The sequence below is a fragment of the Budorcas taxicolor genome, chromosome 14 (assembly GCF_023091745.1).
Source record: "Budorcas taxicolor isolate Tak-1 chromosome 14, Takin1.1, whole genome shotgun sequence".
Classification (NCBI taxonomy): Eukaryota; Metazoa; Chordata; class Mammalia; order Artiodactyla; family Bovidae; genus Budorcas; species Budorcas taxicolor.
In genome coordinates this window covers 56,985,707-57,057,795 of record NC_068923.1, presented here as the reverse complement: position 1 = coordinate 57,057,795, position 72,089 = coordinate 56,985,707, and the positions used below count along the sequence as shown (strand labels likewise).

The 72,089-nt window shown below is 38.5% G+C and overlaps 1 protein-coding gene across 1 annotated transcript; it reads right to left on the bottom strand.

Annotated features, from left to right (window-relative positions):
- Nucleotides 1-11,569: 11,569 nt before the first annotated feature.
- Nucleotides 11,570-39,473, bottom strand: ZBTB10 (zinc finger and BTB domain containing 10). The gene is made up of 6 exons (XM_052651891.1): nt 38,505-39,473; nt 28,094-28,982; nt 15,647-15,745; nt 12,557-12,733; nt 12,181-12,353; nt 11,570-11,944 (listed from the first exon to the last, which is right to left on the bottom strand). Exons 1-6 carry the CDS (start codon nt 39,471-39,473, stop codon nt 11,639-11,641), a joined length of 2,613 nt encoding a protein of 870 aa, XP_052507851.1. The 3' UTR covers nt 11,570-11,638.
- Between the last annotated feature and the right edge of the window lie 32,616 nt (nt 39,474-72,089).

Here is a 72,089-nt window from a genome sequence, read left to right as displayed (position 1 = left end):
AGCAAGTTTAATCTTAAGTGTTATATACCAGTGCCAGCAAATTAATATTCTACTTTACAAGTAATATTTCTGGGTACTTTATGAAGTCTTTTTTTGGACATCGGTTTTTCATACTAAGTATTTGATTCTTAGCTCTAAAAACGAAACATTAAACTGGAAAATGAACAGTATGGATTTTTGCCTTTATACTTACAGGACAGAAAACAGTATGTTTTCTAAGGAGAAAAACTTAAGGCCCTAAGTAGTCCTAAAATATAATGTACTTTCTTTTCAGTTTCCACAGTTACATGGGGCATTATGTGGATTTCATGTGGCACTGGAAGAGGGAATAAGCAAATTTCAACTCAACTCAGTTTAGAGAACTAACAGAAGGATCACAACCTAACACAGATGCTCTGAGCTTGAGATGAACACTGATGGCATCAGTTCAAGCAGAGACTGGATAACAAATGTGTATGTTTTTCTCAGGTCCTTTCAGTCTGAACGTTTTATTAGTCTGCATAGTTAAGAGATACATACATATTGATATGACATGATCAAGTCAGCTAGACATCACCTCATCAAATTGTGTTTACATGGCCAGCATACATTGAATAGCTTCAAAAAAATCAAGGCTGTAATTTTTCTAAAAGTAACTTTGCTATGATCATGATGAGACTCCATACACCCAAAATGTAAATCTAAAGACCCTCACGGTCATCCACGAGAAACTGAAGAACAGTGATCCAAATTAGAATGTGATTGAAAATCTTCTGTGGATCAAACAATGCACAGTGTCATTTCAACAAATACTTGTAAACTCTGGACAGAGGTCAACCAAGGTTTAAGTCACTGTGATCATTTGTAATTAAGAACACCATGGGCAGAGGAGCATGGCAGGCTCCAGTCCATGGGGCTTTTACAAAGAGTTGAACACGCTTGAGCAATTGAGCACACACACACTCACCGGCCCCCATGGGAAAGAACACTGAGAGCCCTGCAAAGAAAAGAATATTGATGCATACAGGGTCAAATAAGAGAACAGGTGTGTGAAGGAAATTAGTCACTAACAGTGTGAAATGATGCAGAGGTGGGGCTCTGGCAACTTCATTAGTGGCCTTTAAGAAAGTAGTTTTAAATACTGAATTTGCATTCTAGGGTGCAGTGGGTTGAGGAGTGAATGGGATGCCCAGATAAGAACCCCTGCTGTCATCTCAAATGACTATGTTCTTCTCAGAGTTCCATCACTTTCTAGATATATTTGACACACTTGATGGGACAGTACCACATTAACAGAGCAACAAAACTTTTTCCAAATCTCTTAAAATCGGACCATCTGTTGTGATTAATTTTAACCTTGAGGAAAGACTCTTGGAACTATTTTAGACCAATGCTGAAAGTGTGTTTGAAGAGAAATTTTGACTAATTGTGCTCAGTTATTTGTTCATTTGCCATGTACTTGAGTCTACTACAAGAGACTGAGCAATGCAAAGAGAAGTGTCCTCAATGGGGCTCGTAACGGGGAATTAAATGTGTGTGAAACAATGACACAGGCTTCTGGTTCAGTATGAGTCTTTAGCTTGGGAAATTTTCTTTAGCTTCATAGAATGTTTTTCAGGTCACATATCTGGGGTCAGTTACTCACAAGCTTAGTATTTTCAAACTGTGTCCAAGATGACTCACAAGTCTAATTGACTTAAGTACACCTTTTTAAAGTGTAGACTCCTAGCTTACATTCTAAAGGCTATGGAAACTCAATGTCGTATATATATAAAAGAATCTTATAACATAGGGTAAAGGTAGAATTAAATGGCAATAAAAGTCTAATTTAGAAGTGTACATACTTTTATCAGCAAGTTAAAATCTCCTCTTCTTAAAGCTCTGAATATATTTCTGAATTTGACATATTCTCTCTTATTTGGGCTTCCCTGGTGGCTCAGCTGGTAATGAATCCACCTGCAATGTGGGAGACGTGGTTTCAATCCCTGGGTTGGGAAGATCCCCTGGAGAAGGGGAATGGCTACCTACACCAGTATTCTGGCATGGAGAATTTCATGGACTTGACTGTACAGTCCATAGCGTTGCAAAGAGCTGGGCACAACTGAGCAACTTTCACTTTTCTCTCATTTAGCAACTAGGGAATGGAGGGGACACTCTGCATACTGGGATATATTTATTGGATTTCCTGTTAAAATCTTTTTGCTTCATCACAGCCAAGGTGGTATCTAAAACCGTGCCATAGGAGGACTTCACTGGCAGTCCAGTGGTTAAGACTCCGTCTTGCAATGCAAGGAGGGTGGGGGTTCAGTGCTTAGTTGAGGAGTTAAGATCCCACATGCCTAGTGGCCAAAAAAAACTGTGAAAACATAAGCAATATTTTAACAAATTTCATCAAGACTTTAGAATAGTCCACATTGTGACTTTACTGGTGGCCTAGTGGGTTTAAGAATCCATCTGCCAATGCAGGGAATGCGGATTAGATCCCGGGTCTGGGAAGATTCCAGCTACCAAGCTTCCGTACTCTAGGGCCATGAGCCACAACTACTGAGCCTGTGTGCCCAACTAATGAAGCTAGCGAGCCTAGACCCTGTGCTCTGTAATGAGAAGCCACCACAAGGAGAAGCCATGCACTGCAATGAAGAGAGCCCCTGCTTGCTGCAACCACAGAAAGCCTGCGCAAAGCAACAAAGACCCAATACAGCCAAAAACAAATAAATAGAAAATAAAACACAGTAAACAAAAAAAAAAATTTAAGGTTTACATCAAAAAATCCTGTAAAATAAAATGGTGCCATCGAAGTGTTATATCCTGTTACCCCAGATTTGTAATCCTAGAAAGGAAATAATTCATTGATGTTAAGAAGCCACATCCTTCCTCAGTATATATACTGATGGATTTACTGTTTGGCCCTATACAGAAAAGATCTGCTGACTCCTATTGAAGATTATCAGAATCCAGACTGAAAAGCAAACTGTAAAATATACAACACACATAGATATGGAATATGAATTAGATGATAGGAATCTTGAATGAGGTGAGATTAATTTTAGTGATGCATCAAGATGCCAGACTTCCCTGGTGGCTCAGATGGTAAAGCATCTCCCTACAATGCGGGAGACCCAGATTCGATCCCTGGGTTGGGAAGATCCATTGGAGAAGGAAATGGCAAGCCACTCCAGTACTCTTGCCTGGAAAATACCATGGATGGAGGAGCCTGGTAGGCTATACTCCACAGGGTTGCAGAGTCAGGCACGACTGAGCGACTTCACTTCGTTTAAATATGCCGTTAAAAAAAAAAAAAAGTACATCAAAATTAAGTAGAAATCTTAAGCTATTTAAGAATAACTTGGGGTGGGGGCATGGAAGAATATAGAAGCTTGTGATTTCACCCTTTGAGGAGAGGTGATGTTCTTTCCCTATTCAAAAAATGTGGAATGAACATCAGCCCCAAGTTCCTGCAATCGAGTGAACAACTTTTACTGGATAAGAGAGCTCTAGGTAGGGTCATTTCATCATCTAGTTCCCCCTAACAGTACAGAGACTCTACACTAAGGTGTCCGTTTCCCTGAGTACAGTTGGGTCTTCTGAAAAAAAGAAGAGCCTGTCTAATACTACAGACTTGTCCAGTATAGCTGACGAAGTCGGAGGCACGTAGAAAGTAGTAAATTTTCAAGGTGAAAGTATTCTCCTTTTTATTACATTGAAGAGGAAGAAGGCAAAGTGCTGTGTATGCATTACTAACTTAATCTGCACTATTTTATATTTTCAGCCATTCGACCCTTCCACTAAATCACTCCTTTTAAAAATCACTGAAATTAAAGGCCTCTTTGATAAAAGTTCCCTGATTGTCTAACTTTGCATCTTTTCCCATCCCAAATGGTTGAGAGTAAAATAGTGAACACAGTGTGACCCCATTATCCATCATGGGTAATCATTTTCTCACAAACTGGTATTCAGTATATCTGCTGAACACATGTATGACCAAAGAAGAAGAGAGTCCATTGGCTGAATGGGAACTTACATTTTGAGTATGGTATAGGTCACCAGTAGTAACAAAGAAGGCCAGCAAACAGACTAGGGTGCCCCAAAGTCAGCGACCTTCAGAAGGCAGGAACACAGCAAAAGTTTAGGATGATTAATGGCTCAAAAAAACTGCCTTAAGTCTAAGGTAGGACTCCAAGGTAAATGCCCCGAAGCATTTATAAGCATCTTATAAGGGAGCAAATTTAAGACTACCAACTGAAGAAAAATTATACCTACATATATAAAATTCTAATTGTTTACCTAGAACTAAAGTAATTCTTGGACTTCCCTCGTGGCTCAGACAGTAAAGAGTCTGCCTGCAATGCAGGAGACCTGGGTTCAGTTCCTGGGTTGGGAAGATCCCCAGGAGAAGTAAATGTATTCCACTCCAGTATTCTTGCCTGGAAAACCCCAAGGATGCAGGAGCATGGCAGGCTACAGTCCACAGAGTCGCAGTCAGACATAACTGAGCAACTAACACACACAAAGTAATTCTTAAAATAAGTTCTTCACACTTTCTTTGCCATAGAAGTCTAAGACCTTGGATTAGAATTCTTGGAGGCTGATCCAATTCTCATAATTGCCATTCTCTGGAATGAGCTAATTAATGATTTAAGTGGCAATTACTTGAAAATTTAGTGTGGTAAAACCTGCTTTGGGGAAATCACTTATGTCTCTATGTAAATACTACCATCTCTGTTTAGGAATCCAGGAGCTACCAAAATTCAAGTAGATGACTAAGAACAAGGGACAGATAAACACATTTGTCTTTCCCACTATAAACTACAAATGCTAACACCCAACATGCCTCTTCACAAATACAAAATATTCTATCAGTAAATAAAACATCAGGTCCACACATCTTCATCTATACCACTGTTGCAGCCTACACTACATGAAGGAATAAACTTCAACAGGGTTTTCTTTCTAGTTTCTTCACATCTTCCTTATATACACTATTAAGATATTTAGATGTTAGTGGTGGCTATGCCAGTCATTAAAATTTTGCAGCAAGTATCTAATCTTGTTGCTTAAGTTATGGAGATGGTGTAGCTTAAAAAAAAAAAATCACTATTTGTATTGAGATCTCTATGGTAGTATTTGCCAAAGGTTGGGTTTGGTTATTACATCTTTGGATATAGACACCTATACCCTAAGTACTTTCCGTAAAGCTAAACATGATTTTCTAAGTTTTAGCTGTGTCCATTTTGGTGTCAAAATGTGCTTCATGAGATATTTATACATAATTTTTAACAATGTTCTAAGAAAAACAAAAAGTTGATAACTACAATGGTACTGAAGGGTCCCTAGGGCCCAGTGTGACCTCACGTATCCTACGCATGGCACAACACAAACTAAAGAAAATTGACTTGAAAGCTGTATGCCATGAGATACTAGCAGGCAAAAGCCTTAAAAATGTTGTGTCTTTAATCATTTACTTAGGAAATAATTTTGAGCTCTATGTGCCAGGACTGTTATTTGAATATAATTTGTAGTCTTTAATTTCAAAAGTTTTCCCAAATGTTAAATATTTATTGAATGAATTTGTTACAGGTAAGATACTGAAAGTTGAAGAGCCCTGATCTAAAACTGACTGTAAAGTCATTGTAGTGACCTCCCTGGGAATCAATTCTGTATTGGTTAAAGTGTCTTTACTTCTAACAATTTTTTTCAGTAACTAATGAGACCATTTTATATACTGTCCTCTCAACAACTGTTGGGGATATCTTTCAAGAGGACTGTCTTTGCGTATCTTTCACTAAGACTAAAACATACCTAATTATGCTTGGAAGAGTAGTACTTTATTGCCAAACTGACTGTTGCGGGGGTGGGGTGGGGGGGTGGGGGGTGGGGTTGGGAATTCAAAAGGTAGTATTAATAGCATGTAAGGCACCATGCAACTACAGAACCTATATTTTATTCACTTTAACTTTCCTGTATTCCATTTTTAAATTTCCTTTAGTTCAGATAGTTGTTAAAATTCAAAAGAGCTTTAATTTTCTTATCTAACTACAGATCCAATCATTGAATTTCCTACACCATCTTCCAAACATTGGTCTGGATTTTTTGTGAAAAAGAAAAAAGTTCAAGTAACAATTTTTTCCATAGAGCTAAACATGATTTTCTAAGTTTTAGCTGTGTCCATTTTGGTGTCAAAATGTGCTTCATGAGATATTTATACATAATTTTTAACAATGGTCTAAGAAAAACAAAAAGTTGATAACCACAATGGTTCAGGAAAATCACAACCAAAAAAAATCATTTTGAAATTGAAATTTTGGGTGAAGGGGTTGTTTTTTTCCCTCAAGTAATCCCCACTTCATCTTTTGTCCCAATCTTAACCCCTTGGAACAACAGAGAATATTAACTACACAAACCATTAGAATGTATCTACTGCCACCTGAGAGTTCTTTTAGAACTTTAAAGACACTAGGAATTGTATGCAATATGGGCATCCCCTCTTCATTTTCCAAACTAAATCAAAACTTTCATTTAATAATTAAAAGTCTGGGTATCCAGTCATTCTATGATTTCCTTTGTTCTATTACTTTAACACCATCACCACAAAAAAATGTTTTCTGTATTATTAAAGTTTCAAAGACTTGAAAGTTGTTAACCCATTAATCTGCTATACATGCAATAAATATAGGTGAAGTAGTTTACCTTTGCTTTTCAACCCATTTCCCAAAGTATGTACTTTCAGGGAAAATATTTCAATGTTTTCTACAACCTGTAGAGAATTCCAAAAGTAATACAGTTGAAAGACAAATGATATGCTGATTATAAATGACTGCTTTCTATTAATTACTAGGAGGTAGTTTGAGCCTTTTATGCACTTCTCATAAAAAGAGATAAACCTTAATATTCTACAATACAAAGGTATCTGAATTACACATAAGTCAAAGTTTAAAAAGGAGTTCCCATACCCAGTTAGTCTAAATTATTATTGTTAAAAGCAATCTGGATTAAATATCAGAGTCAACAAAATTCACAAAGCCAGAAGCAGTTCAGTGCTCACAAGTTTATATTTTTAGGTTTGATAAAGATTCATGTGTATTTTCTAAATACACAGACCAAAAAAAAAAAAAAAAAAAACATTGTGGAAGTTTACATACATGTCTTAGGACACTTATACTAGGTAGGTAAATTACATTAAAAATTGGTCTTCGTAAAAGATCTTCCCAAAGAGCTTTTACAAACAGCAGGCAGAAAGTGTTTTGTTTACAGTGTTTTTAAAATGCTGATTCTCCCATCTCATAATGGCCTCAACCAACCCTCTCCTTAATTCAACTTTGTTCTCAATAAGCAGCATACTCCAAATTTTAAGTACCCAATGTCATAAAATTCAGGGCTACAAAACATCTTGTAAAATGTGCTCATCCCTAAAACATTTTAAACTAAGTATCTTGAATGGCTCAACTTCACTTGAAAGTAGGGATACAGCAGGGAAAAAAAAAACCTTTCCATTTAAAATCCTAAAGTGACTAAGAAAAAATACGCTAGTTCTAAGCATGTATATATGTACCATAGTTAAGTTTAAGGATCTGGGTGACTGAACGGCACAAAAATGGGTTCATATCTAATTCTTCAGTTAAAAATCATCCTTTTAAAATGAAAATGCTACAGCCAATTAATAGCATGTGCTACACTGAAGGGTATCTTGTTTATAGTCATGTGGTGTAACAACTGCTGTATTAGGAGGCAAGAGTAGTTAAGGACATTTGGGGGAGGAAGGATTAGACAGACACTCAAATTCCTAAGATAGCTGTTTTATATGGAAAATATGTCTCCACAGACAGACCACTTTAAAGAGCTAAAATCCTACAAAAGGAGGGGCAACAGACCCCCCTAAACAGAGCATGGGCTTCAGAATCAGACCTGGTCAAAACCCAGCTCTACCTTGTAGTGACTGTTACATTAGTTCAATTAGGCAATCTCATGAACCTTTCCTTGTCTATTAAATGGAGACAATAGCACCTACTTATAGGGGATTTGATAAGGTAAAGCGCAATGGCATGTGCAGGCACTAAAAAAAGCTAGCTTTTGGAATTATTCAGAAAAATAACTTTTTCATCCTATGCTGACAATATCCTAAAAATGTATTAAGCTTATTGGTTTTAAATTTTATGGTTTTTAAGACCCATTTTCCATCACACTTTCCCCACTATTATACTAGTCATCATCAGGCCTTTTATAACACATTGTATTAATACAAAATTTCTAAGCCCCAATTTTTTCATTCCGCATTCTCTATTCCTCCAACCCTTTCCCCCCTTGGTTCTCATGTATTATTAAACAACTACGATGTGTCATGTCACTACTATGCACCAGGCAGGGTTCTAAGTGCTTTACGTACATGAATCAACTTCTTCATCTCACTCTTCCTCAGCAGGATGGCTCTACCAAAAAACCAGCTCATGCTTTCCCCCCAGATTTCAAAGCTATGCATTATTGTTCCATTTTCCCTTATAATGTTTCTTTTCTTTTTTAGCTCTTAATTGCTAGGGTGCTGAAATTTAGCAAAATATCTAGTGAATGTGAAAAATAAGGGCCAATAACAATGAAAAAGCAGGGGCTGTACGGAACTGCCTGCCTCTGAGACGCCTAAGAAATAATACATGATATCTTGATTTATATGAGAGGGTCTGTTACTACAAAATGAATAGGAAATAAACAGTTTATACTCTCCCCCTTCATTAAATAAAAGATCTAAAATATTTTTCATTTAAAATATAAGTTACAAGAGAAAAATTCAGCAAATGTGTAACACATAATTCCGCCAGGGCGCCACAGACAAAATTACGAGTATTCCACTGTTACCTCTCTGAGACCAATCATGAGTTCTTAGTATCTATCAACTTCCTGAAACTGTACTGTAAGTCAGAAAAAGAATACACTTAAAAAAATAGAAACATCCAGTAGTATACCTTAGTACTAAACTATTTTTTTTAAAAAGACCCAGAAGGGAAAAGGCAGTCCCTTCAAGATCACGAAACAAAATAAGTTAGGCAGTCAACAAGTAGAAAAATCTGTCAGTTCTGTTTCTGGTAAAATGTTTACTTTAAAAGAAGAAAATTTATATAGGCTGAGGCTAATATATTCAAGAGTATAAACATTTTTCCTTTGGATTACCTTTCTAAAAACAAATTCTTAAAGTATCATTATTTCAGTTGACTAAAAATATAGCCAAATCTGTCACAACACAACACAGAAGGTAATGGACAATAATTATAGAATATTTTAAATTAACAGTAACAAGCCATCTACATCAAACCTTGTTTCCAACTAAAACCAAAACAAAAGCACAACAATCTGTAGTGTACCAAGTGTGTATTTTCAATTTACTGTATGCAATCTAACAAAAATTTGGTCATAATTTACCAGATATACATAAACAATTTAAGTAGTAAAGAAAATTCAGTTTAAAGAGAGTAAGTTCATATCTTAAGGAAAAGTAAAAGTACATTAAGAATGTAAAGCCAAGTCCAGTTTCTATGCAATAAGTGAACTGTAGTCTAATAAAGCAGATTTAGGTGATTTTCAGATATATATCTTTTCTCTTTAATATATATTTATATATAGACAGATCTACCAGTTGTAAACTATGGTTTATTTTAAAGGAGAGGGATAAATGGGATGAAAGAAATCTTTATACTATACTTACATATTCACAAAGCAGAACATTTTACGTTTAAAATACTTTTCCATTCATAGTATCTTTGCCCAACTAACGTCTACTTTGGACCCCACCAGAATTACATTTTACTCATTTGTCTAGAACACTGAGAAAAAGATGTACTCTTCAGTCTTAAACAAAAACCAAACCAAAACTGTTCATGTCAGTTTTTCAGTTTTATAGAAACTATGATAAAGTTTAGGTGACAAATGATGCATCTCACCATGTAACTGTACTCTATCTCTGATTTATCCAAGCAGAAGCATCAATGTCTAATGTTAAACCATCTTTCTACTGAAATCAGAGATAGTAAGAAAGCCTGTCTCTTAAAAAACCCAGTCTTTTCAACTTTGATCAGATGGAGCACCAAAAGGATTATGTCTGTCAAAGTGTACTTAGCAATTTTTTCCACATGACTAGCATAATTTAGTTACCTGATATAAAATAGGAAAATATACTCAATTTCTATTTAAAAGAAAGCTGAAAATATGATATCCCTCAATCTTATATAATATACAGTATGTTCCTGATAAACACTGTGCATATTAATATCAATTATGTGAAATGCTGCTGTGAGTCAATCAGTTAATTCATCCGTCAGACTAAATAAATCTGGCGATTTCAACTTAATACATCATCCCTTGTATCTCGAAGAATTTAGTGAACAGAATTATAAATTGTAAAGCCTCGCAATATTTTATTTGTAAGACCTTTGCAGATTGTTGAATCATGGTGACTACTAAAAAGACTATATATATATATCAAGATGTAGTGATTTCAAGGAATTGAAAAATAAATTAATTATCTATCATAATTTCAAACCCTGAATACCCCATAAGTATGAAACAAAAGAGAATGCACTTTTTGTGTTAATTTTAATGATAAAAGGGCACAGGAGTAAAAACCTGATATTTCACTTATATTGCATAACAAGCTAACCAAACTGGACATGGAGGATAAATTATAAAACAAATCATTTTACTTATTATTTCTATGACTTTTCTTTCAATTAGACTTCTGTCTTTTCAAATAGGACTGAGGTATAGTACACTGGCAAAAATAAAAAGAAGCAAACAAGAGTAGTGCCAAAGTAACAGATACCCAAAACCAAATGCCTTGTCAGAAACGTCATATAGTAACCATTTATCAGATTAGAGCAGCAGGAGAAAGTTACTTTTAAATCATAATCATTTTAGTGGTATTTGTCAACCTCACCATGGTACTTTGCAACATCATTCTTCATTTATAAAGTAGTAAAATTCATGTCAGAAAGGAAGGGGGGAATGGAGGAAGTCAGTTAGTTCATTCCAATAAATTACCTCTCCAGTTCTTATAAACATGCCCATCAGCACAAAATTGAGAAATAATACCTAAGACTAGAAGAGACTTGGTTTAAGTTATGAAGCAAAATAAAGTGAAAAATACAGAAAAGTAGAACCAATGGGGTTGAAAAGGCCCCTCACTGAAAATCTGTATTAAAAAAAATAAAATTAATAAAAATAAAAATAGAAACAAAACTCTACTAGTACAAACTAGCCTGAGTGGTTTGATGGACAGAGTAATTAGGTCAGCTGTCACTGTACTCTTAATAAATGAATTTTCTTCATTCATGTTAAAGTGGCACATGAATGTAAGCTTTTTAAGAACAAGTATTATATTTTCAGAGGATCCAAATACTTACTGTATATCCTATAAATAAAAAATATTTTTACTTTGATAACTGACTGAAGATGTGTGAACTCCATGTAATTCAACCACAAGGTTGTTTGCTGTACAGTCCTGTGCAAATATAAAAAAAAAATTTTTTTTTTGCTATAAGGCTTTGACCCTACAGTTTTCACAGCAATGTAACTACCATCCAGCATGTACCATATTTTGCAAGCCTTCAAGTTCAACAATCCAAATTGTTGATTCATATTATGTCCAAATGCAGCATCCTTGAGGAGTATAGTAGGTCAGTTAGTCATCAAGAGACATACAAACATCTCCTGATTCATCCCATCGAGATGCATCATTCTGATCTTCTCCATCATCAACCAGCTCTTCATCAGCTTCTCCTCCACCGTTCCCCTCATATTCTTCATCCCGAGGGAAATCTGTATCCTGTCCCTGATCTACACCTTCTTGTCCTCCTGGTTGTGATTTATCTGCACAGTCTACACAAACACCATAGCGCCGAGATCCATGTCTTATTCCAACACTGGCTGCTAACATGAAGATCTTCTTACACACCATACATTTGTACTTTTTATCCTTTTTATGCACCTAATTGAAGTAAAAAAAAAAAAAACCCCAATGTTAGGACAGTACAGACAATATAATACATTTGAACCACTCCAATTAAACCTCCCATTTAACAAACAGTAAATATACCATTATCTTTCTGTATGAAGTTCAGTACTGGTTTCACAAATAACATTCATTGTTTAAAGCAAAAATTTGCAGGTAAATAGTGTTAAAATACCTTAAACACACACACTTTATCTAAGTAAGTTACTTACCAGGGAATGTCTTTTTACATGTTCTCTTCGAGTAAACAGTTTTCCACAAATATCACAGCTAAATGATCTGACTCCCGTATGAATGAGCAAATGCCTTTTTAGTGTTCGTCTGTATTTGGCTACATAGCTACAATGAGGGCATTTTAACTTGTTCATGATTAGAGATGATTCACCTTTTGAGAATTAAAAACAACAACAAAAAAGCAATTATTATACATTAAACAGAAAACTTGTCAAAAGCTTGCCTATTCCTGAGAATAGGGATTATTGTATGGCTACTACCATCTGAGTTTTTTAAAACCCAGAATGTGGAAGCTTTTAATTAATTGATAAAAACAGTATTAAGAGCTCTGTAGATGTTTTAACTAATACTTGCCATTTTCCCAAGTTTCTTGTTTTGGCCAAGATTCAGGCAATAATCCATACTTGAAATCGTTAGAAGCACCTGGTATCAATCCATACTTGTAATCGTTTGAAGTACCTGGTATCAATCCATACTTGAAATCGCTAGAAGGGCCAGGCATCAGGCCATACTTGAAATCATGTGAAGGACCTAATACAATTAAAAAGTGATTTTGATATAATGATGGTAATTAAGATGACTCTTACTGGAATTAAAAAGATGGATATAAAACTATTTTATCAGCATCATGATAGAACAGCCTAATATAAAAGAGTTATATTAAAAAACTGTTATTTAGTCTAACTGAGATGGCCTTGTACCTTATTATCCTAATTTATATCCTGGTATTAGAATAAATAACAAACTGAAGTTTAAAATACAATTTAAACACAGAAGAAAAAATTCAGTAGAGTAAAATACTATTTAATGGTATGTGGAGCCTACATGAAACTACCCTTTGAATTGTTGCTGTTTCTAACCTTTCTGCCACTGAAGACTTATACCACACTGAAGCCCAGCTGTGGAATGGGACAGTCTTCGATCAGTACAGAAAAGATGGGATAAGGATGATGAGTATAAATATAGGGTAATTACAAAAGTAAAATTCTTATATTATTAGACCCCTACTTGTTGTTTCAGACACGTTGGAGGGCAAGGTTAACAATGAATCTGGGAGTTTACCAAAATCTCTCTAACTTCATCCTTAAATAAAAATCTGTAAAGTACTCCTTTGGTAATGTAAACATATCCAGAATCCCCCGTAACTACTGCCACGCTATCCCAACTCATCAGCAACTGTTGCCTCTGGATTATTTTCAATAGCCATCAGTTTGTCTCCAAGCTCACACCGTGGTGCCTTCCTAGAGCTCATTCTCAACACAGCAATCAGATTTTTAAAAAACTTTAAATCAGAACCAGATACTACTCCACTAACAAGTCTGCTAGGACTAACGATCTTACAGTGCAAGCCAAAGACTACCACTACACTACGAAGCCTTAACTGATCTAGCCCTTGCTTCCAAACCACTCCCTTGGTTATTCTATTCCAACCACACTGGCCTCTATGCTATTCCACGTTGGTAAAATGGCTACTACTTCAAACCTTTTGCACTTTGCACTTACTCTGTCCTCTGCCTGAACACTCCTTTCTAGGATATATGCACAGTACACTTGTGCAGGAATGTAGCAATTTTTCTCCCCTACACACAATTTTATAAATGAATGCCTGCTAAATAGGTTTTCTAAGAATTCAATTTTCTATATCTATTTGCCAAATACATTGCCTCTTATAAAAATAAAAGAACTTAAGATTTCCCTCTTAAGGAAAAAGTGAAAGTATTAATATCCACAATACAAAAAAATCTCCAAGGTATTTAAAAATTGTGATTCATTACTACTACTGTAAATTGTTTTGTACTGGGAATACTTTCACTTACTGTTTTTTAATGTTAGAAAAGTCCTCTGAATCCATAATTATGTATTTTAATTGTAATGCAATACTGCTTTGGGGTAAAGTGAGACACCCATATTTGTGTGTGTGAGAAGGAGGAAAGTTGGGAGTAGTAGCCTGTGAAGGTTAATCAATTTTCAGTTTCACACTTCTAAATAAAGTTTTGAGTTTTATGACTCATAGCTCTTGTCCAAATCAGAGCAAAACAAAGTAAGCTCTAACAGCAAGGACTACGCTTGTTTACTATGCTTGTATGTCCAAAACATACACCATTCAGTGACTTCCCTGGTGGTTCACCGGTTAAGAATCTGCCTGCCAATGCAGGGGACACAGGTTTGATCCCTCATCTGAGAAGACCCTACATGCCTCAGGGCAGGCTAAGCCCCTGCACCACAGCATGCATCCAGAACCTCTGCTCCGTAACGAAAGAAGCCACGAAAATGAGAAGCCCCTACTCTCAGCAGCTACAGAAAGCCCATGCACAGGAAAGAAGGCCCAAAGCAACCAATTGGAAAAAAAAAAAAGTTTTTTTTATATAACTTCTTTCAACAGTTAGGAGAAACCACCTTAAGGTAGTTTCTACAGAGTTATAGCTTAATTTTGGTCTGTGCACACCATATACTCAAAAGCCCCTGTGAGCTTTCTGTAAGGAGTACCACTGTTGTCCCAACTGCTTAAAAGATTTCTAAAGCTATAGAAATTGTATCACTTTTTTCAACAAATGTTAATTTTGCCAAGTGCTTTCTCTCTATGGATGCACATGTACACCTTTTATGTAATATTTGAAAACAACTTGCATGCTTCATCACTTTACTCCTCAACACAGTATCTTTTAGAACTCTTACATAAACTATAGTGCCTTTATCACATCCAAGAATTTTTATATTGTTAGGAATATCATTTAAACCATACTACATATTCACTTTTCCAACTATCCCCAAGCAAATGTCTCTTTTTTATTTGGATCAATGATATAATCAAGACTGATGATTGCAACAGACTTTCACCCAGGCATCATGGGATGAACCTATCAATAGTGGCTTACTATCTAATGATGATTTTGAACTACTTCCCCTGGAGGTTGCAAAAATATGTTAGCATGACATTCCATAAAGAGAGCTTTCTCCTACTTAATTTACCTGTATTATTCTTTGGAATACTCATGGATTCTTTGTCTTCTTGTGCAGGACACTTCCCACAAAGCAGTTATAACCATCACTATTTAGAATTGGTATTTTCTATAGTCATCAACAACCAAACTATTAATTTACATCAAAGCTAGTTAAAATACACTAGTCAACCATTCTGATAATTACCATTCTCATCCCATCTATACACTAGCTAAAAGCCACAATCTATTAACTTAATTGCTTTTGATAGTTAAAAGCTTTAACATGTCTCCTTCAAAGAAAAAGAAACACCTATTCATGTATTTACCAGTCTTCTAAATTCTATAATCAACATTAGCTGCCACAGACTGAAAGTGCTTATATTAATACCTACCACTTTCCTTTAATGAAAAGAAACTGCTGTAAGTCCTTAATAAACACATACACATTCCAAAACTTCAAATCCTCTTAAAGGCACTCCTGCTAAAATTCTACTGTACCTACCAGCATCACCTCCTTCTTGACCAGAGCTGGCTTCAGTCAATAAATTTGCATTGACATTCCTATCACAATCTGGCCCTGAGAGTAGAGCACCATCCAGATCTGAAAAGGAGATATAGAAGTATGTTATTTACAACCACACCATAGCCAACACCCAAAACACCACTCTCTTCTTGGAAACGTTTCTTATGCAGACTAAATAGAGAATATTTGCAAGTACTGAATAACTACTATGTGTTTAACACTACAAGGCATAAAAGCATACATAAGACATGTTTTTTAGCCACAGGAATAACAGCACACTGGATCAGAATGAGCCTTAGAGCCAAGGTGAATTAGGAACCCTAGCTCCATCTGTATGACCACATGGCTCAATATCCTCATATGCATCCACCTGTATCATAGATCTGATACAGAAATTTAATCAGTCAATGCAAGCCAAGTATGGTGTCTGATATCCAAAAGATAGCTGCAGCTGCTAGTACTAAGTGCTGCTGCTGCTGCGTCGCTTCAGTCGTGTCCTACTCTGTGCGACCCCACAGACGGCGGCCCACCAGGCTCCGCTGTCCCTGGGATTCTCCAGGCAAGAATACTGGAGTGGTTTGCCATTTCCTTCTCCAATGCATGGTGCAAGTGAAGTCGCTCAGTTGTGTCCGACTCTTAGCGACCCCATGGACTGCAGCCTACCAGGCTCCTCCGTCCATGGATTTTCCAGGCAAGAGTACTAAGTGCTAGATGTATAAAATATTACTGTTTCTACACTGGTTCAGAATTAGAAAGATCAATTAATACTAGATTTTTAAAGGAAGATGTAATTCCTACATTTGTAAAAGGAAGATGTAATTATTTCCCTTGAATTTGTTGCATTGCTTCTTTTTTCTACCACTGCCTTAATTCAGAACTCATCATTACTCTCCTAGATGACTCAAACAGTTTCTTGGTCTCCTTGCTCCAAAATACAATACTTTCTTCATTTCCCACAACATTGCCAGAAAGATCTTCCTAAAATACTAAGTTTTATGTTGCTCCTTTACTTAAAAATCTTCAATGTTTCATCAGTTTTCAGTATAATCTTCAAAATTCTTTAATTCACAAGTTTCCTAATATTCAGGTTCCTATTTTGCCAATGCAGGAGATTCAGGTTTGATCCCTGGGTTGGAAAGATTCCCTGGAGAAGGAAATGGCAACCCACTCCTTCTTGCCTGGAAAATCCCATAGACAGAGAAGTGTGGCAGGCTACAGTTCATGGGACAGCAAGAGTCAGTCACTCACGACTTAGCAACTCAACAATTTATAAATCTAGCATCAGGGACTTCCCTGGTGGCTCAGACGGTAAAGCATCTGTCTACAATGCGGGAGACCCAGGTTCAATCCCTGGGTTGGGAAGATCTCCTGGAGAAGGAAATGGCAACCCACTCCAGTATTCCTGCCTGGAAAATCCCATAGACAGAAGAGCCTGGTAGGCTACAGTCCATGGGGTCGCAAAGAGTCGGACACGACTGAGCAACTTCACTTCACTTAGCATCATCCCACTGCTATGGTCTACTCTTGTGTTATGAATAAAAGATGAATTAGAGACACAAGACAGACAATGAAAAATCTGGCTGTAAAGGGATAGAGTGAGATATTCAAGTTAAGAGTTTGGGTTTTTTAAGGCAAAAATTAAAACATGTTTAAATGCTGAAAGGAAGAAGTCATTAAGAAAAAGAGAGGACACTGCCAAGAGAAATATTGCGAAGAGAAGGAATTATCAAATCTGTAAGATTCTTAGAAAGTCTGGGATCCAGAAGCATTAGACAATCAGTATACATACAGAGAGAGGTTTGAAGACAGGCACTTAGAGACTACATCTCTATTGGCTTTTATTTCCTCTGTAACATTAAATGTAGAATGTGAAGTTACTACCTAGAGTAAAAGGGTTGGAAGTCAGGAGAATAAACAAGCAGTTCACGTGTAAAGAAGGAACAGTAAACAGACACTGATCCTTTCCTGTTCCTTGATAGCAGGCATACTCTCTAGATTTTATTTTCCCAGTATTTATCATAATACATGACTTTAAAAGGTTTTTTCAACAGGTGCTGTTAATTGTTGGCTTGAATAGTCTTCCCTTTGCAACCTGTTATTAAGTTTTAACTTAACATATCTCAGGAGTTCCCTGGCAGACCAGTGGATAGAACTCAGCCCTTTCACTGCTATGGCCTGGGTTCAATCCCTGGTCATGGAACTAATATTCTGCAAGCTGCATGGTACAGCAAAAATATAAGAGGAAGAAAAGAATAATTTTGTCAATTTTCTGGTATATAAACATCCATAAACCATAAATTAATTGAAATCTAATGACTCTGCTTTCCTTTGACAAGTTAAATGGCATTTCAACAATCAATGATAAATCCACACACCACATGAAGAATAGCCCCAGCTCACTGCAACTAGAGAAAGCCTGCATGCAGCGTGGAAGACCCAGCATAGCCAAAAATAAATATTAAAAAAACTTCAAAAAAATTAAAATCATTCAAACAATGTTACCCTTCCCAATATCTCTCGGAAAAACTCACTCTAAAGTGTGTACAGGGCAGTTCTTAAAATTCTGCCAAGCAGGTTTGTAAATATATGGTGTTTCTATTTCTGTAACATTCTGTAGTTATTTGTTGAAGGCTTTCCTCAGCTAGTTCTTAATGGACACGTCATGTTTCCTACCCTATCTGTGAAATACTAGGGTTTTGTTTGTGATCTTTAATCCTACATGGACACTAGTAAAGAATGTTCACCTCAATCTAAAACGTTAATAGATGGCAAATAAGTTCCTTCTGAGGTCTTTTCAATAGCTATGTATGAATGTGAGAGTTGGACCATAAAGAAGGCTGAATACTGAAGAATTGATGGTACTTTCAAGACTCTTGGGGGTCGCTTGAACAGCAGGGAGATCAAACCAGTTAATCCTAAAGGAAATCAACCCTGAATATTCACTGGAAGGCCTGATGCTGAAGTTGAAGCTCCAGTCCTCTGGCCACCTGATGTGAAGAGCCAACTCACTGGAAAAGATCCTGATGCTGGGAAAGACTGAGGACAAGAGAAGAAGTTGGCAGCAGAGGGTGAGATGGTTAGATACCATCACTGACTCAATGGACATAAGTTTGAGCCAACTCCGGGAGATGGTGAGGGACAGGGAGGCCTGGCATGCTGCAGTCCAAGGGATCACAAAGAGTTAGGCACAAGTTAGCGACTGAACAACCAACTGTTTCTGTGTGTAAGAACAAGTCATATCCATACTACAGATATTAAAACCCTTTTGAAAGGCGTAAACTACTTGGTTCTTGGTATCAAAAATAAATCTCAAAACAAGCGAGCTCCTCCAGGTTGACAATAGCTTTCATAAAAGCACACCTAACTTAGTAATAACATGCTATCACTGCTGCATCTTATTTCAAACCATCTGGAAACTTATTTGTAATCAGCTGCTGCTGCTGCTAAGTCCCTTCAGTCGTGCCCAACTCTGGGTGACCCCAGAGATGGCAGCCCACCAGGCTCCCCTGTCCCTGGGATTCTCTAGGCAAGAACACTGGAGTGGGTTGCCATTTCCATCTCCAATGCATGAAAGTGAAAAGTGAAGGTGAAGTCGCTCAGTCGTGTCCAATTCTTAGCAACCTCATGGACTGCAGCCCACCAGGCTCCTCCATCCATGGGACTTTCCAGGCAAGAGTACTGGAGTGGGGTGCCATTGCCTTCTCCGTAATCAGCTGAGTTGATGTGAATAAGACAGAAACCAGGCAACCAACCATTCACTTGATGTAAGAATCATATTCTGCTTTGCCAGGAACTCTTTGTATTTATTTTCTCAAAAAAGCATAGGACTAAAAAATAAACTCTAGGACTTTCCTGGTGGCTCAGTGGTAAAGAATCCACCTGCCAATGCAGGAGACATGAATTTGATCCCTAGTTCAGGAAGATCCCACATGTCACCGAGCAACTAAGCCTGTGCACTGTAATTACTGAGCCTGTGCTCTAAAGCCAGTGCTCTGCAACAAGAAGCCCTAGTATTGCAATGAGGAGTATCCCCTGCTCCCTGCAATTAGAGAAAAGCCTACGCAGCAACAAAGACCCAGCACAGCCACAAATAAATAAATAAGTACATTAAAAAAAATAAACCCTGATAAACGACATTCATGACCTTCCTATGGAAATCCTTCTCAAATGCATTTGCCAGTGAATAGGTGATCCTCCCCCTAAATGAAACAAAGAATACAGCCCTGATTTTATGCATAAAGTCCTTTCGTATATGCAATCTACATATATACAACATATTAAACTTCACTACATATTTATGCAGTAAGAGTATTCTTATTCTCAACCTTAAGAGGAAACTAAAGCTACTGCAGAGTGCTGCACTGTTCTTCAACAGGATTACACTGCCTCCTGACAACATGAGCACCAAACCTGGCACTAAAGCAGGTAATTTAAAAAAGGTACAACTGCAATGTTGGAAATGAGAGTGCAGAAGTATACCCATCTTAACTTATACTCACTTACCTTCCTAGTGATACTTGATACCATTCAATGATACTGCTAAATCAAAAAATAAATAAATAAACCTATCTATAAGGACTAGACTTCGCCAGTGGTTCAGTGGTTAAGACTGTGTTTCCAATGCAAGGGAAGAAGGGAAACAGGTTCGATTCTGGTCAGGGAACAAAGATCCCATATGCCATGTAGCACATCCAAAAAAATTTTTGTAATTTAAAAAATAAACAAAAATCTATCAGCATTCTGTGGCAGACCAGCCTTCACTTTATTAACCTATTTAACAAAAAGAACTCTGAGTATTTCCCTGCTGGTCCAAAGGTTAAGACTCCACACTCCCAGTGCAAGGGGCCTGGGTTCAATCCCTGCTCACAATCACACACGCCAACTAAGATCCAATGCAACCAAAAAAAAAAAAAAAACAACACCAACCTCAAAACTTTGAATGTACCTAGTTATAAGCTGTCATTGTCCTTTACATGCATTTTTGTCTATCTTTGAAGCAACTTCCACCTCTGAATTCATTTTTTATTCTTCTCTGACATCTCATTCATGAGTTTTTAAAAACCTGATTACCAACCAACGGAAAGGATGACATGGTAAAAATCTCAGCTTTTACCTTCTCTTAAAATTTTAACAATCATTAACTTTATTTTCTCCACAAGAAAATTAATAGCAATATTCACCTACTATACAAGATTGCTATGAAAAGTAACTTCAGTAAATAAAAATAATGTACAAATTATAAAGTGGAACATAAATCATGACGTCATTAAATGAGGTTAATCTTGGGACATGGGGTTATAGGTTTCTCTTGGATCACAGAGGGCACAAGCGTCACTTCCGACGCATCTAGTGCTTTGTACAGCACTTGCCTGTAAGTGCTCAACAAAACTATGTTGGGAAGGAGGTCTTCCTGACAGTTTGTTTTCCTGACCGTTTGTTTTTGGTTCTCAAAATTCCGCACATGAGGCAAGTACAAACTAATCCAGATTTTCTTAAAACACAAATATTCTTGAAAAGAATGACATATGAGAGCACATCAGAAATCAAGGTTATAGAAACAATGACAGCTCCATCCTACAAAAACTCAGTAAGATCTATTCAATTTTTGTTTTCATGTAAATAATATATACTAGCAAACAAATTTCTCTGAAGACAGTTTCTGAGGACTAAAGCTAATAAACTGTTAGACTTTTTTTCCCTTCGTTCATTGCAGTCAAGGTTTTTTTCCTTTTTCAGTGATGAGTAAATTCAGTTGCAAACGTATTATATAAAGCACCCTTGACAGTTCTACGGCAGCTGAGAGACTCAACAAATTGTAGTTTCCCTTTACCCCCCACCTCAGTGATGATTCAAGTGACAGACTAGACTAGGCTCCACTGTTTCTTCTTTGCTTCTATTCAAACAAGGTTGTTATTTCTTTCATGACCGGGCCTTAACAGGTCTCTTCAGGACTTTCTCCACTCCAATCCATGAATAATACCTTCCAAATGCTTTTATGTTAAAGGTAAATAAAGAAACAAGATTGCATCTCTAATTGAGAACTTCTCACTGCTCACAGTCTGTGAAATAGAATTCACAATTTATTACCATGTCAGAGAATTACAACCTGGCCCTAACCTATTGACCCCACCTCACTATCCCTACTACACTCCCCTTTCTATTCACTTACTCCCTTCAATTCTTGCCACTCTGCACCCTCTCCTGGCAAACTCCTACACAAAAGATCCAACTCTGTGAAGCTTTCTTCAACTCTTAATGAGAAATCAGGAACCTCCCCCACTGCACTCTGCCATACTTCTGATTTTAACATTTACCACATTGCACAGATACGCTTCTACCTCACAGCCATCCTATTGTGAACAAGTTCTCAATCTTATAATAGCAGTATCATCTAACCTGTTAGCTCAGTTTCGTGTGGACTTAAAAATTTTACTACCAAATTTCCTCTTATGAAGTGGAAAGTCATTTTGGGGTCCCAGACAAGTAGTATTTGGTTATAATATGACACTTCTGGTCACCCCAGAATATTAAGGCTATATCAGAAATAAAAAATTCAGTCTTAAAAAATTCTCAGGGGCTGACATTAACAGGGTTTAGAAAAGTTAACACCCTCAGCAGGTAGAAAGCATTAAAACTGATCCACAAAAGGCTTCTTCAACAAATTCTGTTTCCTTAATGCTTATAACTTGAAAAGAATCATCATTAACGCAGCCACCCCTTGGATCAAGTATGGCAGAGTGGGATGGAACGGAACACTAGGCAGAGGAAAATAAAGGAGAAGGAAAAAAAGATGGCAGAATATTCCTACTACCATACAGTTACTCATTATCATCCTTTTAAGATTAAATATTGAAGTGTTACATATTAGTATGGCTTACAGTCCATTAGCTAATGGTGGACATTTATTTTTTAAAATGAGCATCAGCCCTTCAAACTACCACTGACTATGCAACTGTAACAGTTTCTAAAGAAAAGTGACTTTAAATCACTTGTAGCTCATTCTTCATAATATACTCAAAAGGATGCCTGAAAGGTAGGGCAGTACATCTGGAATCCCTTAAGAACTAATCCAGGCCCATAAACCTGCTATGTGGAATGTTTGGGTTAAGATGTAGGATACATACATTTTCAGATTTTAGGAACGTAATAACTGTGATACCCCCAGAGGGGTCCAGGGTGGCATCCTGTAATCAAAATGTATTTCTGCAACAAAACATACAGATGTTCACATTTAAGGAAAGAAGTAAAAAATACAAATTGATTTTGCTGCCAACTGAATATCAGGTTTTGTTGCCAAAATGCTTTTTTAAAAGCTTTGGTTAATTTTTATAACCTTCAAGATTTCATATTATAAATTTTTCTTTCGTTCTAATTATCAGACATTCTGTATGATAAACTTAAGGCAAGTTAAGTAAGTGGCAGAACCAAGTCCAAAGTCCAAATCTTCTTTACTAAGTCTAGGTTCCATGGTTTTTACACATTTTAAATAGTTCATACAGTAACTTTATATGACATGGCCAAACTATGGACAAGTCTCAAATCAGATGGCCAATATTCAAAGCTGTAAAAATATTTTAAATTAAAACAAACAACCCCCACCCCGCCCTGCCCGATCATTTAAGAAAGCATTTCAAGAAACTTCCCTGGTGGTCCAGTGAAATGTCTGTCTTGCAATGCAGGGGACACTAGGTTGATCCCTGGTTGGGGAACTAAGATCCCAATGCTACAAGGCTACTAACCCTGTTCTGGAGTCCTCATGCCTAGTCAGATCCCACACAACTAAGATCCGACTCAGCTAAACTAAGTAAAATAAAGAAAGAAAGCATTTCAAGATTTTGGAACCTCTGAAGTGATCCCCTGTATCAACTGTCACCCAAAATATGTAGGGGCCTAAGTACTGGTTGGTGGACAACTTCAGTAGAAGTAGTAATTCACTACTTCAAATGTGACTCATTAGGGTATCTTAAAGACATATAGTTTGAGCATTCTTCTCTCAAAATAGTTTCCTATACACTTGAGTTATATGCTTTTCAACCAAAAGACAATTACACAAATTGAAGATGTTACAGCCTAAACTCTGCTTGTAAGGATCAATAAAAATTCACAAATGCCACAAAACAACAAAAAAAAAGTACAGATGAGAGAAAGGAGCTTTTAGAGTTTACAAACTCTAAATTATATCCTTTGATCAAATAAAACCACCGTGCATCTGAGTATTTGTACATCATTATGAAAAATTCAATCATCTATATGAAATTTTACCAGCTTTTATTAAAGACAATTATATACCCTACTGCTGTATTTACTAGAAAATGCTTTTCAGAAAACTGTCTTGATGTCATTTATATGAAACCCCACTGGAGAAATTCGTTTCAGAATTCAGTACCAGAAAGTTTGTCATCCTGTAGAACTTCTGTTTCCTCATTCTGAAGGGCTGCTTATTATCTTAGAGCCAATAAAAAGCTTAATTAGGGTAACCATATTAATACTCTTGACTGCTGCTGCTGCTGCTGCTGCTGCTAAGTCGCTTCAGTCGTGTCTGACTCTGTGCAACCCCACAGACAGCAGTCCACTTAGGCTCTCTGTACCTGGCATTCTCCAGGCAAGAATACTGGAGTGGGTTGCCATTTCCTTCTCCAATGCATGAAAAGTTAAAAGTGAAAGGGAAGTCGCCCAGTTATGCCTGACTCTTAGCGACCCCATGGACTGCAGCCTACAAGGCTCCTCTGTCCATGGGATTTTCCAGGCAAGAGTACTGGAGTGGGGTGCCACTGCTGCTTATTATCTTAGAGCCAATAAAAAGCTTAATTAGGCTAACCATATTAATACTCTTGACCAGCACACTGTTTTATTGCTAAAAATTTTATTTGTATTTGTTTCTTGTCAGAAATTTCAAAATCTTACTGAATGCATATATATACAAATGTATTACATGAAGAGTACAGTTATTTACAATGGCTACAACGTTCTAGTGTGACTGGCACAAACAATACAAAAATACAGATTCAGAAAGCCCATGTTCCATGAGTCCAGAGTAGATAAAAAACGGGATTAACACCTGACTTGTTCTAACAGTATAAATGAAAACACTGTGTAAGACAATTAAGGCACTGGTTACTCTTGCCCTTATACAATTTAATTTTTAATCTTAGATTTACATGTACAAATCAAAAACGATTTGAAGGGAATCCCAGCAGAGTCAGATAACAGGTATACTAGCCTAAGATTTTTATTTTTTATTTTTATTTTATTTTATTTTTTTTATGTTTTTGTTTTTAATTTATTTAAAATTTTTTTGTTTTTATTATGTACTATTTCAAACATACAATATTGTAAAGTTATTAGCCTCCAATTAAAATAAATTTAAATTAAATAAATAACATCCATGATACACCATACATATTTAATAAATCTTAACTTTTACCAGATTTACTTCAGATTATTTTTTAAAAATAGAACATTACAGATTTGAAGTCTTTTTATTTATTTATTTTTTTGTAGCCTAAGATTTTTAAAGAAATACCATTAGGAATATAATCTCTGATAAACCTTATCTCAGTATCTTACATTTCTTTATGAAGCACCCAAATATCACTTTCAACAGTATACGGCAAGAAGACAACATCAAGGTTTTAATGTTGGGCAGTCCTAAAGATGGAACCTGCCTCTACCTTTAGTAACTGAGAGACCTTGGTAAATACAGACCCACTATGTTCTTTATTTTATTGCTCAGAATTTGCCTGGAGAGTTCTAGTCAATTCTGTGCACCAACATTTCATCAGGGTGAAACAAACTGCCTATGACTGTTAAGAAAGATGTAAAAAGAGTTTGGAATTCACAAGGCGGGAGGTACAGCACTTAGCCTAAAAGAAGGGGACTTCAGGGGAAATTTTTAAATGTTAATACCTGAAGGGTTATCAGGTTGATTTAAGAGATTAGAAGTTAGGCTCAGATTATACTACTAAAAATGGCAGAATCAGGAAGTTAAAGAGAAGCAAATTCTAGCTCAATATAAAGTAACTTCCTTATAATCATACTCATCCTACATTAAAACAAAAGGTCAAGCTGAGGCTATTAGACCACCTATCAAGAATCTGGTACAAAGTACACTGCACTGGAAAACTGATTTTTAAAAAATCTTAATCTTTAAGGGGGACTAAGATGACCACCACAGCTATATTTTTATGTTTTGTCATTTTTCAAAATAACCCTATAAAAGTGACATAGTCTAAGGAGGAAACTGAGGGCAAGTATTTAGCTTAATTTGGTTATGGTAACATAGTAAGTAGCAGAACTCATTTACAAAACCTGATTCAATTTGGGCTCTTTCCTCTATCAGTGACTCACAGCACCATCACCTGTAGAACTGACAAAAATCTCAACTACCCGGCCACATCCCAGACCAATAAACCAAAATCCCCGGCAGGGATAGTCAGGCATCATGACGGCTAAAGCTCCCAAGCAATACCAACATGCAGCCATGATTAAGACCCACTGCTCTACACCAAGGGTTGGCAATAAAGCTTTACCTGAACACACTTCTGTTCATTTGTTTACATACTTTCTATGACTGCTTTCACGCTACACTGACAGTTAAGTAACTGAGTTCACGACCAGCAAACCCCAAAATATTTACGGCTTGGCCCTTTACAGTAAAAATTTTCTAGCTCTGTATCATATCATGTTCTAGCTCTTACAGGATTTTCTGCCACTGAATGAAGGTGGATTCAGAGGCACCGAAAAGTTGTTACAAGTTTTAACAGCGGGAATGTAGCACTGATATAATTAAATTTCAGTTAAGCAAGATTCATCAGATATTAAGGTGGCATCAATGATATAACAGAATTATCTTTTATAAGCTATCAAAGATAAAAGCATATTAGACTACCAAAAATTATGATAGACCTAGTACACTGATACAACCTCAGCTAGGAGTTGCTTGCTAAGATGATAATCACCAGTAACGTTATTTTTGAAAGTATGCACTGTGGTTCTAATTAACACTGTTTTTCTTCTCTTTGAATCACTCCAATTATGTGTGGCATTAGTTTTAAGAATGAGGTTAGCTTGGTTAGTTGTCAGTCAACTACTATGCAAAAAAATCTTACTCCATATATTCCATGTACCTATATATATTTTTTAAAAATACACTATAGGCCTCCCACCATACTGTTAACTGAGTAATTCATGCAGTAGGAAAAAAAAATGCAGTTCTAACTCTGAGAACTGATTCGAGATCTTCTACATTAAAAATTAAGCCAAAACAAAGTGCTGCTAAGTCTATCATTAATAGTTTTAAGAAACCACCTCTGGGATATTATTGCTAAAGACTCGACAAGTTGGAGGGGAAAGCTCAGCAAACAGTATTCATTCATTATACATGTATACTGATTTCCACGTGATTTCTACCAATGAAAACTAAACCCAAACCTAAACAGCCAGGAAAACCATTTCACAGGATTATGGCATTTTGCCCTTTGGGAACTAAAAACAATGATTCTTTTAAACGAAAAGCACTCCATCCCCAGGTGATCACCATCACATAAATCAAACAGAGATCTCTGAGGCAACACAAGCACTAAATGATACATGACAGCGGTGGACATGGTCAAGTCTGGGCTCCACAAAGGAAAACCTCAAACCCACTGGACTACTTCAAATAAAAGTAAGTTACACACAGACAATTAAGTTAAAGTTTCAAATCTACTTTCACTCTTCAACGATGGTCTGCCTCACTTCATTTCTAAAAAAAAAAACAAACCCCACACTATAAGATGTGATATGCAAAGGTTCTTATAGTAAAGAGAAAGGTCTCAGAGGCCTCTCTTAACTAACGCAAATGAGAATGAAAATGAGGAAACAGTGGGACAAACTTAAAATATTCCAGTTTCTGTAAGATTTATGGGGAGAACAGAACAGTGAGTGGTTCCAAACAAAATAGAATCCCATTAACTTTTGCAAAATTCTATAAAACAAATATTTAACTACAAAAAATTGAGAGTAAAGAATGCTAACTAAATCTCAAAAACATTCTGAAATGACAAACCAATCACATATTATAACCAAAGATTTTATCTTTTCCAGCACTGAGTACAAAAAGTGAGCAGAGGCTACAGACCAGGAAAATCAAAGAGCTATACATAGAGTCCACATGCCATAAAACGTGGGCCAATTCCTGATTATTTAACACAACCTTTGAGAAACCTATATATACATGTGTAGAGAAAAAACTTCAGATATACCAAATCTTACATCTGATACAAGATTATATAAGATGTGATTGTTCGAGTCATTTTTTACCTATTACAAAGACTCAAATTTACTATTTCTTATGTATATTACTTTAAAAACACACACAAGATTATATCCAACCAGAATGAGAATAAAAACCGAGACACCCCTGTATATATTCAATACAGTATTTACCTGGTTCTTCCTTGATGAATGACAAATCTTCCTCTGGATAGGCAACAGGTGGCTGCATCACTGAGCAATCTTCTATATGTGTTTCATTATTAGGTGGTATATTATAAACAAATCTCTTTGTAGCTTGGGTTTTTCTCCTTGTTTTGCCAGTCTCTTGAATCCCCTGGGAGCCCATATTATTCCAAATAAACACTTTTGTTTGACCTTGAGACTCATTTTCTGTCAATTCAGGTGAACCATCCTGGACCCAACTACTGTCATTCATTTGGTAGTTTTCTATTTGGCCCTCGTCGACATTACAACCATCATTTTCAATTTTTACGTTACTTGCCAAATTGGTAAGATTTCGTGTTGCCCAAAAACTGGCAATTTTTTGATCCCGTGATGAAGACAGGCCATCTCTGTTAACTGGTTTTCTATTATTATAGTCCACAACTACAGACTCTGGAGCTTCTGATTTAATGCTTATATTTAAGGCATCTTTAATGAAATTTCGGCAAGTTTGAACAACTTCACTCATTTGAAGATAGCTGGCCACTGTCATTACTTCAATGGCATTTTGGCTTGTGAGCACCAGGTTACCAGAATACAAGAAGTCCAAGATGACTGAAAAACCTTGAACTGCAGCAATATCTAAATGGGTAGTATTGTTTTGGTTAGGGCTTTCTTTGTTTGAAAAGCAATATAAAGTCTTAAAGAAACGGCTGCCTGCAACCAGGATGTTCTTATGAGCTTTAAAGATTTTTCCGCTCACCACAATGCTGACATCACAAAGAATACCTTTCTTCCTCTGTTCATTTAGTTGTCGAAGAAGTTGATAGCAATAAGAGTTCTCATTTGGCCTACTATTAAAGTCACAGTACCCCTCCTCTGATGGTATTTCTGACTCCTGCAATAGATGGAAAACATTAACATTAAATTTTGTTTACTTTTTAAAGCCTCCATACCAAAGACAACATATCATTATCAATGTAACTTTTTAAAACCACTATCTACACTAATCTGTCAGCAATCATTACATATTTTGAGACTGAGGTGTTCATAATCTAAATATTAAGAGAAAGGGTGTAAACAGCTTGCTGCAATCCACTGCTATCATTTAAAAAAAAAAGAAGCATCCTGAGGATTAGAATTTTATTTAAAGAATACTGTATATCGCATATCATGCTATCTTTCCAAATATAGCTGAAGACATGGATTGAGAATTATTTAAAATTAAAACAGGGAATTCCCTGGTGGTCCGGTGGTTGGGACTCCACCACCATTGCCCAAGTTCAACCCCTGGTTGGGGAACTGAGATCCAACAAGTCAAGTAACATGGCCAAAAAAAAAAAAAAAAGAAATGAAAATAAAGAGTGATTGTTTTCTCACGTAAAGAAACATTCGTAAGAATCAAATTAATCTGCCTTATCTCTGTAACTGCTAAGAACACAGTAGTTTTTCTGGTTTAACTTAAAATAATCAGATTAAAATATGCTCAGCATCTCATTCTATTTAACATTATTAAAAAAGTGAATTTTAAAAGTCTTGGCAAATACTGAGTCAGACAATTTAGGTCAACAAAGTTAATCATATCTAACTATGCAGTCCATGGGGTTGCAAAGAGTCAGACATGACTGAGTGACTGAACTGAAAGAGAAAGTAACATAAGACTCTAATTTTAAAAAATGTGCTTCAAACTACAGGAATACCCAGTTATATAAATCCCAAATCAATTTTCAAAATGACATCTCTTTAAGATCATAAAACTACCCATCAGGTAAAATTCCTTAACTCCAAATAATTAATGTTTATAATCTTCCCTGTTATCAATCTTTTAAATATTCATTACAGTTCAGTTTAGCATCAGTATTAAGTTACTGTAGTCTCCTGTAAAATAACAGGATATTGACAGCAAGAATAAAGGAATGTGATCTAGATTTTGGAATGCTGCCTACACTGGTTATTAACTGTGTGTCCTTTCTTAAACTAATAAAGCAGTAAGTACCAGGAGTGTTTCTAAATAAGAACTTCAGGCCCTACTCACAGAGTCACTAGGCGGGTGGTGGTGTCGCTAAGTTGTGTCTGACTCTTGTAACCCCATTGACTGTAGGCCGCCAAGCTCCTCTGTCCATGGGATTCTCCAGGCAAGGATACTGGAGTGGGCTGCCAATTTCCTTCTCCAGGCACTAGGTGGGTAAGCTCCCTAAATTAGGCAGGTGTCTATTCTTTATTAAGTGTTAAAGATTCATTATTTGCTTTGGCACAAAATATTAAATACAAGTTGTTACTATAAAATAATAAGACATATATATACAAGTCTATGAGTAGACAGAGTCTGGGAAAAATCCAGAAAAGATACATACTGGATTGTTGGATGCTGGGAGGACTAATATGCTTGGAGAGAAATAGAGAATTGGGGGCAGAGGGAAGGGTGTAGGGAACAAAGTTGTTAGGACTGCAAAACAATTCTCATAGAATACTATAAATGGTGCTGAGATTCCAAGCAACCCCACATCTCCATTTAACCCCATCACGTGTGCTATTCTATGCTCAGTTTCTTCAGCTGTGTCAACTCTTTTCACGTCCGACTGACTCTCTTCTACCTTATGGACTGTGTAGCCCACCTGGCTCCCTTGTCTATGGGATTCTCCAGACAAGAATACTGGAGTGGGTTGCCATGCCCTCCTCCAGGAGATCTTCCTGACCCATGGATTGAACCTGGGTCTCCTGCACTGCAGGCAGATTCTTTACCACTAGCTTCACCTGAGAAGCAACCTCATCATGGGCATAGCTTAATCACACAAACATTAGCTTCCATTCTGAATTCTGTATACAGCAGATCACACATATAATAATCCTGAAACTAAACCAGATCACATGATCCATGTAAGAATTTTCGTGTTGTTTCCAGGTATGAGAAGTCAACTGAAACAGAATAAAAATGCCAGAATTACAGGACACATCAGTATTTCACAGCAATAATGAAACATTACAGATAATCCTGCAAATCTGGAGTATATGATCACTACAGAATGAAGCAAAGGAAGCAGGGAATTCCCTTTGCACTTCCAACTGACCCTTGGCAGCATTCCTATCACTTCCCAGGGCCTCATTAATTACACTTATACTCTAACCCTACCCCCACATTCTTGCTCTATCATACCAAAATGTCCCATATTCTAAATCAGTTATTTTTTCCTTCTATTAAGACACCCAATGGTAAGCAAAAACTGCTAACAGCCACAGATGGGAGTAAAGTAATCAAGTAATTCACGATTAAGTCCCAAATTTTTGCTTCTGGGGGCTGGAAGAAAGAAGTGAGGTAAAAAGATATTTTATCTTGTATATCTTGTATATAAAGCCAGTATGCTGTGAAGTTTCTAGCTACTTAGCAAAGGGATGGGAAATGTTTAGGACTCTATACAGAAAACTAAATGAATGTCTTAAGTTGTTACTGCTATAATTTTCTAGACTCATAATACTGTTTAAGAGGCTATCTAAATAAGACTTTTTATTAATTTGCTTATTATGCTCTCTACTCACTACAGAAAATTTCCAAACTACACTACTCTATGATGCAGGCTTAAAAATAAGCTTTGCTGTGCGTGCCATATCTGCCCAGCAAAGCTCATTTGGTTCAAAGTTCTAACAGATATTGTAGTAACAGTAAGAACAAAAAATTTGGCAGTACATGGTAAAGTGTCTGTGGAAGCAGTGAATGAGCCTTTACAAGCCAAGAAGTGCTTAAAGTTTATGCATTAAGCATTTCAAAACACTTTAAGAAGGAGGTGGCTCTGTCACAGCAGTCATCTTAGGCCATGGTCACTGTGTTCTGAAATTTCTGGGCCAGTCCCAATTTCTGTAATTCTCTGCCATTATCACACCAAGTGTCCTAATTTTCAAAAATAACTTAAAGACAAAAGCCTATCCACCAAAATATTTGTCCATTCCACTTCTGACACAAGCTAAACAGCCAAACACACCATTCAACAACTATTTTTCTTCATTACTACTGTAACAGAATAGTAATGCTACATGCTACAAAGAGCCCTAGCAATTTCTCCTTCAGTACTGATCAGAGCACTATGCCATGTTTCTGTAGCACATATTATATATACTCTTCACAATGAAGAGTCTACCAGTCAAGAGTACATGTACTCTACAAGGGGAGTATTATTTGAGGATATGGGTAAAATAAAGCAAGATAAGCACTAAAATAAACTGCCAATATTACTTGCTAAACCAAATAAATTCCTAGTTACTAAAGACAAAAATAACAGTTGGTCCCTAAGAACTCAAGTCATCTCTATCTCTGTCTCTCCGGTTCCCTCTTTAACATTCTATGTCCATTCTTAGTATATTGATAAACATGAGATACCACTGATAAAAATACACTGATAAAAAGGTTTACGTATTTCCAGAACTGATTTTTTAAAAGACTAGTTGGAAAATTTTCTATTCCCTTTCCCCAAAAGGAAAACACAACTTAGCCAAGCATTAGTTTAAACTAGATAAACAAGGAGACTAAGGAAACAGACATTCAGATTAAAAAAAAAAAAAGTGCTACCCCAAAGATTCTATAAATATGAAGAGTCTCCTGTTATTTTTATCTGTGGAGATGCCCATAAGTAAAATTATTTTTAGAGACCTTAATTAACTCTTCCAAAATTAAGAAAATATAGAAGCATACATTTGGTTATCTTCAAATTTATTTCCAGAGAGGCCAAAAGCAAATATTTTAATCAGAGAAAAAGCTGCTAAAAGCTTGAAAAATCTTGACTTTACTCACTTATTTAATAAGCATTACGTGAATGCCTGTATCAGACAGGTTCTACACTGGGAACCCAAAATGATTTAGTTCCCTGCCGAAAGTTTAATACTGAGCAAGATTCTTAAGATACTGAAGAGCTTTAAGAGAGCAGACAGGTGGTGCACCTAATCCAGTTTTTTGGCGGGTTTGGGTGAGATCTTTTTTTGAAACAAATATCTGAGCAGAGCCTTGAAGGATGCAAGAGTGGAAGGAGAGGATGAAGAGTCTAAGCAAATGAGACAGCATGAGAAAGAGAACCAAGGATGTATACATCCTCACAATTCTAGATTTATGCAGAACTTCAAGGTGATCCAAAAAAGCCCAAGAAATGCAAATATGCTCTTAATGTTTTTGGAGCCAAGTGTCTATAACTTGCACCAGATTAGAGATCTGAATCCTGCACAAGATTAAGGACCACTGGTATAGGTGCCTACAGAGCTTTAGAACGATCTGACTGAATTAACTGATAAAGAGATGACTGTGGTAGCTAAGTGGAGGGTAATTACCAGGGGATGACACTGGAAATACTGTGACCAGGGCAAGCCACTGTTAGGTGGGCAACATACCTACAACAAATAAGGACCTTAACTAGGTAAGACAGGTAACAGTGATGGGGGGAGGGGAAGTGAGGCAGAGCGGGGGAAATTCCTAAAGTAAAATAAAACCCAAACTTGAGTGATTAATTAGATTTCAAGGCAGAGGTGTGGAGGGAGATCATAGGGTGTTCATAGCATTCCAGCTGGGAGAACTGGATAACACCAGCTACTGTAGAGAACCCAAGATCACACTACCCAGTCTCCCCACTCTTCTGAGAGGGACAGGGGGAGAGAGAAATTCAGCTGCAGTTAGCTATCTGAGGTCAATCCACAAATGATTAGAAACTGTTACTGGATTAAAAAAAAAAACACAAGTACTTAAGTCCCTACCCAGAAGTCCAGACTCCTTTTGATAAATGGGTTAGTAGGAAAAAAAGATATTCAAACACAAAGTATAAAATGAAAGCATTAAAAACATAAAAATCTTTTGTTGCAGCAACCCACTGGAACGGTATATTGAAAGAATAAAAGTATCAATGTCCATTTACAAACCCAAATTCTAAAACTCAAACTCCATTTCTAGTATGAGGACAAACAAGGCCACAGTAAGCATGATGCCAAATAAATGCATACTAGTAGCACTGACAAATTATGTGTGTCAGTAGATTCTATAGGTCTGGGGTAGATGTCTTCAGGTGATTACAACTTCCAGCAATTTTATGTGCCAAAAATATGCTCTATTACCAGCTCTCCTCAAAAACCACATACATGCCAACAGGTGCTTCTACACATCAACTTACACATATTTCATCGTGGTTCTCCCGTGCTTAAACTGCTAAATGGTTTGCCCAACAGAAAAAATACAATCATTTCAACATGAAAGGATCATCCATAACCTGCAGTCTACCCACTCAAACTTTATTTTTCATCCTGCTGAATTAAATCATCTACTTCTCAGACACATCAAGGCATCAATTTCCATTATGCTCAAGCTGTTACCAACTGCAATGCCTAGAATGCCCTCCCCTCTTCAACACTTACTCATTTAACGCAAGTTAGGATCCGATTCTACAAGCTTCTCCCAACCTTCACAAATAGGATGACGACTTCCTTTAGTATCTTAACCGTAACTTGAATATATTTCTAACATGGTAGCTATCATTTTACTGCAATGTCTCTCTCTCCTTACTAGAGTACAAGTTTCTTGAGGTCAGAAAAATGTCTTATTTACATAGGTTTATCTTCAGTGCCTTGGAATCTACCTAATAGGTATATTTTAAGAGGCAGAAAGAAAGAAGTCCCTAGGCACATTATAAAGTATAGTCAAAAACACATGGGAAAAGGAACCCGCTTTTAAAAATACAACAAATGACTGCTAGAACCTATATAAACATTACACAAATCGGTTATTTAATGGATCGTAGGCTCTGTGGTTGTCTGTAATATCTATTAATCTTTCCCAGTGAGAGGCTTTCAGTCTTTCTTCCAAAATCCTTAAAAAAAAAAAAATTTAATTTTTGCCAAATGCAAAGAAGGCTGGTAGCTCTGTCTCACCTTTGCTTTTGCTGCTCACCAACATATTCCAATTAGTAATTTTAATCAGATCACTGATCTAAATTAAGTATTTACTTTCTGGAAAGGTTAACTTAAGTTTATAACAGTAACACACTTGAACACATGTTTTAGGCTTACTAAACTGGAAAGAGTTGACAGAAAGTGTGATTTAGGCGATGAAAATTTCCCAACTGGGTAGAAAGTGATCTGAACCAAGATACAGTGGTAATCAGTGTTATTAAAGCAATTTTAAAGTCCTCTGGGCCAAATGGTCAAATCTTATATAAGCTAATCACTGAACCAGACTCTCAAGATATTTAGTCAGTTGCTACTCAAAATAGAAACTATATGTTGTCCCTTACATCCTTATAAAAATACAAGGATCTTTCAGAAATAGAATGCTGCCGAACAGATTCTGAGAGCATCTGCAGACTTCTTGCATGAGCAATCCTTAACAATCAACATCAAAACAACAGAATATCAAAGGTTTTAAGAATGGGCCCCTGGGAATTCCCTGGCAGTCCAGTGGTTACTTCCACTGCTGGGGACACAGGTTCCACTCCTCGTCAGGGATCCCGCCCACAAGTAGCAAGGCAGGGACCCCCACCTCCCCCTCCCCCGCAAGAAAAAAGAATATGCCACAGTCTCTTGGCCACCACCATGATTTTTCCCTTTACAGAAATCATAATAAAAAGTAAAGTAACCCTTATTCACATAGTAAGATTTGGCTAAACTCCCCACGAAAACAGACTCATTAAAATTAAAGAAAAAAAGTGGGGAGGGGGGATAAAGGGAGTGAACTGGGTCCCAACTTCAAACTTAATTCTTGCCTGAGGAACTACAAAACTATTTCAGTAATTTTAAGGCAGGAGAAAGCTCATGCAAGATATTCTTCATGAAGATGAGAAAAACTGCATGTGCAATGAGAATGTTCAAAGAACCTGAATGGCCAAAGTCTCTAAAAGCATGAAAAAAACTAGTTTGTTCTCTAGAATCAAGAGTGATTCCATGAGATTCCATGATTCCATGCAAGTGGCTTGCAAACTGAGAAAACTGGTAACACTGAGACATGAAGTGCCAGTTCCCCCCACCCTACAGAATTAGTTATTTCCAAAGAAAATAAGTAATGGTGATAATAAATAATGGTTATCATTTACTAAGTGACTAGGTGCTGGCATATACACTTTGCATGCATGAAGAAACTGGAAGTTAACTCATTTGCCTGTCAAGAAAGAGGATTAGGACTCAGGTTCCCCTACTTTTAAGCTCAAGAATGCTCTTACAGACTGTGTTATACTGCCTCCTGCAGGTAATCAAAAGCTGCAGGGCAATGAAAAAAAATAATTAACTGCGCATAGGAAGAAATAACTAAGTTCTTGAACCTGTCACTCATGTATTAACAAGACAAAAAGATCCTATAGGTGGTACCTGGGGTCAATTACAAGGTAATACCCCAAACTAAGCTTAGAATGTAAATAGAAATGATTAGGATCAGTTCAGAGTGGAAACATCCAAAATCCAATCAAGGGAACCAATAAATAGCCTTAGACAAACAGAATGACTGACTAAATTGTGTTATTCTCAGTCTAATGATACAATGTCCTAAGAGAAAGTAGTTGGTCTGCAGATTATATTGTAAAAAGGGAGTTTCAAGGGGGCAAAGGGTAAGGGAGGGATAATTCAGCGATTAAGTTTAGAAAAGGTTTTACCTAGGGATGAATTCCCTAATCCAGATATATGCCAAGGGGAGAGGAATACACCATGCTAAGTCTATCGTAAGGTTATCCAACTAATTCCCCGTTCCTCTGATTTCAGGTTCACTAAGCAGCTAATTGTAATAATTTGCACTCCCATTCAGATCTGCCTACACAGACTACACTGAAGAAGAGTAACTGATCCACTGAATTAAGAAAATTCAGTTTGATTGTCCTTTTAGATTCTTCTAAATAACCAACTCATCACTTAGAAAAACATACTTTCATTTTCACAAGCCCTCCACTTCATCATACTACTTAACTTCAGGAATATATAACGCGTCGAAGCCTCTAGACTCCTCTTCTGTAAAATGGGAACAGAATAATTACTTGCCAAAATAAGGGACATCTGTGTTTGGTCACAAAGCTAGTAACTGCAGAAAGCTGAGATGTGAACCTAGATTTTATTCCAAAACCTTTTTTTCCTTCCTCCATTGCAACATTCTTTATAAAGGCTAGTCTCATTTATAACCAAGAACTGTAAGACTTGGGACAATTTACTTAATCTTTCCGGGCCTTACATCTTTAAATGACCTTCCTTGTAGGGCTCAGGCAACTAAAATTTGTGAAAAAAACTGTTGCCATTACCCCCCTGAGAAAAACAACCCTATGCCTTAATGTTAAAGTCTCAACTTCTGAGAAATTTCTGGGCTACAGGGTTATTAGACAGTGCCTAATTAACTCCACCAGAAGTGTTCTAAACAGCAAGATCACTCCAACACACAAAGGGACTAGTATCTGAAAGGTGACTTTCTGAAATCAATGCCTGGCTACCGATACAAAAGAATGAATTCCATCTACAACCACAGGTTGTCTTAGGAGGACTGATTAACATCTGTTTGGCTTGGAAAGAGATTATCAAAATGATAAGACTATTATCTTTAATCCAGAAATACTAAGACAAGATTTAAGAAGTACCGTTTACCTGTTTAATAACTAAGAACTTATGATTTTGGTAAATACATTCTCTACCAGTTCGAATCAACTAGTTGGTAGAAGTAACTTTACAGTCAACATTTCAAATATCCTAAGTTTAAAGTAAACTACATTTAAATGAAAACTTTTTGAAAAAGGGGATTACAGAACATCTCAGCATAGAAATCTGGAGAAGGAAGCAAGTAAAAACTACCACAATTTACCAAAAGCATACCTTTGGAAAGAGAAGTTCAACAAAAAGTTTAAGGAGATGAATTTAGTATAATCATTCACGAAGTCTTATACAAATAGCTTCCCCTACATTTACATACTACTCTCATATTTCACATTATCCTGACATGATAAAAAGAATTTTCTCGGTTGCATGTTCTCCTAAAAGGGGTAGCGTCAAAGGTTAAGGAAAGAGTTTAATTCATTCTTCAAAGAGTTACCAGATTTGACTTCCAACAGCACGCTAAAAGACTACCAACATTAAAGCAGCTTTTCTAAAATCACAGCTAATAACATTCTAACCACAAAGCCAACCTTACAGGGTTAAAACCTTCAACCTCGCTTATTAAACTTTCCTTCTGATTCAATCTGACGGGCAAAGAAATCTGAGTCATGAAAAAAATTAAATCAAATTCAGTGTTATGATTAGAAAATTGTCATTCCTCCCCCTCCCCCCAACTCCCCCGGTTAACTTTTGAAAACTTATTCCCAGGCTTTCGAACCCCCCACGCCTAAATTCCCTACACCTCTCTCCTAACAGGAAAGATGTCTTCACCCAGTAGAGTGAGTTTTAGCTGATAAACCTTTCCCCCAAAGATCTGAAAAAGCAGGAGCAACATATATCGTACCTGGGCGTTGGCTTCGTGGAGTTTGTGCTCGGTAGAGACGTGGTGCCTCAGAAGGAGGGTTTTCTTGTAGTTGCGGGTACCTCGCGAAAGCTCGTCGTGCCCCACTGGGGGCAGATCCCCGCTTCCTCCGTCCTCGGGGGGCTTTTGGCACCAGCCGCAAGACATAAGGCCAGTATCCTTGGAATAGCGCAGCCAGGGAAAATCTTTGAGCCAGGAGGTCTGGAAAGAGCAGTGGAGCTTCTGCATTAGGGACTTGGGCCGCGCGAGCGGGAAGTGCTGGACAGTCTCTCCTTCTCCAGCTCCCACACCGCTGCCCTCCGCTTCGTCCCCGCCATCGCCGCCCGACCGCCTGCTGCTGCTGCAGCTGCCTCCTTCCGCCCCGCTGCCGTCGCCCAGGCTCGCCCCCTCCTCTTCGTCCTCGGTGCTGTCGCTCAGGGACGCGCCGTCCGGCATCAACTCCTTCCCCTCCAGCGCGTCCAGCTCCAGCTCCACGGCCGCCGGCCCTCGCCCATTGAAATGCCTCAGGGGCCACGCCGAGGTCTCGGGGCGGCCGCGGCTACTGCCATTGTTGCCGAGCCCCCCGCCGCCGCCGCCTCGAAAGGCCAGAGTCCGACGGTTCCTTTCCGCTAGCAGGGGGCCCCCGGCGCCACCGCCGCCCAGCGAGGTGGGGCCGCCCGCGTCTTGGGGGAGCAGCAACTCCTTGGTTTCCTCGGCGGCGACGGCAGCCCCGGCGGAGGCCTCCAGGTCTTGGGGCTCCAGGCCCTCCAATTCCACTTCCTCGTCGGCCCCCCGCCCATTGAGCGGCTGCGGCGCTGGCGGCGGGGGCTGTCTTGGCTGGGGCTGCTGGGGCCAAGCCGAGGCCTCCCCGCCAACGTTATTGTTCGCGGAGCCGCCGCCGCCGCCGCTGGCGGTGACCAACCCGCCTCCTCGGAACGCCAGCGTCCTGCGGTTCATTTCACTGAACGACATGGCGCGCGCCGCCGCCGCCGCCCGGTGCCCCGGCTCGCGCCCGGCCTCGGGCCGCGTCCCGCGCGCTCCCCGCCGCTCCCCGGCCGCTTCGCTCCCGCCCCCACCGCGGGCGTTCCGGTCTCGCGGGGCTCGGCCTCGCCCTCCCGCCCGGCTCGCGCTCGCTCCCCGGGGCTGCCTCACGCGTCCGCCGCCGCCGCCGCCGCCCGCCGGGCCGCCGCCTCCTCGTTCTCCACCCCCGCCCCGCGGCGCTCCGGGCAGCGTCCCGCGCGGAGAAGGGGGGGGGGGGGCGGGCGGCGGAGAGGTGAGCAGCGAGCCGGCGCGCGTGGGGCCTTCGAAGTTGAGAGGCGGAGTGCGGGGAGACCCTCCGCTGCCCCCTCTTTAAAGCCGCGCGCACACACCGACCCTCCAAACAAGATATCCTTCCTCCGGCGCGCCGAGGAGTCCCGACGCGGCTGCCGGCTTCCGAAGCGCTGAGGGCGAGAGGCACGTTAAACTGCCGGGCTCCGCCACATAACGAACCGACAATAAAGCCGGCGGAGCGTTTCCGTCCGACCAGGCCCTGGCGGAGGTCGAATGGCAAATGAACAACGGACCGTGCGCCCACAATGCACCGGGGTAGCAGTAACCGCTGGAGGGGGAAAGGGTGGGGGCCGGGCGGGGGGAGGGGGCTGGGCTTGGGGCTGGGCTGGGGTGGGGTGGGGGCGCCTGGGGACCGGGAAAGGGGCCGGGCCGCGCCTCCGGCCTGGGGGCGGGGGTGCGGCCGCGGGGGAAGGAAGTCGGCCGAGGGGCGGGGGACAAAAGGCCGGGCGGCGGGCTGGGGGGTCTCGGGGAGGGGGCGGGCGTGTGCAGCCGGGGCCGGGCTCCGCGGAGGACAAACAGCTGGCGAGTGTCAGGTCTGGCCGCCTCCCCGCTGCCCGCACGCACCTACCCGCGCCCGGGACGCACATTTTCCTTCCCTCGCCACGAGTTCACCTGGGACTTTGAGAAATAACTGTACGGTGGGAGCTGCTCTCCAGCCTTGTCATTTGCTGAGGTGGGGTGGGTGGGGGCGGGGGGTAACGGTGCCCGAGGAAGTGAACTTATTTTTGTTCCTTCACAAAGACTGGACCAGGCTGTACCTTTCGGGCGAGGAGGTTACAACCGGGGGCACCTCCTCGTCTGCTGCATTGTGTATTCGAGGCAGCAGCTCTGGGCGATAATCATTTCACAGAAAATGCACCGCCCCGAGTGTCTTATTGCTGTGATGAAATGGAAATTTAAATAAAAGGTCGAACACGTGCGTTCAGTGGGAAGTATTGACATGGGTGTTACATCACCAGCAGCCAATCAGATAGCTCCAGTCGTGTTTATACTTCTACAACCACCTTGTGAGTATTACAGTATGTCATAACGTTATAAATATTAGGCAGGGTTTTCCCCAAGAGTGGGGAGGAGTCGGCTCACACAGACGCTGCGTGCGACTCCGAAGAGCGTGTGTGTTAAGACAAGGATTGATTTTTTAAGACTTTGGTTTTTTTTTTTTTAAACTGTTTACACTGCACATGGAATTTAGAGTGATTAGAAGAACAGATGGAGCTGGAAATGAAACTCTTACAATAATAATCGTAGTCAACTTGTTCAGAAAAAGATTTTCCAATTTGGAGCCCTTATACTCGTATTTTAAAGTATTTTTTAATGTGCTAAATTTAGCAAATTCTAAAGTGTTGAGATTCATTTTACTCTTTGAAACGTGAAATAAACTTTTAAAAACAAGTTAAAAGTAATGTGAAACAAATCTTAAATAATTTTTATTCAAACATTTCAGATTAAAGAAAGATATTCTCAAACTATGGAGGAGCTTTTTACTGTTTTAATATGTTAAGAGGACTAAATAAAACAGTATTAAAAGGTTAACCACAAACATTCAAAATATGTTCAAGATAATTATTGAGTAGGGAAAAAAAGGACATGTTACTTTCTACATTAATGTATGTCAGGATGTGCATGGGGAAAAATGGGAAAAACACACAACTCTATGGTTATAGATTATCATGTGTTAGAGGCTTTAATCTTTTACGTTATATATTAATGGAACGTTATATGATTTAATAAAGAGTATGTGTTACAACATGTGTTACAATATTTAGGCTCTCTAGTTTTATGATTCTGTTCTCTTCAGTAATTTCTATTTTTAAAATAAACAGTATTTAAAACTTTGAATATGGTATTTTTTCAAGATTAAAAAAACAGATTATCCCAGACATATAAAATACTATTTGCCTTAAGATTTTTGAATGGACTAAACCCATGCACAGCCATACCCATATATTGTGTAGATTGTATATTGTATAGATTTATTCATATCAACTTTTACTTAATTCACTGTAATTTTAGTATCTGTAATAAATGAACTGTGTTGTATGTCAAACAAAAAATGTTAGTTCTACCTTATAGATGAAATGTAATTTTAATGTAAAGAATGATAGTACTAACCTGCCACAAAGAGATTTTGGCTTTTAATTATTTTGTTAGTAATGATCAGATTGCTACATATCCATGTTGTCACCTGGCCACCAATGATAAACAGCCTGAAACTGCAATATAAGTCCTTAGATTGGTACAGTTTGTGGATTTAAAAAAAAAATTGTCCTGCTTTGTTTTATTTGTTGGAAAACTTAGGACAGTGGAGTCTCTGATGACCTAATTTGTATGTTGGAGAAATGAGAGGGTTCTGCCCAGTTGGCTATATGTATTATGTACTATATGGAAGAATGTTATAATAATGCTGTGCTTTGTCCTTAATGCATTTTTTTAAAATTCCAGGCACTTTGCAAATAAATACAGTATTTATTCAGTTTTAACTCTCACTCCCTTCTCCAGAAAAAGAGGGAAGAGTTACTGAAGTTAATTGCTTATCCAGGGTTAAGGTGATGGGAAGTAAGTGTTCTTAAGAATTTTTTTTTCGGCTTTAAAGATTTTTTTCCATTCCCACACTGTTAAACTCATATCTTTGTTGTTTTTTCATCTTATTTGCCTAGTACATAACAGGCAATATATATTTGTGCTAGTATCCTAGTTTTTTTTTTTTTTTTGGCTGATGCTGGTAGCGTCAGAATCGCCAAAAATTAAGTTTTTAGTTGTGTCCAAAGTTTATTTTTCTCAGACGTGTAGCTTACCTTCTGTTTTGGAAAATTCACGTCATCTTCTGTCTGGAGATTTGGTTAAGCGTGCACTGATTAGGGATGAACAACACTTGATTCAAATAAATGACTTAAATACTAGGGCCACTGACCTCCTCACAGCCAAACAGTGTGAGTGTATGATGTATGAGTGTGTGTATATTTTTATCGTTACATATGTATAAATATATATTCAGTTGTCTTCTTCTTAACCCTGAAGGAAGATCGGATCAGAAAGAAAGTTCAAGAGGATAGTAATCCACAGATGTTTCAGAATACCCTGAGCAAGGGAACTTTAAGTAACAGAAGGGGATCTCCTGTTCTGTAAACGGAGTTTTTAAGAATTCCCCCACCCCTTCCAGTCTCCTACTGGCAGGCAGGGATCTGTTCTCTCCTCTAGCCCCTATATTTGCTGTTGGGGTTCTACCATATTTAAGGGGATTCCCCCTTATGCTTACCAGGGGAACCCCTCCAGAATGGGGCATCCCCAGCCAATGTGTCCCCTAATTTCACTTTAGGCTGTGTAGAACTGCTGCAGGTTACCTTGATAACTCTTCCCCGTAACTCCTTGATGAGGCTAAACTCCTCTACCTGGTTCAGCTGATCTATGATGACCAAGCTTGGCTATTCTTTATTGCCTTCAAGAGGCATTTTTGCCTCCACAGCCCTTTGCCTCTTTAGGTTCTAGGGACAATATGCTGTGCTTCTGTATGTGGCACTGACATGTATCATCCACCAGAATAAAGTCGCTGAGAACAGAGACTGTATTATTCACTCTTACTCTCCCCTACCCCAACCCCAAACCAGCTCCAAGTAGGCAATTAGTAAATATTTATTGGATGATTATCTTCCCCCACAATCTGTTTTAGTAGGCCACTTCTCCTTTTGTTTATTCTTCTTTCCCTTAGATAACTAAAAAATATTCTTTTTGAAGATATTGAGATACTGTTTCCATTGCATTTACATTGAAAGCAACAATCATCATATGACACACAATGGAATATTATTCAGCCCTTAAAAAGAAGGAAGTCCAGCCATTTGCAACACCATCGGTGGGCCTTGTGGACATTGTGTTAAGTGAAATAAGCCAGACATGAAGGGAAAAATACAGTGAAATCCAGATGAGGAATCTAGTGAAACTCACAGAAGCAGAAGGTAGAATGGTGCCACGGGCCAGGAGGAGAGGGAAATGAGAGACATTAGTCAAAGGTTACAATTTCAGTTATACAAGATGAATAGTCTTAGAGATTACTGTATGGTGTAGTGGCTATAGTTAGCCTGTATTGTACACTCAGAAGAGGATAGATTTTTAAGTGTCCTTATCACAAAAATGAACTTGGGCAAGCTCTGGGAAATGGTGAGGGACAGGAAGGTCTGGCGTGCTGCAGTCCATGGGGTCACAAAGAGTCGGACACAACTGGGCAACTGAACAAATCACAACAAAAACAATAAACAGAATGGACGGTAGGCAACTTTGGGAGATGATGAAAATGTTTATGGCACAGATAGTGGTAATGGTTTCACAAGTATATGCGTATCTCCAGACTCATGAAGTTGTATACGTTAAATATGTACTGCTTTTCATGTATCAATCATACCTTAATAAACTTAAGCAAAAGCAATGATAATAGTAGTTCAATATAAATAATATTAGCACCATTTTCTATGTGGCTTACAGTGAATTACAATTTACACAACTTCCTTATGAGTTAAATCAGGGTAGGTATTATTATTCTCATTCAACAGATAAGGAAACAAAAAGGTTAATTGAATTGCTTAAAGTTACTGGCTGAGGCATATCTAAGTTGAATATAAGGGTAATACCCTCTAGTCTAAAGCACCTTTAGCTACTAAAATACAAATGGTACACTTAACAATGTATCTGCATAATTGGATGGAGAAGGAAATAGCAACCCACTCCAGTGTTCTTGCCTGGAGAATCCCAGGGACAGAGGAGCTTAGTGGGCTGCCATCTATGGGGTCGCACAGAGTCGGACAAGACTAAAGCGACTTAGCAGCAGCAGCAGCATAATTGGAAGCTGTACTAAAATTTAAATATGTTTATTGTTCAAATACTAGAAAAAGGTTATTGTGTAAACACAGTCTTCCTTTTTTTGTGCATAGCCAAAAGAAAATTTTGATGTTTATGAGTTGGACTTAGCCTCTTTTTGCTTTTAGTTTTTAATATGTTTTAATATGATTAATTTTTTTGTATTTTAATGGGATACCTATACCATAATTGATATAACCAGTCTTCCATTGTTGAACATTTCATTGTTTACAGTTTTTGGGTTTTTTGCAGTTATAAACAACTCTAGTGAATATCCTTGAAACTAAAGCTTTGCATCTTATTTCTCTAGGATAAATTCTAAAAGAATTTCTGGCAAAGGGAATCAACATTTTATAAAGTCCTGTACTAGCTACCTGATTGCCCTCCAGAAATGCTCTCAAAACTATAAATAAAGTACCAAAAGAAAATGTTATTAGGGGGAGGTATTTCTGTAATATTGGGGAGTGAAAGACTTAATTCTAAGCAGAATACAAAGGCCAGAAACCTTAAAGGAAAAGATTGTCAGAACTGACTATATAAATTGTAAAAAACCTTTGTTTTCCAAAACCATAATAAAGATTTTTTTTTTAAAGCAAACTAGGAAAAAGAGATCAGGCTATATATGACAAAGGCTTAATATCACTATCTCCAAAGGGTTGTCATAAGTCAACAAGATAAACATACCTAGTAGAAGATTAAAAGAATGTGCAAAGGACATTTACTCGAAAATCATGTAAGAAGAAATACAAGTGGCTAGTAAACTTATGAGAAGATGTGCAGAATTGGCGAGGTATCAGAGAAAAGTGCATTAAAAACTCCAGGAGGTGTGATTTTTTTTCAACCCACCAGAAGTATAAGAAAATGAATATAATCGGGAATGGAGGTAGGAATAACTTTCTGATAGGCTCTTTGGCTGCATATATCAAAATGTAAAATGTGTATATATCTTTTTACCCAGCAACTTCAGTTCTAGGGACTTATCCTTGGCAAGTATTAGAATGTCTGTGCAAGGATGTTCATTGAATCACAAGGATTATAAACCTAAAACACTTGAGCTTCCATCCATGTGGGGTTATTTACATACATTATGACACATGCCTATAATGAATTGTTGACCAGCCATTAAAAAGGTTGATGTGGTATTATATAACCGAAGTCTTATTATTGAGTGAAAAAGCAATAAGTATATTAACAAATATAATAGGAGTGATTAATTGGTGCAATTAATAGCTACTGAACACCTACCTAGTCTTTATTAAGCCATGCTCCTGAGTACATGTAAGTTTGTATGTGACTATAAGTATGAAAAGTGATTAAAAGGATGAACTCTCCATTCTGTCTTATATACTGAAATTATAATTTATGTTGAGTATATAATCGGAAAAATAAAGCTAACAGTTACCTCTGATGATATGTTTCCCCCCAGGACTTCTGGAAAATATTGTTCTTTCTTCTTTCTCTTCATTTATCTGTGAACCAATTTTACCCTGCCTCCAAAAAATAAACACAAAGAGTTAAAAGATTAAAAAAAAAAACAGTGATTCTTTCCTTCAAAAATTCCAAATCCCTTTAGAACATGATTTATTTTTGAAAAGCTTGTGTTTACATGCATATACATTCAGTGAAGCTTCTATCTCACCAAACTTTCTAGCCCTGCCCTCTAATCCCTTCTTACTGTGAGGTCAGTAGTCTTTTTAAAATGCCAATCTGATTTTATCACTCCACCAACATTAAAACCCTACAAAGGTTTTAATTATTTTCTGTTGGTCTACATATCAAAACACGTGAGAGGCCTGCAGAGCCCAGCAAGGTCTGGCTGCCTTCCACTTCTCCAGCCTCAACTACTTCCTCTAACTCTCTCTTCCAGAAGCTAGACTCCTCCTGTCCTTCAGGTTCACTTTGATCCCTGTCTGGCCTTTGCACTGTTCCCTCTATAAACACTCTTCCTTCCCTTCTTCTCATCAACCCACATTCATTCTTACATCACTTCCTCAGGGCAGCTTTCCCTGACTACCCACACTTCCCAACATTCAGATATCCTGTTGCAGGTTCTCCCAGCACTGTTTCATCTCTTTCACAGCATTTGTCACAACTGCAGTTTTTAAAGTGTTAGTCGCTTAGTTGTGTCTGACTCTTTGTGACCCCATGGACTGTAGCCCACCAGGCTCCTTCCTCTGTCCATGGAATTTGCCAGGCAAAAATACTGGAGTGGGTTGCCATTTCCTTCTGCAGGGGATCTTCCCAACCTAGGGATCAAACCTGGATCTCCTGCATTGCAAGCAGATTCTTTACTGTCTGAGTCACCAGGGAAACACTATGTTGTCAAAATCGCAGCTTTTAAATGTGTATAATTATTTGATTATCACATACTCCTCCAATAAACTGATAGCTCCATGTGAGCAAGGACCATTTCTGGGTTTGCTCAATATTGTATGTTCAGCATCAAAAAGCAGTGACTCTGACATAGCAGACAGTCAGGAAGGATTTGTCAAATGAATCAGTAATATATCAATGTGCAGACTGGCAGGCACTAGGTACTTACAACCTTGAATTTTCAACAAAAGACTAAAACAGATTTTTTACTGAATAAGCTGGTAGAACAGAAATATGGTAGGGTTTAAGTGTTGGTAATATTTGTATGTTACACAATGTAAGGCATTTCCATAAATTACGCAGTTGTAGACAGATTGGAAATTAAAAAAAATTAAAACTAGTGAATAGTAATTTCAATTTAAGCTACGAGATCATTAAAACATATGCAAAATTACTTTATCTGTGAAGTTATGCTTTTAAGTTAAAGTCTAAATTTAATGATGATGGTTGGTGGTGCTCAGTTGTGTCTGACCCTTTGCAACCCCGTGGACTGTAGCTACTAAGCTCCTCTCTCAATGGGATTTTCCAGGCATGGCTTGCTATTTCCTTCTCCAGAGGATCCTCCATGGAACTCAAGTCTCTTGTGTCTCCTGCATTGGCTTGTAGATTGTATATCACTGTGCCAACTGGGAAGCCCAGATTTAATGGTAGCTAACCCTTTGTGGTTGCAGTGTCTTTATTCTGGTTAATCACAGATAGGAGTTAGTTCACTCTAATCTCAGAGAGAAGTAAAAAGTAAAATGCCTCTTTTGTGTATGTGAGTTATAAAAAAAATAGGTTCTTTTTACAATATGAATTTTTAGGCTGCAAAGGATGAGAACAATGGGGTAGGAGGTTGACATATATTTTTATTGAAAACTACGGATTACTGATTTTGCAGAAGATCCATCCCAAATATTTAGTTTACAAATACTATTTGGTTCACAGATCTTCTAGGCTGATTAAATAACTAGGCTCTGTTCGGTAGCCATACATTCCACACTAGTCCACCTCTTTCGTAAATTCATAAGTGCAAACCAATTACCTTCAGAAGGGTCAGGTAAGGAAATATGGAAAGCAGAAAGATGCCAAGGCCATAAAATACAATGCCATAAACAAATAACCTAAAGCGGGACTTTCTACACCACTGCAGGCGGCAACTTTTAGGAGTCTTACATTCCAAATAAGGTAACTCCCTTTTCCCAGAATCTGGTGGTAATGTCAAGGTCAGAAAATACCACACTTTAAAACTACAGCAGAGAGAATCAATATCAATCATGAGATCTGTTTTTACAAAAGAAACATACCATCCCAAAGCTGTGATTAGGGTATCTTCAAGATTGAGGGTACATCCCAGGATTGGAATGTAACTACTTCAAAGAAAACAGTAATGCTTTCAGGTCTAGCTAACCCAGTGACCTTCAAACTGGGGTGTGCTTAGCCCTAGAGGTATACACTGAATTTCCAAGGGATATGTAATCACATAGGGCTTCCCTGGTTGCTCAGTTGGTAAAGAACCCACCTCCAATGCGGGATACCTGAGTTCAATCCCTGGGTTGGGAAGATCCCCTGGAGGAAGGCATGGAAACCCACTCCAGTATTCTTGCCTGGAGAATCCCCATGGATAGAGGAGCCTGGTGGGCTGCAGTCCATGGGGTCGGAAAGAGCTGGACTCAACTGAGCTACTAAGCTCAGCACATGTAAGCACTTAAGGCAGGCTTTCAACTTCCACACACATTTGTTTTCCAAAACTGAGCTGCTGGAGATCTTTCCTCTCAAGCTGGTTTTCCTTCCCCACCTCCCTTTGCCCAATCACCCTTCTTTCCCTTCACCAAAAGAGGCAAATTGCCCACTCAACCCTGATTTTCCTGTATTATTTTATATTGCCTTATGATGGAAAAGGAACACCAGAGACAAGCTGAAAAAGTGAATATCCCTAATTATTTGGTAGCCACACTTTTGTAGCACTAATAGTTTCCAGCTTTTGCTTCCAACAGAACTGAAGGTGGCCCTAATTGAAGTGTCAGTTGATCATTAAAAATAATTTCCTACGATCGATCACAAGGATTTTTTTTTTTTTTTTTTTGGCGTGTATCTTGTCATTCAGTTGCTCAGTCGTGTCTGTTCTTTGCGACTGCATGGACTGCAGCACACCAGGCCTCCCTGTCCCTCACTATCTTCTGGAGATTGCCCAAGTTCATATTCATTGAACTGGTGATGCCATCCAACCATCTCATCCTTGGTCACCCTCTTCTCCTCCTGCCCTCCGTCTTTCCCAGCATGAGAGTCTTTTCCAGTGAGTCGGATATTTGAATCACATGGCCAAAGTATTGGAGCTTCAGCTTCAACATCAGTCCTTCCAGTGAATATTCAGGATTGATTTCCTTCAGGGTTTTTTTTCTTTTAAATTTTTATTTATGTGGTTGTGCCTGATCTTAGCTGTGGTATGCGAGACTTTTTTAGTTGCGGCGTGGGGCGTGCTGCCTGTGAACTCTTAGTGTGACATGTGGGCTCTAGTTCCTTGACCAGAGATTGAACCTGGGACCCCTGCATTGGGAGCACGGAATCTTAGCCACTGGAACACAACTGGCTTGCTCCTTGCAGGACTCTTAAGAGTCTTCTGCAGCATCACAGTTCAAGAGTTTAAAGAACGTTGTGATGTAGTTAAAACTCTTTCTATTCCCATCATCCATAATATTTTTTGTGAACAAATGTTCTCAACACATATTCAAAAGAAGGAAAAAAGGAATAAAATGTATGACAAACCCTTTTTCACTCCATGTTCAGCCACTCAGTCGTGTCTGACTCTTTGCAACCTCGTGGACTGTAGCCTGCCAGGCTCCTCTGTCCATGGAATTTTCCAGGCAAGAATATTGGAGTAGGTTGCCATTTCCTTCTCCAGGGGATCTTCTTGACCCAGGGATCGAATGTAGGTCTCCTGCATTGGCAGGCAGTTTCTTTACCACTTTACTACCTGGGAAGCTAGGAAACAAATTATTAGTATATTAATTAATTGAAAAAATTTGGTTAAGAAATGTATTTCCAAAAAAAAAATGCACTCCCAATGATTTTTATATTATATTTAATATTAATATATTTATGTTCCTTAGACCAAATGTGCACACTAATAATTATAATGGTACCTCATTTCAGGATATTTTATAACATTTAAGGATCATATATATATAACCTGCCTGCCAATGCAGGACACGTAAGAGACATGGGTTCTATCTCTGGGTCAGGAAGATCCCCTGGAGAAGGGAATGGCAACCCACTCCAGTATTCTTGCCTGGAGAATCCCATGGACAGAGGAGCCCAACTGACTACAGTCCATAGGGTCACAAAGAGTCAGACATGACGGAAGCAACTTAGCACGAATAGGCTTCTAAGTATAAATGTTATAAAACTGCAGGGAAGTAGAATGGAAATAAAGGAATAATGTAAATTTTCCAGCTGTTTGTACATATATTTTTAAATTACCTTTCTTTTTTCACTTCACTAGTTTATTTTTTAAATAGAAGTGTAGTTGATTTACAGTACTGTATGTTTCAAGGGTACAACATAGTGATTCACAGTTTTTAAATATTATAGTCCATTTATAGTTATTATAAAATATTGGCTATATTCCCTGTGTTGCATGTTCATGTATTTTTATTTTTTAACTTATTTATGGCTGTGCCGGGTCTTTGTTGCTGCTGCTGTGAGCAGGGCTGCTCTCTGGTTTGGGTCCTCAAGTTTCTCACTGCAGTGGTTTCTCTTGTTGCAGAGCATGGCCTCTAGGCATTCAGGCTTCAGTAGTTTCGGCGTGTGGGCTCAGTAGTTGCAGCTCACTGGCTCTAGAGTGCTGGCTCAGTAGTTGCGATGTACGAGCTTGGTTGTTCCACAGTAAGTGGGATCCTCCAGGACGAGGGCTTGAACCCATGTCCCCTGCATTGGCAGGCAGATATTTTACCACTGAGCCACCAGGGAAGCATGTTCATGTATTTTTAAATGAATGATGGTGGATATCAAATAATTATGATATAAAGATTCCATTGGATTTTTAAAGATGATATAATTTTATTTTTTGTGTCAATATTTACAAGGATACATAATTTTCAAAATTATTTTGGGGAAGAATACTTACATCGTTTAACATTTCCTAAAAGCTATTTTTCACCAGTTGGTGGTGAAATGAAATGTAAAGACAATCTTAGGTAACATCTCATAAAGTTGAATTTGCTTATTACCCTGAAATTGTACATATTCTGTGATATATATATATAGAGAGAGAGAAATTAAGATGTTAATGGATGGTAGCTTCTTTTAATGCTCTTTTTTGCCACCCAAAATATTTAAAAAATTTTTTTACTCCCTTGCAAAATTCAAAACCCTGAAAATAACTACTGGTTAGCAGAATGTAAAAAGGAATATATTATAAAATAGAGTATTCTGGAGTTGCTGAGGAATGAAGACAATCAGTTTACCACCTAGCTTAACAGACATAGCCAACAATCATTTTAAAGGCTTTTCTTTTCAAGTTTTTATACATGCTAAACCGAAATTTATGCTAAATAAGATTGGCCCAACCCCCAAGAAACTCACATTTCAGTGAATGAGATATATATGTGAATTAATGGTTATAATGGTTAAGTATTAATAGGGATATGTATCAATACAAATTGCTATGGAATCATGGCAGATGGAATGAGTGAAAAATTGAATTGCTAAGGAATATAGCAATACCTGGAGATACCTGATACCTTGAATAACAGGCAAGCTTGGCCTTGAAGTACAAAATGAAGCAGGGCAAAGGCTAACAGAGTTTTGCCAAGAGAACACACTAGTCATAGCAAACACACTTTTCCAACAACACAAGAGATGACTATACGTGGACATCACCAGATGGTCAGTACCAAAATCTGATTGATTGCATTCTTTGCAGCCCAAGATGGAAAAGCTGTATACAGTCAGCTAAAACAAGACTGGGAGCTGACTGTGATTCAGATCATGAACTCCTTATTGCAAAATTCAGACTTACATTGAAGAAAGTAGGGAAAACCATTAGATCATTCAGGTATGACCTAAATCAAAACCCTTACAATTATACAGTGGAAGTGACAAATAGGTTCATGGGATTATATCTGATAGATAAAGTGCTTGAAGAACTATGAATGGAGGTTTATAACATTATACAGGAGGCAGAGATCAAAACCATCACCAAGAAGAAGACATGCAAAAAGGCAAAATGGTTGTCTGAGGAGGACTTACAAATAGCTGAGAAAAGAAGAGAAGCTAAAGGCAAAGGAGAAAAGAAAAGATATACCCATTTGAATGCAGAGTTCCAAACAATAGCAAGGAGAGATATGAAAATGAAAGTCGCTCTGTTGTGTCCAGCTCTTTGCAACCCCATGGACTATAAAGTCCGTGGAATTCTCCAGGCCAGAATACATGAGTGGGTAGCCTTTCCCTTCTCCAGGGGATCTTCCCAACCCAGGCAGTGAACCCAGGTCTCCCACATTGCAGGCAGATTTTTACCAGCTGAGTCACAAGGGAACATAAGTGATCAATGCAAAGAAATAGAGGAAAATAATAGAATGGGAAAGACTAGAGATCTCTTCCAGAAAATTCAAGATATGAAGGGAACATTTCATGCAAAGATGGGCACGATAAAGGACAGAAATGGTATGGACCTAACAGAAGCAGAAGATGCTAAGAGATGGCAAGAATACACAGAACTATGCAAAAAAGATATTAATGACCCAGATTACCATGATGGTGTGATCACTCACCTAAAGCCAGACATCCTGGAAGGACCTTAGGAAGCATCACTACAAACAAAGGTAGTGGAGGTGATGAAATTCCAGTTGAGCTATTTCAAATCCTAAATGATGATGCTGTGAAACTGCTATGCTCAACATGCCAGTAAATTTGGAAAACTCAGTAGTGGCCACAGGACTGGGAAAGTTCAGTTTTCATTCCATTCCCAAAGAAAGGCAATGCCAAAGAAAGTTCAAACTACCTCACAATTGCACTCATCTCATGAGTTAGCAAAGTAATGCTCAAAATTCTCCGAAGCCTTTGTGTGTATCACAATCAACTGTGGAAAATTCTTCAAGAGATGGGAATACCAGACCACCTGACCTGCCTCTTGAGAAACCTACATGCAAGTCAGGAAGCAACAGCTAGAAATGGACATGGAGCAACAGACTGGTTCCAAATAGGAAAAGGAGTACGTCAAGGCTGTATATTGTCACCCTGCTTATTTAACTTACTATATGCAGAGTACATCATGAGAAACGCTGGGCTGGAAGAAACACAGCTGGAATCAAGATTGCCGGGAGAAATATCAATAAGCTCAGATATGCAGATGACACCACACTTATGGCAGAAAGTGAAGAGGAACTAAAAAGCCTCTTGATGAAAGTGAAAGAGGAGAGTAAAAAAGTTGGCTTAAAGCTCAACATTCAGAAAACAAAGATCATGGCATCTGGTCCCATCACTTCATGGGAAATAGATGGGGAAACAGTGTCAGACTTTATTTTTTTGGGCTCCAAAATCACTGCAGATGGTGAATGCAGCCATGAAATTAAAAGACGCTTACTCCTTGGAAGAAAAGTTATGACCAACCTAGATAGCATATTGAAAAGCAGAGACATTACTTTGCCAACAAAGGTCCATCTAGTCAAGGCTATGGTTTTTCCAGTAGTCATGTATGGATGTGAGAGTTGGACTGTGAAGAAAGCTGAGCGCCGAAGAATTGATGCTTTTGAACTGTGGTGTTGGAGAAGACTCTTGAGGGTCCCTTGGACTGCAAGGAGATCCAACCAGTCCATTCTGAAGGAGATCAACCCTGGGATTTCTTTGGAGGGAATGATGCTGAAGTTGAAACTCCAGTACTTTGGCCACTTCATGTGAAGTGTTGACTCATTGGAAAAGACTCTGATGCTGCAAGAGATTGGGGGCAGGAGGAGAAGGGGACGACAGAGGATGAGATGGCTGGATGGCATCACTGACTCGATGAACGTGAGTGTGAGTGAACTCCGGGAGTTGGTGATGGACAGGGAGGCCTGGCGTGCTGCAATTCATGGGGTCACAAAGAGTTGGACACGGTTGAGCGACTGAACTGAACTGAACTGAGGGAATATAGATCCTTGAGCAGGGTTTTGAGATATAGATATGACTGTAATCAAAAGAAAATTTATCTTACTGGTAAGGAAATTGTAAATAGCTCAATGTGTGTGTGTACTACAAAAATGCCTGAATTGAGATTTGAAAAGAAAGGAGTAGGAAAAATTAAAAAAGAGTTTGTACTTTATCCTGAAAGCAATGAAAGATTTTTCAGCAAAGGAATGACTGAATCAGATATTTCTTAATTAACATCTAATTCCTAATGTTGACTCATCCAACAATCTGATTTTTTACGGGGTCTCCTATGTAGTAGGTTATCCTGCCAGATAAATGTTCTGTTGAAAATGATGAATTGTCAGTCTCTTCTAAATTTGATTGGTTTGAGGTAGTGTCCAAAGTCTAATAGATTTTTAAAAGATATTTCTATTTATTTATTTGGCCGTGCCAAGTCTTAGTTGCAGCATGTGGGCTCTTTTTCAGTTGTGGCATGGCAACTCTTAGTTGCAGCCTGTGGGATCTTAGCTCCTCAACCAGGAATCGAGCTCACTCCCCTTGCATTGGGAGTGTGGAGCCATAACCACTGGACCCCCATCGAAGTCCCCCTAATAGATTTTAAATATAGCAGTCAAGCCCAGTTTAGGGATCCCCATACTGGAGTTGGAGATCTGAGGTGGTATTTTTGAGATCTAGTTATTGCCACCTCTTGAAGTCCTGCCTAATAAGACTTCTAACAACCCTCTGTATAGTACCCTGAAGACTACACACCCATCAGCCTCCTAACTCTCAGGTATACTGAGAATTCCACAATCACAATGGCAATAATTTCATAAAAGATGATGTCATACTTTAAAAACCCTTAACACAACTTCCAGAAATGAAGAGGAAACTCTTCTAAACATTTGTGATCAACTAACATAAAAGGAAACTCTTCTAAACATTTGTGATCAACTAACATAGAAGGAAATGGCAACCCACTCCAGTGTTCTTGCCTGGAGAATCCCAGGGACGGGAGAGTTTGGTGGGCTGCTGTCTATGGGGTCACACAGAGTTGGACACGACTGAAGTGACTTAGCAGCTACATAAAATTTGCCTTGAAGTTTGAGTTATAACTCTTGACACAAGAACCATTAAGAATAACTGTGCTGTTGTATCTGTGTTCTCAGAAGGTTTGGACTAGACAGTGTGGGTGGGGAAGTAAAAATTCCTAAGTACCTTTGGACAGACTGCTCAAAGTAGTCACTACAGTGGCTCAGTAGTGTTCTGGGCATGTACAAAGATAGTCAGCGTAAACGAGGCAAGTTTTTTTCCTGTTGGTTCAATGACAATCAAGTTATTAAAATTGTGGCTTGATAATATTTTTTTCACCCTTTGGGTTGTGTTTCCCCAGGCCAGTCATAGTCAGTGTTGTGCTCTGCTAAGTTATTACACCTCACTGGTTAGTGAAACAATCAGGCTCACTGAACAAGTACAATTCAGGTACCGCCCACTTTTTTCTTGTTTTTTAAGTACCCTGATCTAACAGCTGTGGGATTCTGTTGATGACGCTTAAATGTTTCAGGATTTTCAAGTTTGCTCAAGAGACACATAAATGATCTATTCGTGATTCAGAGATTTCTTTCTTCTCACCTGCTGCTCAGTAACGGCACTTTAGTTAATATGTTTACATCTACAAAGACATCTACCAATGATGGGCAGCAGTCACACATGTAGTTTTACTGCAGAGGACTTCAGTGTTCATATTGTGAAATTTGGGAAAATCACCTATTATCTCCCGATCCTGTTATTTACTCATTTGTAAAATGGAGCTAATCATAGAATGGTAGTAACCTCATAAATCTGCTTCAAAAACATAATAAGATGATATATGTAAAGCACTTAACTCAATGTGGGGAAGACATCAACCAACAAATTAATTTACTCAACTGTTTAAATTCTTATTGCATGGTGCTGCACTCAGTACTGGAGATAAGATGACAAGCAAGGGCAGACACAGTTCTTGCTCTCATGAAGCTTACAATCTAAGGCAGGAGGTTGGCAATTAATTAATCCCAAAAAACAAAAGTAAAGAGAAGAGTGGAGACAAGAAGGTGGACAACATGATGCTTTTGGAACTTAGAACAATTTGACTTGACTCCCAAGGGTAATTGAGCAAATTTCTCTGGGAAGGTGTCTCTTGAGTGGCCAACAGCAGGATGGTGAAGAGTTAACTCAGTGACATTGAAAAGATGGCTTTCCAGCCTGCATGGAGGTTTGCAGAGGGGTGGGCTGTCACAGATTCGAAGGTTGGAAAGCAAGCCTTAGTGGCTGGAGCAGCTGAGGGCGGAGCAGGATGGGAGATAAAGTGGGCTTGAGATGAAGTGGGTGGGATCCATTGTGTAGCAGTTGTCAGTTTGTCTTTTTGATAAGAACAATGAGAAGCTGCTGACTTTGAATGAGATGGGAGGGAAAGGTAGCATTAAAGTACCAGGAGCAGATTTGGATGTTGAGATCATCTTGGCTGTAGAAAACGTATAGGAGCAGGGCTAGAGGAAATAGAAGCTATTAGAAGAGATGATGAGGGAATTTCCTGGTGTTCCATTGGTTAGGACTCCTCGCTTTCACTGGTGTGGGTTCAATCCTTGGTTGAGGAACTAAGATCCTGCAAGCTATGAGACATGGCCAAAAAAAAAAAAAGATGATGAAAGTTTGGGCTATGTTGATCATGGTAAAGGTGGAGAGAACTGGACATATTTGAGAGATATTTAGGAGGAATAATTCATGGGAGTTGGTGATGGATTGAATATGAGGATTAAAAAAGAACAAAGTATGGTATCCCTGGTGATCCAGTGGCTAAGACTTCATGCTTTCCAATGCAGGGGGTCCGAGTTGGATCCCTGGTCAGGAAACTAGATCTCACATGCCTCAACTAAGAGTTCAAATGCCACAATTAAAGATCCCATGTGCTGCAACAAAGATCGAAAGTCCTGTGTGCCACAACTAAGATCCAGTGCAGCCAAATAAATAAATTAAAAAAAAAAGTTTTGAGGATCACTCATAGGCTTCTGACACCATTCCCCAAGATGGTTAGAAGAACAAAGTTTAGGGGTAAAATTATGAATTCATCCTTTTGGATATTTGATTTAGAGGGTTTTTTTTTTTTAGATGTTCATGGCTAGAGCACATGGGGTATATATGTATCATAAACAAGTGTGTATGAAAACACACAAACACTTGCATTACACGTCATCTGCATCATATAGGTGGTGACTTTCTCACTTGTGAAATGGGCATACTAAACCTGCTTCAGAGGAATCTTGTATGAAGAACATAAAGTACCTAAGTATATGTGAATGACTGTGCTAAGCTACAAGAGAGTAAAGACATGGTGTTGGGTTCAGTACCAGAACAGTAATAGGGAAATGCCTGAGAGGGCCCTACAAGCAGTCGTAGAGGAGGAGCATCCTGTATCCAGTGTGATGTGAACAGTCTGATGTATATACCACATCTGAAGGTCACAAGATCTGTTAGTGAGCTGCTTAACGGAGATGTTTTCTAAATAATCAGTTATTGAATCTGAAGCCTGGAAGGCTTTTTTTTTTTTTTTTAATTTATTTGGTTTCACCAGTTTTTAGTTGCAGCACTCTGGATCTTCAAGCTTGGTTTCAGCATGTGGAATTTTTAGTTGCAGCATGTGGGATCTAGTTCCCCGTATTGTGCTGTGCTATGCTGCTTCAGTCATGTCCGACTCTTTGTGACCCATCGACCGTAACACACCAGGCTCCTCTGTCCATGAGGATTCTCCAGGCAAGAATACTGGAGTGGATTGCCATGCCCTTCTCCAGGGGATCTTCCCGACCCAGGGATCAAACCCATGTCTCCTACGTCTCCTGCGTTGGCAGGCGGGTACCTTACCACTTGTGCCACCTGGGAAGCCCAGGGAAGTCCCTGGAATCCTCTTATTCATAATAACTTCAACATTAAAGCATTCAAAGAAAGTTTTCATGGAAATTCATGAACGTTTATTGAGGGTCGCAAGTCCAACATGGTAAGGTCAGAGAAAAATTCCTGGAACTGAAGTGTAGAAGTTGACCACAAAAAGAAGTGGGAATATGTATTCTAGAAGTGAAGAGTACAGGAACTTTAAAAAGCACAAGTACATAAAAGCACAGTGGGATGAAGGAAGTGAAATTATCTTGGGGTTAATAACATTTGGGACAGGAGATGATACTAGCAAGGTAAAGGGACCAAATAATGGAAAGCAAGTGAGTAATGGAACCCGTTAGAAGCCTGTAGACAAAGAAATGACACAGTAGGCTTGCTTTTAGATAGAAATGGTCGACCATCATATAGACCAGAGAATGGAACCGGAGATTGAGAGGTTATCAGTTATGAACAAGTAAAAGAAGTCTGATGTTCAGGAGACCTGTAGAAAGTAGTCTAGATTGGAAATACTTAGAGATGAATAATTATCAGCTTATGATGAATGGGTAATTAAAGCCAGAATAAGTGAAATAAACTGAGGAGAACATGTAAAGTGAGAAGAGAGAGAAAATTTAAAAAGGACCCAGTGAAACACATCATTTAAGGGAAACGTGCAAGAAGATCTCGAGAATGTCTCTCATCCAGTAATCATCATTCTCAAAAAGTTCTTCTTTATATCTAACTTAGATCTGTCATGCTGTAATCAAAGTCTGTTTCTTCTGTCCACTCTCCAGTTGAGATAGAAAGCAGCTGTTCATCATCTTGTATATAACAACCTTTCCTTTGCTTGAATACTGTTATTAAGAAACCTGGTAGTCTTCTCTAACTTAGGCTAAATAATTTCTAGCTCCTATTTTTCCAACCCTTTAATCATCTCTGTGACTCTCTGTTGAATCTCTTCCACTATTTCCACAAACCTCTTTAACTTGGGAGTCCTTGGCTGGACCTTGTACTTTCAAGACTCACTTTGACAATTATGGAAGAACCTTCTTAAATTTCTTATATGGTAGCTTTATATATCCCAATGTCATGCTTGGATCTACTCCATGTTAAATACAGGATTTCTAGTAAACCATCTTATTTTGGCTATTTATGTCTATCTAGCTAAATTTTGGTATTATTAATGCTCAGTCCATTTTGACAGTATTGTTTCAAAGAGGTAATTCTCAATACCGTTCTATGACCAAATGTTATAACTTATCTGTCCTTGGTCTCAAGGACATCAGTTTAGGCAGGAAGTAAAAGCTTTGTATGCCATGCACTTGCATAGGATGACATAGATTAAGAGCATGTTCTTTTTCATATCCCCTTTTTTGTTTAAATGATGAAGTCAGATTAAACTCTAAATGTGAAGGAACCCCGCTTACTTCTCTTATCCCATGTGTGTCTCCCTCTGTCCACTGTGAGCTCCTTGAAGGAGGAGCCCAATTCTGGCTGTCTTTATATTCTCGGCCCACTTTTAAATGTCAAGGAAAATCACACTGGTGCCTACCTTAAATCCAGTGTAGAAAAGGAAGCTTAGACTTCCTTAGTGGTCCAGTGCTTAAAGAATCTGCCTGTGAATGTAGGGGACATGGGTTCGATCCCTGGTCTGGGAAGATTTCACACGCCACAGGGCAACTAAGCCCATGCTCCATAACTACTGAAGCCCACATGCTGTAGAACCCATGCTCTGTGAGAACAGGAGGCACTGCAAAGACAAGCCCAAGCACCACAACTGGAGAGTGGCCCACATTCGCCGCAACTAGAGAAAGATTGCATGCAGCAAGGAAGGCCCAGTACAGTGATTAATTAACTTTTTAAAAAAGAAAAGGAAGGTCTTGACCAGCAATGGATCTTGACTTCCATCTTGCTTGTCATCTCAAATTGATACGTAATTTACTTATTCCTGAGCCTTGTGACTAGAAGGACCCTGAAGTGCTGTCATGGACCATGAAAAACTGCTGTTTCCAACTGAAACTGTTGGGACTTAGAGTTGTGAGCTGCTCTAGCAAACTGTTTGCCATGGACATGGGGCACAGGAGAAGAGGTGAGGGCAGCCCATATTTGCCACTAAAAGCAATGACAAGACTATGCCTTCATTCCTAGACAATGTCTTGGTCCCACACTATTCATAGACTATTGCTATGAGAAAGAAAACTGCACTTTCTTCCGTTTAAGGGACCATAGTAAAAACAACAGAAAATCTTGGAGGTCGTGCTCCTATTTTTAAAAAAATGTTTACACCCACTCATTTTGTCCAATTGCACAAGACCTCTTTTTAGTAACTCTTGGAAATTGTGTCAGTGCTAATTTGCATGGTTGCCACACATGGCTCTGAAATGTCATTACAAGTGTTTTGTTCATGATTCTTTCCTGGAAGTTGCTCAGAAAATAGTTTTGATTTAACTTAAAAGTCAATGAAAATAATAGAGATGGAGTGAGTTTTTTGTTAAGTTAATCAAAGAATTCAGCTGCCACTTAAAAATTTCCACAAATAATCTTGCGGTGTTATTGCTAATTATTACCCTGACAGCGTATTGTCAAAAGATGTAGTACTTGACAAAGAACTCAATGACTGGAACTTTAGTGACGTCTTTGTCAAATGGATAAATTTGGTGTAAAAGCTGACCTAAGAGGTGGAGCGAACTGAAGAATTAGTATGTTGTGGGTATTGTCCGGTCCCTGGAATGTAAGAAGTGGTCCTGGAAAGCTGTCAGTACATTCCATTTTAGATGCTTCGGTTCATTTGCTTCTCTGCTTTGTTGTTGTTTTGTGCTTCTTCACTGAACATGAGCCTCAATGTCTAGACTTTGGAGAATAACCCCAAAGATAGTTAAAGTAATGATAAGTCAAGTTGGTTGATCCACTCGTGATAGGTGCTGCATCTAAAGTCTACAGTTAATAGTGAGATAAATGCTCTAAAAGTGTAACTTCAGGGACTTCCTTGCTGATCCAGTGGTTAAGACTTCTCCTTCCAATGCAGATGGTGGAGGTTTGATCCCTGTTTGTGGAGCTAAGATCCACACGCCTTGCGGCCAAAAAACCAAAACAATTAAAAAAAGAAGAAGCAATATTGTAACAAATTTAATAAAGACTTTAAAAATGGTCCACGTCAACCTTTATTAAAAAATAAATAACAGTGCAACTTCACAGTGAGTTGAGAAACATTCCACCAACTCTATGTTCTTTCTGAGTTACTTGAACCATTGACATGATTTTGAATATCATTTGGTAATGACACCAAGTCTGCAGCTACACCTCAGGACTTTCTCCAGAGTTGCTGTTTGCTACAAGAACGCTCCTTGTACACCTCAGATTCAACAAGTCTCAAATTATTGAAGTCATCACTTCCCGTCAAACCTCCTTCTTCTGTAATCGCTATTGTGTTTGGTATTGATGCTACACTCCACAATTGTCTCTAACTCTTCTATTTTCTGTATTTCCCACATTCAACTCACCAGAGTCTTTCTAATTACTTTCCTACTTAGTTCTTGAATGCTTTTCCTGTTCTCCACCTCTGCTATCACTGGCCTAGTTCTCTCTCATCCTGAACAGTGCAACAGCCTCGTAAACAATCTTCTAGTCTCAGTTCCAGCTCTGTCCGTATCATATCATTTTGAATTTTGTGACCTGGCCCCCGTCTAACCTTCTGCTGTATCCCTCATCATCTCTGTATGTGTCTTGTCTTTCACCTTCCTCTCTAGCAATCATGCTGTTTCTTCTCTGTCTCTGTGTGGAACACCTTCCCCGTTTCAACCTTCTTCCTCATCATTTGCTTCATTCCTAATTGTTCTTTAATAAAACCAACCTCAGTTATCACCTCTTCCTAGAAAGTCCTTTTCTACTACCTACCTACCTACCTTCCTACACACACACACACACACACACACACACACACACACACACGCACGCACTCCTATTTTTTTTGCCTTCATAATACCTAGAATTCATGTCTATCATTGCCCTTAGCACATTTTATTAACCTCCCTGTGTATGGATTTTTCTGTACCGCTGTGCTATGCACTCTCTAAAAAGACATCATGTCACATTTTCATTTGATTGATCCATAGCACACTAGCATAGTGCCTCGCACTGGTAATCTTTCCATAGATGTTGACTAAAAAAATGACAGTATCATTATGAGTGTATGCAATAGAACACAAGTAGAAGCAATGATATCATCACCTTGAATTTGCAACAGATTAACTGAAATGGATAATACAAAATACAGTGACTAAGCAAGGACAATAACTCTCGATGTACTTTCAAGTTCCTTAGAAATCACTGAAGCCTATAATGCTGAAATGAATATAGTAAACATGAATACGTATAATTGCTTAACTTTAGTGCCAAACTCTCATAAATGACTAAGTAATGTGTTTAAACATTGCTAGCCAAATCAGGATTTTTAAGTAACACACTTATAAATGAAAGTATTTAGACTGAAAGAATATATATAAATTTGAAGAATAAATATATATACATTTATGTATATAGGAGAAATGCAAGCCCCTCTTAGAAGGAAAATCCACAAAAATTATTATTTTTTTTTTTACTGTTATTGAAAACACAGGACTACTAGAATCATCAGTGTTACAAGAATAGAAAGAATGACTAGTTATGCCCCATTCTTTCCTTCAATAAAATAGATCACTTAAGTGCTAAAAGCATACATTTTTTTCTTCCCATAGTATTTTACTATTTCCATTTTGTATGAAAAAAATTCAAATATAGTCCATAACATTTTCATTTTTCTAAATTATCTCTTAAGCTTCCTCTTACCCCCCTACTCAAAAAATTGATAACCAAGATTCTAATATAAAATGCACAGGACAACAGTTTCTCATTTGCGGGTCTCGGAATCTCTGCCTTTCTTTGCCTAGTAACTTTCCTTGTTTATTCTCTCAAGTTCATTACTTTTTTCCCCCACTAACATGTTTCATAGTTGTTTTTGTTTATTCAATTATCTACATATGTACTTGTGCAAGGATTATACTGAAAAAACCTTAAATATGACAAGACAACTACAACATTAAACATCAGGTTTGACACCTTTCTTGATATTTTTGTCTTTAAAAAGAAAATCATGGAAATACTTCTTTGCTTGTTTTGGAATACCTAATGAATTTTAACAACACATTCTTTGAATATTTTGGTTGTTGTGCATTCTCTTTTTACTAGAAAACAAGTTCTTCATATTTTTTCTCCCTGAAAATTATGCAAACATATGAGCATGACTTACATACCTATCTGCCAGTCTGGTTGGTTAGTAGGATTTTTCAATCATTGTTAGTGCCCTTGAGACTTCAATGAGAAGATACTCAGAGAGACCATAGTTGCTTGGTTAGAACTCTTTCTTTTTCCATTTAATGTTATCACAGATAAATTTAAGATGAGATTGTTTAAGGTGAAACTTACTTTTCATAGCTAAAGTACAGTCTGATTAAAAGGTATGTCTTCCTGAACTCACATGAAGCAAAAAGAGGCTCTGTCTTCTTAAATATGTGCAACTGTGCCTTCTGTTCTACTTTCTAAAGGATGTAAATTTCTTTTAGCACTCACTCTCTTTCAGTTTGATAAAGTCAAAACTCTTCAGGGATTCAAGAATTTCACACAGGTTCATGTTTCTTTCAACTCACTTTTATAGTCAGAACAACAGTTCTGTGAATATCATACCTCCTTAACAAGTATGTAAGCAAAATAACCAATCAATGACATGAGAAGGACCATGTGCTTTAAAATTTTCTTTGTAATAGTTTAAATATGTTATCTTTGGATATCTATTGTTTTGTCTACCAAGTGCTCATTCTTCTGGTTCAGGCCCTTCCTCAATTTCTAACAGAGCCTCCAAGTTCCCACATATAGTTGCTAGTCACAGAGGTGAGCACTTGAAAGAATCTGGCACAGTGAATCCCAGATATTTGGAACCTCTGATCTAGAAAATAAGGTCAATCACTTCCTAATCATTGTGATTGTAAACTGTAAAATTTGGACCGTGCCAGTGGTAGCACAATGGTCTAAATGTGGTCTTTCAGCTTGAAGAGGCTTCCGCTGTCCAACGATGGACAATTTAAAATCAATTAAAACAATAAATGTGATGGATTGAAGCAGTTCAGTGTTAGAATCCATGAGTTTATAATGACACAAAAAAATATTGATTGGTTACTTTTGCTGGAGAACCGACATTGTTTTGAACACTAACTTATTGTTGTTCAGTTGCTAAGTCATGTCTGACTCTTTGCGACCCCACAGACTGTAGCACGCCAGGCTCCCCTGTCCTTTACCATCTCCGAGAGCTTGATCAAACTCATGTTCATTGAGTCAGTGATGCCGGCCAACCATCTCATCCTCTGTTGTCCCCTTTTCCTCTTTCTCTTTCTTTCCCAGCCTTTCCCAGCCTCAGGGTCTTTTCCAATGAGTCGACTCTGCCTCAGGTGGCTGAAGTATTGGAGCTTCAGTTTCAACATCAGTCTTTCCAATAAATACTCAGGGTTGATTTCCTTTAGGATTGACTTGTTTGATATCCTTGCAGCCCAAGGGACTCTCAAGAGTCCTCCAGCACCACAGTTCAAGAACATCAGTTCTTCAGTGCTCAGCCTTCTTTACGGTCCAACTCTCACATCCATCCATACATGACTACTGGAAAGACGATAGTTTTGACTATACAGACTTTTGTCAGTGAAGTAATGTCTCTGCTTTTGAATATGCTGTCTAGGTTTGTTATAGCTTTTCTTAAAGGAGCAAGCGTCTTTTAATTTTGTGGCTGCAGTCACCATCTGCAGTGATTTTGGAGCCCAAGAAAGTAAAGTCTATCACTGTTTCCACTTTTTCCCCATCTATTCCCCATGAAGTGATGGGACTGAATGCCATGATATTCGTTTTTTTGTTTGAATGTTGAGTTTTAACCTGACTTTTTCACTCTTCCTCTCTCACTCTCTTCAAGAGGCTCTTTAGTTCCTCTTTGCTTAAACACTAGCTAATAAAGAAAAAGAGTCAAAGATTTATCTCACCTTCCTTGAATTTACTGTATATTAGGATAGCTATGTCTTCCCTGGTGGTGCCTGCCAATGCAGGAAACTTAAGAGACTTGGGTTCGATCCTTGGGTTGGGAAGATCCCCTGGAGGAGGGCACAGCAACCCACTCCAGTATTCTTGTCCTGGGGAAACCCACGGACAGGCAAGCCTGGCAGGCTACAGTCCATGGGGTCACAAAGAGTCGGACATGACAGAAGCGACTAGGCACACACACAGGGCAGCTAAATTCAGTGAAGAAAAATTTGTAGAGCTGTTCCAGCTAATAAAAATAAGGAATGGCAGACTAAGTTGCACTCATTTGCAAACCCCTACTGGGTTATGCAATACAATATCTACTAGCCGTACATGGTTATTGAACACTTGAAATGTGTCTGGTCTAAAATGAGATGTGATGTAAGCTATGGTGTGCTGGTAAATGTTTAATAACTAGCTCTCTGAGGTGGAAAAAAACCCCACTTTTGGTGTTTGTTTAGAGTGAATACTACCTCCATAGCCAGTTTCGAGCCACCAAAGGGATGTCATGAACGGAGTTGGGAGGAGATGCCTACAGTTGGCTCTCACAGGCTTGTGTGAGCAGGCTCTAGCACCCACTGGCTGTGAGTGGAAAAAATACAAAGGACTTTGAAGACTTAGTATGAAAATAAGAATATAAAAGATTTCATTACACACTTAAATGTTGGAATGGTAGTATTTTTGATATACTGAATTAAATTACGTTTTAAAAATTATTTTTATTTCAGAAATTCCCTGGTGGTCCAATGGTTAGGACTCAGCATTTTCACTGCTAGGCCTGGGTTCAATTCCCATTTGGGGAACAAAGAACCCACAAGTCGAGTGGAGTGTCAAAAAATATTCTTTTTTTAAAGTAGGGGCACTAGAGCACTTAAAATTACATATATGGTTCATATTATATTTCTCTTGGGAAGTGCTGATGTAGACAGTGATCCTCACTTACTGTCAACATATCAGGTAGATAGACAACCAGATATTATGCGACTTCTGATGGAAGAACATGTCATCATCTATGAAGCAACTTTCTCTTCTCTGTTTTTTTTGGCCACACCATGCAGTTTGTGGGATCTTAGTTCCCTGACCAGGGACTGAATTCAGGTTTGGCAGTGAAACCGCCAAGTCCTATTGACTGGGCCACCAGAAGAATTCCAGGGGTGGTCTTTCAAAGACCCAAACCTGTACAAGGTCAGTCCCTTAGGATAAATTACTAGGTTAACAAGAAATAGTGAAGACAGAGAAACATGTTAAATGACATGGGGCTGCAGCCAGCCAAATCTAGGATGTGGAATATATTATGGGACCCAGTTTCTTCAACAAATACATTGCAGAGAGGGAAGAAGAGAAATGGAGGACAAACACCATGTAATATCACTTATATGTGGAATCTAAAATATGACACAAATGAACTTATCTACAAAACAGAAACAGATTCACAGACGCCGAAAACATATCTGTGGTTGCCAGTGGGGCAGGGAGAGGGGGAGGGATGGAATGGGAGTTTGGGTTTAGTAAATGCCAATTATTATGTATACAATGTATGGACAAGGTCCTACTGTATTAGCACGAGGAATTATATTCACTGTCCCAGGATAAATTAAACCATAATGGAAAAGAACATATATATACATATATGTGTGTGTGTGTGTGTGTAACTGAATCGCTTTGCAGTACGGAAGAAATTAACACAACATTGTAAATCAAGTATACTTCAATTAAAAAAAAATAGAAATGGAGGGAGAAGCTATGCAGTAAAAGAGACTTGAACTATCAACCAAGTATAATTTGTAGATCTTACTAAGAGCTTCATTCAAACAAACATACCGTATGAAAGAAGCTCCTTTATGAAACTTATGGTACAACTAGAAATTTGAATACTAACTGGATATTTGATAATACTAAGGGATCATTGCTAATAGTTTAGATGTGATAATGGCATTTTTGTTATTTTTTTAAGCCTTGTGTTTTAGAGATATAAGCCAAAATGTTTATAGATGTGATGATATGATGTCTGGGATTTGCTTCAAAATAATACAGGAGAGAATAACAGAGTGGGGCTATATATGAAATAAGATTAGTCATGCTTATTGTTGAAGCTTATCCAGGGTATTATGTCTACTTTTGTATTTTAAATTACCATAATAAAGTCTTTAGGAATCTGTAAACTAGTTAAAAATTAATGTATCTTTATCTGTTGTGTCTGTGCACTGGATTTCCTAGATACAGGAAAATATTTGAGTGCTTAGAAGTAGAAGAAATCTATCCTTTTACAAGGAGTATAATATATATCATGTTCATTACATATATCATGTAATTTATATGTCAACTTCTCCAATGTTCTGTTTTGTTTCAGAACAATAATATTATTTTTAGAGATTGTCACCAAAAGTTATATTTGAATTCCCATTTTATTCTAGTTTCCTGTGTCTTTTGCTACCTATCAGTTTCTGCTTCGAATTTAACTCTTCTGCTCTTATCTATCCTCATGAAGTATGAGCTCTTAAGAAAAGAGAAAGGCAACAGTTATGGCAATCAAATTTAATATTTGAATACCATTTATATTCTGATGTAAATAATCTCTTATAAGACTAGATTTGTCTAGTCAAAGCTATGGTTTTTCCAGTATGTATGGATATGAGAGTTGGACTGTAAAGAAAGCTAAGCGTCAAAGAATTGATGCTTTTGAACTGTGGTGTTGGAGAAGACTCTTGAGAGTCCCTTGGACTGCAAAGAGATCTAAACCAGTTCATCCTAAAGGAAATCAGTTCTGAATATTCACTGGAAGGACAGATGCTGAAGCTGAAACTCCAATACTTTGGCCACCTGATTCGAAGAACTGACTCATTTGAAAAGACCCTGAATCTGGGAAAGATTGAAGGTGGGAAGAGAAGGGGACAACAGAGGATGAGATGGTTGGATGGCATCACCGATGCAATAGACATGAGTTTGACTAAACTCTGGGAGTTGGCAATGGACAGGGAGGCCTGGTGTGCTGCAGTCCATGGGGTTGCAAAGAGTAGGACATGACTGAGTGACTGAACTGCAGGGGAAAAAAGTTATGAAACAACAAGAAATTTTAACATTGACTGGGTATTTGATGATATTAAGACATTGTTAATTGTTGAGTTAGAGAGTGAAAGTCACTCAGTCATGTCTGGCTCTTTGCGACCCCATGGATTATACAGTCCATGTGACTTCCCAAACAGCAATACTGGAGAGGGCTGCTGTTTCCTACTCCAGCCTCTTTTTGCTTGTGAAAGAAAGTGAAGTCGCTCAGTCGTGTCCGACTCTTTGTGACCCCATGGACTGTAGCCTACCAGGCTTCTCTGTCCATGGGATTTTCCAAGCAAGAGTACTGGAGTGGGTTGCCATTGCCTTCTCCAGAGGATCTTCCCAACCCAGGGATCAAACCCACGTCTCCCGCTTTGGAGGCAGACGCTTTACCATCTGAGCCACTAGTGAAGGACCCGATTCAAAACTAAAACAGCTCCAACTAATCGATAAACATACTTTTAATCTAACATCCTATGAGATCTGAAGTTTTGTATGTATACTAGGAGCAGCTTAGGTCCTTTTCTGAAATTGCCACTTGACTCCCAGATGACCTGCCTCTCAGTTTAGGTAAGGAATTTGATGTTTAGCTTAGAATTGAGGAACCTTCCTTTGTATTTTTGTTTATTCAATGATTGATTGACTGTTAACTTTAAAAACTTTAACTTGACTGCTTTACAAGTTCATCTAAATTAAAAGATTCAAAGGTGGCTTTGGTACTTTTAGGACATGTATGTCTGAAATAAAGGTACTTTGTTTTTCAGAAGTCTCTAGACCCATTACCTCTGAAGTTTCATGACCTATTGAGTTACAAGAAGATATTGATATATTTTTTATTTCTATTTATTTATGTGAAAAAAGAAAGTGAAAGTCACTCAGTCATGTCTGACTCTTTCCGATCCTATGGACTGTTGCCTGCCAGGCTCCTCTGTCCATGGAATTCTCCAGGCAAGGATACTGGAGTGAGTAGCCATTCCCTTCTCCAGAGGTACTTCCTGACCTAGGACTTGAACCCTGGGTCTCCCTCATTGCAGGCAGATTCTTTACTGTCTGAGCCTTCCTCTACTGTAAAAGAAAGCTTTACAGTAAAATAATTACTAATATTTAATGTAGAGATTGACAATATTTTATGATTTATAAACAAATACAATTTATGGTGTTTGCCAAAAAAAATTTTTTTTACCCATAAAGGAGCATTCTAGCCCCAACCCTACTCTCCACAGGAGGGGCAGGGACTCTGCCATAGTTCCAGGGTCCATTCTCCTAAAAAAGACAAAAAAAAAAGTTTAGGAATCAGTGTTCTAAGCTGATGAGTTTCAAACCTTGCTTTCTCACAACTGCCTGTTACAGCCCGGCCCAGCCCCATTTTTCTAACTGCTTACCTCTTCAAATTGAACTTGATGATATTTACTCTCCATTCTCTTCCCATTTCGCTTGGGGTCCCAGTGTCATTAATTAACACCACCTTCTTACGTAAAAATATGGCCAGTCATTCCAGAAACATTCCCATGCCTCATGTGCATGCTTAGCAGCTTCAGTTGTGTCTGACTCTTTGTGACTCCATGGACTGTAGCCCACTAGGCTTCTCTATTCAAGAGATTCTCCAGGCAAGAATACTGGAATGGGTTGCCATGCCCTCCTCCAGGGGATCTTCCTGACCCAGGGATCAAACTTGCTTTGCAGGTGGATTCTTTACTGTTGAACCACCAGAGAAGACCATGGCTCATACTCTAATGTAATCACTCACCAAATCCTATCTATTCTACCTCTTGAATCCATCTAGTTCTCTCCACCCAATGAGAGGTATTGTCAAGTCTCACTTATATTCTTATGATGACCCCTCCTAAGCAGGTTTTCTGCATTCAAGTTGATTTCCTTCCAATTTGTTTTCTATCAAGCATGCATAGTGATCTTTTAAAAACACATAACTGGTCTTGTCTCTCTCTGGTTTAAAATCCTTTACTGTCTCAAAATAAAGCCCCAAATCTTTTAAGTCCATACATGATCCCTTTCATTCCACCCTCCCTGCCCCCACTCTATTTACCATGCTCCACCCAAAGTGGTTCCTTTCCAATTTTCAAATACCATACTGCTTTCTTCCTTGAGATGAAATGGTGTGATGTTGCATGAAATGCTCACTTTGATTTGAATGCTCATACCTACTTACTTGCCTGACAAACTCCTCTCTACCTTTTAGGTTCCAACACAAGACTCAGCTGCTAAGGACCCTCTAGAGTAGCTCAGGGTCTCCAACTATCAAAGTAGCCTGTGTTTTTCTTTCAAAGTACATATGCGTTAATATCTTCCTGCCCCACTACCCTATAAAGTCCTTGAGAGCAAGAACAATATCCTCAACATGGCATAACATCTACCATCAAGTACAAATGTCTATTTGTTGCATTCATGAATGGACAGTTATCTTTGTGATTAATTCCTTCCTGTGCTCATTTTCCTAAATGACTATTTTAGGTATGTATGTGTGCATGCTGAGTTGCTTCAGTTGTGTATGATTCCATGGACTATAGCCCACCAGGCTCCTGTATCCATGGAATTCTCCAGGCAAGAATACTGGAGTGGGTTGCCATGCCCTCCTCCGGGGGATCTTCCTGACTCAAGCATACTTTATTCTACAAATAATTGTTCTAGGTACCACTCTCCCTCAAATGATTTATAGTTCTTGTTTGTTTCTCAGAATATCATTTATAACAAAATAATTAATAAAATTTAAGGTTTCTCCCTGAATTTGAGTTCTAGTCACTACACCATTTGTGTGTGTTCAGTTACTTCAGTTGTGTCCAACTCTTTGTGACCCTATGGACTGTAGCCTGCCAGACTCCCCTGTCCACAGGATTCTCCAGGCTAGAATATTGGAATGGGTTCCATTTCCTCCTCCAAGAAATCTTCCTGACCCAGGGTTTGAACCCATGTCTCCTGCATCTCCTGCACTGCAAGCGGCTGCTTTACCACTGAGCTACCAGGGAAGCCCAGTCACTACCACTACCATTTACCAATTGTGCAAATTTGAGGCAAGTTAATTAATTATCTCTATTGTAGAGGGCTATTATGAGGCTTCAGTGCTAGAAGGTGAATAAGCCCTCAGTACAGTTCATACCACCTAGTTGGAGCTCCATGAATGCCCTTTTCTATCTGGCCTCAGTGGTTAAAGAAAAGGACTCCATCCTCACTCCAGGGTGTAATTCTAAATCATATCTTCTCCCTCAGCACTAATCAGAAAGGTCTCTGAGCTGAAATTCAAAGAGATCTCTCGAATTTTAATTCCTTATTCACTTAATGAGTAACTAAGTTTTCTGTTTGGTGAGTAAAAATTGGATCTGGGTTCTGTTAATTTAAGCTACTATCTGTGTGCCTAACAAAGGAGAAAATTACAATTTTCCATTGGTTTTCTCCTCTCTTTCCCACACCATCAAATAGGAGATCAGTTTAGCAGCAGGATATGCAGTTGATTCTAGAGCCAAGAAGCCCATCCATTAAGCTGTTAGACCAAGACAGGCACAAGGGCTAAAGACAAGGACTAAATATGAGGGGAGACAGAAAAGAAACATACCAAAGGGGAGCCTTTTCTTTTCTTTTTTTTTTTAAGCTTTTTATTTTGCATTGGAGTATAGCTGATTAACAATATTGTGACAGATTCAGTGACAGCAAAGGGACTCAGCCATACATATACATGTATCTCTTCTTTCTCAAACTCCCCTCCCACACAGGCTGCACGTAACACTGAGCAGATTTCCCTATGCTATACAGTAGGTCCTAAAGGGAGGCCTTTCCTGGTAATCAACCTGAAGTAGCTACTCTCTACCTATCGTTTTGTTCTAATTCTTCATGAAGCCCTAACCATTATCTGACATTTTTCATCTTTGCTTATTGACTGTCTCCCTCCACTAGAACATA

Excerpts from the sequence above, each read along its gene's own strand:
- ZBTB10 (XM_052651891.1), bottom strand. The coding sequence starts at position 39,473 with ATGTCGTTCAGTGAAATGAACCGCAGGACGCTGGCGTTCCGAGGAGGC. Across the intron at positions 28,983-38,504 it reads TCCACGAAGCCAACGCCCAG|GAGTCAGAAATACCATCAGA; the intron begins GTACGATATATG and ends CATCTATTGCAG. Across the intron at positions 11,945-12,180 it reads ATGTAAAAAGACATTCCCTG|GTGCATAAAAAGGATAAAAA; the intron begins GTAAGTAACTTA and ends TACTTCAATTAG.